Consider the following 72,089-nt stretch of genomic DNA (forward strand, 5'->3'; position numbering starts at 1 on the left):
TTTGCTCCAGCCACTTCAGGCACATGTCAATCTTGTCTTCCAGCCTAGACAGTAGGTAGCCCAAGTGCAGGTTGCAGCCTTCTCCAGGATATCCCAGCTCTGCCTGCATTTGAGGCACCCGTGACTGCCCGAGCACTCAGGGAATTTGTCCGCTTGCCTGAGGGATGTGTGACTGTGGGCACAGACCTAGGCAGGCTGGCAGAGTCAGGCTGCACCTGCAGGCTCCATCCAGCTGCCTCAACAGCATCGCTGGAGGAAGGCTCGTTTGGGGTGGTAATAGGGTGACTTTGCTCCCAATAAATAGAAATTCTACTTTCCTTGCTCCATCTCATTCCTGTTTAATTTACAGCCTGTGCAATGGAGAGAGAGGGCAGGGGATGTAAAACCGTTAATAAATGTGCCTTACTTCCTTGAGGTGTCAGGGGACACAATAGAAAAGGCTTCATCTTCAGCTCAGGGTCCATGCCAATGAGTTTGAAGCAGCATGTAATTTCTGGCAAAGACCTTTCTGGCTCACAGATGACAAGTGAGGTCGAATGTATGTTTTGCACTTGTTTTTAAAGCTATGAAGGGCAGAGGGTTAGGAGGTGGGATGAGAGTGTAGTCCCATGTCTAAGTTCTCTCTTGTCAGTGACCTCAGGCTGTCTCTTTCTGGGTGATGTGCCTTGCTGGGACCTGGGAGGTCTGAGTGACTGCTTTTGGATACCAATGCTATGCTGTCACCAACTCTCATTTAGACTGGTGATAAAATGGTCACATGACTCATTTTCCAAACATGGACACTTTTGAGAATCAGAGTATTAATTACGTGGGACAAAAGGTGAAACCAGGACTGTCCTGGGCAAACTGGAATATAATGTGTACCTTAGCCAGTGACCTCTAACATTTGTCACTTGCAATGAAGTCTTCAGATCATGGGACTTCCCTGGTAGTCTAGTGGCTAAGACTTCATGCTCCCAATGCAGGGGCCTGGGTTTGATCCTTGGTCAAGGAACTGGATCCTGAGTGCTGCAACTAAGATTGAAGATGCCGTGTTACACAACTAAGACCCAGTGTAGCTGAATAGATAAATATTTTTAAAAAACAAAGCTTCAGGCCAGCTCTCCACTTTCAAAAATTTCCTGCTAGCCACTGCAGCAAAGGAGAAAGTCTTTCCTCTGGGCTCACCTAAGCGCTTTGTTCTTCTAACAGATATTGATTGAGGATCTCCTCTGGGCACACAGTTGTAGAGAAGTCATGGTTCTTGATCTTGTGTCACTTACAGTCTAATTCAAGTGTGGTCTTGGATGGACAAACGATGGCCACGACATCGTTTCTTACCCACTGAGCCACCAGGCAAGTCCTTTTGGTACATCCTTAAGTACACTGGGACTCTGGGGGCAAGAAGTGGGGTAAGAGTGCTAAGGAAGTCCTCAGAGGAAGACGGTCAAGCTCGGGAGAAAGACATCGGCTCCAATTCTGACTGTCACGCTTGACTTGGTGCCATGCAGCAAGAGGCCTAGGCTCTCCAACAAACAGTAACAGCTACAGAGTGCCTGATGCTGAGTCCTAGCTTGCTCATTCTTTGTCCTCTGAAAGTGGAAGAAAATGTGTTAGTCACTCAGTTGTGTCTGATTCTTTGCAACCCCATGACTATAGCCCGCCAGGTTCTTTTCTGTCCATGGAATTCTCTAGGCAAGAATACTGGAGTGAATAGTCATTCCCCTTTCCGGGTGTTCTTCCTGACCCAGGATTGAACCCAGATCTCCCACATTGCATTCAGATTCTTTACCAGTCTGAGCTGCCAGGAAAGCTTGCTCATTGCTCCTCGTCTGAGTAACACTCAAATAGACAGTCTTATCTCCATTTTGCAGTTGAGGCTCAGAAAGAATTAGTGACCTGCCAATGACCCCATTGGAGGTAAAAAGCAAGTTTCTATCAATATTTGAACCTAAGTTGATACTACAGGCTCCCCCACAGGAGCTCTAGGAGACACAGGTTCAATCTCTGGGTTGGGAAGATCCCTTGAAGGAGGGCATGGCAACCCCCTCCAGTATTCTTGCCTGGAGAATCCCATGGACAGAGGAATCCGGTGGGCTACAGTCCATGGGGTTGCAAAGAGTTCCACACAACTGAAGCAACTGGGCCACACGCACTCTCCTCACAACTGTTCCACTATTCGGGCGCCAGCAGAAGCAGCCTCACCTGGAACCTTGGTCAGAACGCAAATTCTTTCTTTCTACTTCATTCTTTTTATTTTAGTTAATTAATTCATTAAAAATTTATTTTATTAAAGTTCAGTTGATTTGCCAAGTTGTATCAGTTTCCGCTCTACCGCAAAGTGAGTCCGCTGTACATCTACATTCTTTTCCATATTCTTTTCCATCAGGATTTATCTCAGGGTATTGGACATAGTTCCCTGTGCTATACAGTAGGACCATGTTGTTTATCCATTCTATATACAATAGTTTGCATCTGCTAATGCCAAACTCTCCGTCCATCCCCCACCACTCCCGTCTCCCCTTGGCAACCACAGATCTGTTCTCTGTGTCTGCGAGTCTGCTTCTGTTTCATAGATGAGTTCATTTGTCTCATATTTTGGATTCCACATATAAGTGATATCATATGGTGTTTGTCTGACTTTCTTCCCTTAGTATGATCATCTCTGGGTCCATTCATGTGCAAATGGCATTATTTCATTTTTTTAAGACTAAGTATTTCTTTGTATATATGTGTAAAAGTATATGTGTATATTTGTGTATCTTACATCTTCTTAATCCAATTGTCTGTTGATGGACACTCAGGTTGTGTCCATGTCTTGGCTTGTCAATCGTTAGCATGCTAAGTATTTGGAACATAGTAAATAGAAGGTTCAAAGAGTGAGGAAAACCACCTGTCTGGGCAGGGGAGGGCACTTTGGATGACCGGGTGCTGCACAACCGGCTGCTAGCAGGGTACGGAGCCGTCCTCCCATTGTCTTTAAACTCCGTCCTTCTTTCCCGTCTGCAGGAGATGATCATGATCATTATTACCGGTGAGACACCTGCTCAGGGTAATGAACATTCAGTTCACTGCAATCAGCAGTGAGCGGCTCCTTGTAATTGGCTCATAAGAATGACAAGGTGTTGAAAGCACAGTTAAGGCCTTTCCAATTCACGTGTGCCATTAGCAGGAGCTCATTAAAGACACGCACGAAGAGAAAGTGTAAATACAGAAGCCTGCTGTTTGTAATTACAGCTGTACATCTGACCGCCTGCTCCCAGGGCTCAGCCGGGAGGGGCTCCAGATGCCGGCACCGCCTGGCCCCTGAGTCTCTGCCTCTTTATTTATGCCATTTCTCGGAGTGCGCATCTCTGTGGAGCTGCAGGTGGGCTAGGATGCAGCTTACAGAGTGGCAGTGATACATGTACATGACCCAGCTGGGTAGTTCCAGCCCAGTCTGTGGGGTCCCAATAGCCCCCCTTTCCTGCTGCCTCCTGAGGGCACAGCCTGGAACCTCAGTGTGGGCCGAGTGACCTTGCAGGTCATGTGATGCAGAGTTCTTTGGCCTGTCTTCCCTATTGTAAAAATAAAAGTAACTGACAACCAAGATTACCAAAAACTGCCTCTACTATATATAAAACAGATAATCATCGAGGACCTACTGTATAGCATGGGTAACTACACTCAATATTTTGTAATAACCTATTTTAGGGAAAAAAATCTTAAAAAGAATACATATATCTATAACTGAATCACTTGGTTGTACATCTGAAACCAGCACAAATTATAAACCCACTATACTTCATTTAATAAAATGTGCTTAATGTATAGTCAAGAAACATCTGTTGAGTGATTCCTCTATGCCAGGCTCCATTTTGGGACATTCTGCTTTGATTTCAACATGTTTCTAACTAGAGGTGTTCCTGAAGCCAGCTGTCTACAAAGGCAACTCAGTAAACCCAGCTGCATGGTATGATCCAAGGTGCAGAGAAAGGCATCTTTTTCTATATTAAAAAAATCCTACCAAACAATAAAACATTCTAAAAACAACAGAAATGTCTCAGTGTATCCTGAGGGGAAAGAGGATTTTTAAGGAATCCCTTGAGACTGAGATGAGTTTTTCTATGAACTCTGCCCTTCTGGCAGGTGCTCTGATGGGGGCCGAGTGGTCCAAGACACTGGGTCTGCTCTGCGGTCTTTGTGGTCCAGGGCTGATATTTTTAAAAAATATTCTTTTTCATTATGGTTTATCACAGGATACAGAACATAGTTCCCTGTGCTATACAGTAGGACCTTCTTGTTTGTCCATCTCATATATAACAACTTGCATCTGCTAATCCCAAACTCTCAGTCCATCCCCCATCACGCCTACCCCTCTTTGGTACCCACAGGTCTGTTCTCCATGTGAGTCTGTTTCTGTTTTGTAGATAAGTCCATTTGTGTTATATTTTCTGTTGTTTAGTCACTAAGTCATGTCCAACTCTTGTGACCCCATGGACTGCAGCTCACCAGGCTCCTCTCTCCTCCACTATCTCCGGGAGTTTCCTCAAATTTATGTCTATTGAGTTGGTGATGCCATCCAACCATCTCATCCTTTGTCACCCCCTTCTCTTCCTGCCCTCAATCTTTCCATGCATCAGTGTCTTTTCCAACGAGTCAGCTCTTTGCATCAGGTGGTCAAAGTGTTGGAGCTTCAGTTTCAGCATCAGTCCTTCCAGTGAATATTCAGGGTTATTTCCTTTAGGATTGACTGGTTGGATCCAGTCCAAGGGACTCTCAAGAGTCTTCTCCATCACCACAGTTCAAAAACAACAATTCTTCGATGTTTAGCCTTCCTTATGGTCCAACTCTTACATCTGTACATGATTATTGGAAAACCGATAGCTTTGACTGTATGGACCTTTGTTGGCAAAGTAATATCTCTGCTTTTTAATATGCTGTCTAGGTTTGTCATAGCTTATCTACCAAAGAGCAAGTGTCTTTTAATTTCATGGCAGCAGTAACCTTTCATAGAGATTTTGGAGCCCCCCAAAATAAAGTCTGTCACTGTTTTTCTATCTATTTGCCATGAAGTTATGGGACCAGACGCCATGATCTTCATTTTTTGAATGTTGAGTTTTAAGTCACTTTTTTCACTCTCTTCTTTCACCTTCATCAAGAGGCTCTTTAGTTCTTCTTTGATTTCTGCCATAAGGGTGATGTCGTCTGCATATATGAGGTTATTGATATTTCTGCCAGCAATCTTGATTCTAGCTTGTGTTTTATCCAGCCCAGCATTTCCCATGATGTACTCTGAATATAAGTTAAATAAAGAGGGTGACTATATACAGTCTTGACGTACTTCTTTCCCAATTTTGAACCAGTCTGTTGTTCCATGTCCAGTTCTAACTGTTGCTTCTTGTCCTGTATACAGGTTTCTCAGGAGACAGGTAAGTGGTCTGGTATTCTCATCTCTTTAAGAATTTCCCACATATTTTAGATTCCACATGCAAGTGATATCATATGCTATTTGTCTTTGTCTGACTTACCTGCCTCCTGAGAAAACTGTGTGCAAGTCAAGAAGCAACAATTAGAACTGGACATGGAACAACAGACTGGTTTCAAATCGGGAAAGGAATACATCAAGGATGTGTATATGCATTGGAAGAACTGATGCTGAAGCTCCAATACTGTGTTCACCTGATGCAAAGAACTGACTCCTTAGAAAAGACCCTGATGCTGGGAAAGTTGAAGACAGGAGAAGGGGATGACAGAGGATAAAATGGTTGGATGGCATCACTGACTTGATGGACATGAGTTTGAGTAAGCTCCAGGAGTTGGTGATGGACAGGGAGGCCTGGCGTGCTGCAGTCCATGGGGTTGCCAAGAGTTGGACACAAATGAGCGACTGGACTGATTTACTTCACTTAATATAATAATCTCTAGGTCCATCCATGTTGCTGTAAATGACATCATTTCATTCTTTTTTATGACTGAGTAGTGTTCTGTTTTGTATATGTACCACCTCTTCTTTGTTGAAATTCATCTGTTGATAGACATTTAGTTTGCTTCCATGTCTTAGCCATTGTTAATAGTATTGCAATGAACACTGGAGTGAATTATCTTTTTAGATTATAGCTTGCCCGAATATACAGGGCATGACATGACCCTTTAATAGCACAGGTATACTGTCTGTCTGTTCATATATTGTATATGTTTGAGTTTTATATACAAAAAGAGTAAGATGTTTTTCACCTCCTTCAAACATCCCCAATGCAACGCAGACATGTAGATGGAAAATGATGCTGGTGAAGACAAAGACTCACAGAGGTATTAAGAGATGGCCGTAGGTGTTCCTGTGCAGGGCTCACTCTGTGCCGGGTGCCGCCCCAAGTACTTTAGACCCGGGGTCCCCACCCCAGGCCTTGGACTGGCATTGGGCTATGACCTGTTAGGAGCCGGGTTGAGGAGCAGGAAGTGAGCGTGGGTGAGCGAGTGAGACTTCATCTGCTACTCCCCACTGCTCGCGTTAGCACCTGAGCCATCCCTCTGACTTCCCTGGCCCATGATAAAACTGTCTTCCAAGAAATTGGTCCCTGATGCCGAAAAGGCTGGGGGGGACTCTCAAGAGTCTTCTCCAACACCACAGTTCAAAAGCATCTATTCTTCGGTGCTCAGCTTTCTTTATAGTCCAACTCTCACATTCCAGAGGGATGGGATGGGGAGGGAGGCGGGAGGGGGGTTCAGGATGGGGAACACATGTAAATCCTTGGCTGATTCATGTCAATGTGTGGCAAAAACCACTACAATATGGTAAAGTAATTAGCCTCCAACTAATAAAAATAAATGAAAAAAAAATCAATACAAATGAATTTATGTACAAAACAGAAATAGACTCACAGACACAGAAAACAATCTTATGGTTACCAAAGGGGAAAGGGGATGAGGGGTAAATTAAGAGCTCAGGATTAACCTATACACACTACTATATGTAAAATAGATAACCAATAAGCATAGGGAACTATACTTAGTACCTTATAATAACCTATAATGGAAAAGAATAATCCACCTATATTTCAATAAAAAAATACAAAAACTATGTAGGTGATTAAGATGTTTAGTTCACTGGTCTAGCTAAAGCTAGTCAACAATTAAGACAAGTACAGTCCATATGTACCAAAATGATAACAAAAACATTTGCCTTCCTCCATTATTTCATTGCTAGGAATTTATTCAGAGACAATCCCAGATGCACATGACATTATAACTACAGTGCTTATTAAATTTTACTTATAATGGGAAACCTGTGACAAAAACAATAGGCTTTCAAATTACATTTCTTTTGATCCAGACATAATCAGATTTGCCAACAAATATTTATCTAGATCCCAAGGATAGCTGCATAATGGTGAAAAGCTGGAAATATCTTAATTTTCACAATTAGGTTGGGTGAATAAAAATGTACTTTATCTACACATGATATATACCATATCATCATTGAATGATGATAAAGATGAATATTTAATGGTGGAGGAACAGTCTTCCTGTTGTGTGAAGTGAATAAAAGTACAGTCTGAGTCAACACCATCTTTAATGGGTGCTTATTGTGTGTCTTCAGGAAGTGCTCTAGGCCCTAGGAAGGTATTAGTGAGCAAAAAACAACAAAACCCTGACGTAATCGTGGAGATGACAGTCTAGTGTGGGGAGAGAGGTGATTTTATGGCATGTTAGGAGGTTAAAAGTGTGACAGAAAGTAGATCCGTCTAAGGAAGATAGAGGATGGTGAGGGTGTGTAGGGGTGGTGAGTGGAGGGTTTTCAGTCTGAAAAAAGCCTCGGTCTGGACAGCCTCACTGAGAAGGTAGCATTTGGGTTAAGATTGAGGGAGTGAATAAACAACAGATTCCTACTGTGTAACACAGGGAACTATATGATAAACCATAGTGGAAAAGAATACGGAAAATAATGTATTGGGTTGGTCAAAAAGTTCATTTGGGGTTTTCCTTAAGATGGTAAGAAAAAACTCAAATGAACTTTTTGGCCAACCCAATATTTGTTTGTGTAACTGAATCACTTTGCTGTATAGAAGAAATGAACACAACATAGTAAATCAACTATATTCCAATAAAATAAATTAAAAAAAGATCAAAGGCGGGTGAAGGAGTGACCATGGGATAGGAAAGTCCCCAGTTGAAGGGGACCTTGCAGGGGCCCTGGGGCCACCTGTACCTGGCTCATCCAGGGACCCGTGAGGGGCCCCATATGGCTGGAGTCAGGCAGAGGAGGGGTGAGGCCCAAACGGTGAGGGCAGTGTGATCACAGAGGGTCCCAAGAGCCATCGCCAGCGATTCTACTTTTGCTTGAAGAGAAATGGGAGGGATGTTTTCTGCGTTTATAATATTCTATAGCTGCGCTGTCCAGTACGACAACCTCTAACTCCTTGTCACTGCTGAGAACTTGAATTGTGGCTACTTTGAACTGAGTGCATTGTAATTGTAAAATACACGCTGGGCTCAAAGGCCAAATTCAACACTGCTGCTGCTGTTGCTGCTGAGTTGCTTCACTCATGACCGACTCTTTGCGACCCCACGGACTGTGACCTGCCAGGCTCCTCTGTCCATGGGGTTCTCCAGGCAAGAATACTGGAGTGGGTTGCCATGCCCTCTTCCAGGGGATTTTCCCGACCCAGAGATCAAACCTGCATTTCCTGTGGCTCCTGCATTACAGGCAGATTCTTTGCTAGTCAGCCACGGGGGGAAGCCCAAGTCTATATTCTTTAGTATAAAGATAATTGAAAATATCTTCATCATTTTTATATTTACACATTGAAATGGCGATACTTTAGATAAATGGACTTTTTTTTTACTTTGTAAAAATAATTCATTTATTTTTATCTGAAATGCAGTGGATTTTTGCCATTTGTGCTTTCTTGTCATATGGGCTATGAAGAAGAGCAGGTTTAAACATTCTGTCACCTCCTGTCCACTGTCTTCTGGTCAGCTGTTGTTTTAGCAGCTTTTCTTTGTGACAGCAGCCAGCAACAGTAGGGGGCCTTCTGGACTTTGTATCCAACCTTGGATGGATCTGTGATTGTATCTTTTGCTGCTAAAGCAGTACAGCCTCCACATGCTGGCAGTTTCTCTCCTATTGGCCATTCTCTCCAATTGGCCAGTCTCTCCTATTCTCGCCTATTAGTCTGATCAGAAAATCTTGGGCAAATTGTGAATTCTTCAAGACTGCTGCTGTTTCTTCATTCATTTCAACAGTTTCATCTTTTTTAAATGTGAAATTTGCATCAAATATTGATTTTTTGTGTCCTGTGATTCCTCCATTATAAATAACTAGTCATCTTTTGGTTGGTCCTGTCTTAGGGAATTTGAAGAGGTGAAATGTTGCAGAAACCAAGCGGCAGTCACCAATCACGCTTTCTAGTTCCTTGTTTTGAACTGTAATGAAATTGGCAGTGACCAAACGCGGAGGGCAGAGCCAATTTTTTGGGCAAGGATAGGAAGGTCTTTCCAGTACAAAGCACCAACCAGGCACTCACCCCATAAAACTTTGTGTATCCTGATTTTTCCTGGCAATTCAAGACTAGCATAGATGTCACCAAAATATAGCCCGCCACCATGCTTTAACACTCAATGTATTTCCTGCAGCACTTGCTGTTTATTAGGTACAAGGTTAATGACATAATTGGATATCACAATATCATAACACTCATTCTTGATTCCAGCCTCTTCCAGTTTCTCTACGTAGCCACGAATAAAGGTCACATTGGGGGCCTGGAAGCCATATTTCTCCATGTGATATTCAATGTACTTGTTAGCCACTTCTACTGACCTTCTGTCACGTCTATTCCAGTGACATGTCCCTTCTCACCAACCAAGTGCATAGCAATCTCGGTTAATTCCACTACCCAGGTCCAAAATCCATCAGTTTTCCAGATGCTGAGAGATGACCAGACCCCAGGCATAATAGCTCAAGGATGCTTCCTCGTGTACACTCTGCAGGGCTTCCGGGATGTTTTTGCGGACAGCCTGCTGCAGTGACCCCGGCATTGGTCTGCTGATATCTTCAGCTCCTGCACGTCTTTCTGGATCTCAGTGTGGTGAGGGGTCACCACGTCGCCTCTGTCTCCAGGACTTGGGGACCATGCAGATGGCTCTTGAGGCTAGATGCTGTGTGCTGTCCTTTGTTGCTTAGTCATGTCCGACTCTCTGCGATCCCATGGACTCTACCTCACCTGGCTCCTCTGTCCACGGGATTCTCCAGGCAAGAAGACTGGAGTGGGTTTCCATGCCCTCCTCCAGGGGATCTTCCCAACCCAGGGGTCGAACTCAGGTCTCCTGCATTACAGGCAGATTCTTTACTGACGGAGCCGCCAGGGGAGCTATATATATTGAATTAAATAAATATATCGTTAAAGTTAATTGAGCTGTTTCATTCTTCCTTTATGGATGTGGCTCGTAGAAAATGTAAGCTGACAGGTGTGATCCTTGCCTATTTCCACTGGACGATCCTGCTCCATAGAGAACAATGGGATTGTTCAGTCACTCAGTCATGTCTGACTCTTTGTGACCCCATGGATTGCAGCACACCAAGCTTTCCTGTCCTTCACTGTCTTCCTGAGTTTGCTCAAACTCATGTCCATTGAGTCAGTGATGCCATCCAACCATCTCATCCTCTGTCGCCCCCTTCTCCTGCCCTCAATCTTTCCCAGCATCAGGCTCTTATCCAATGAGTTGGCTCTTCACATCAGGTGGTCAAAGTATTGGAGCTTCGGCTTCAGCATCAGTCCTTCCAATGAGTATTCAGGGTTGATGTCCTTTAGGATTGATTGATTTCCTTGCTGTTCAGATGACTTCAATTCTATAGATGAGAGGTGGAAGCAAATGGGACGCTCGTGATTGTGTCAGGGGTAAACAGAAATGGTAGGAGATGGGATATAGATTCACATTTATTTATTTTGGGGCTGTGCTGTGTGGCTTGCGGGATCATAGTTCCCCTACCAGGGACTGAACCCATGCCTTCAGCAGTGAAAGCTCAGAGTCCTAACCACTGGACCACACGGGAATTCCTAGGACATCTTTTGAATCATAAATGATACAGTTTTGGGGGCAGACTGGATGGGAGTGTGAGAGGATAACTCTAGGGTTTTTAACTAGGAAACTGGAAGGGTGGAGCTGGGACTGATCAGGTCTCAGCATCAGGTATTGAATTTGAGGTGTCCACAGCACAGCCAAGTAGAGATGCTTGGTAGAGAGTTACAGAGGGGAGTCTGGAGCTGGGGGAGAGGGCAGGGCTGGGGAGTGAGCTTGGAGGGGCTGTTTTAAGCCCTGAGTCTAGACAAGGACCCCAGGGAAGAGAAGAGGACTGAGCCCCCAGTGCTCCAGCTCTGAGAGGCTGGAGGAAGAGGAGAAACTGCAAAGCCAGCCAAGAATGGATGGGGAATGGGGGACTGGAGGACTGACATCCTACAAGCAGAGCAAAGAAAGAGCTTTTGGGAGGAAGGAGAGGGAAAGAGAGGCAAACACCAGAGAGAAGAGGGCTCTTTTAGTGGAAGGCTGATGGGAATGTCTGAAGGCAGACCCACCAGGGAGGAATTTGGAGGAAGCAATTGCTGCAATTTTTTTCAAAGAAATTAGTGTAAAAAGGAGCAGAAAACTGGGAAGATAGCATTAAGATTAGGCTATGCTTCCAAATGTGAACAGTTGCACCCTTGGGATGATGAATATGCTTCTTAAAATTTTGTTGTGACGTAGGAAAATAATTCCTGTAACAACCAGGTTAATTTTGAGCAGAAAATGTTCTAAAATCAACAGTGGAGTTTGTACAATTTCTTAATAGCTAAACCCTCTAATCAGCTCAGCTCTTAAATACAGAACTGGAAGTTGGGAGCTCCCTATGGATGTTTTCAAATTTCCCCTAAAAAATGGAGTAACATTATCTTTTTTACTTGGGCTGAGACACAATATTGAATTTCTCCTTAAATTACTAGGAGCTGGCCTGTCTCTAGACTGGACCTGAACAAATTGATCTACCCTAAGTCAATGAAGGGCTTTTAAAAGGATTTTCTTGCCTTTCAGCCTTTTTCAAGCAAATATTTTTAATTGAAGGATAATTGCTTTACAATGTTGTGTTGGTTTCTGCCACACAGCAGCATGAATCTGCCATGGGTACACGTATGCCCCCTCCCTCTTGACCCTCCCCCCACCTTCCACCCCATCCCAACCTCTAGGTTGTCATAGAGCCCTGGTTTGAGTTCCCTGAGTCATACAAATTCCCACTGGCTATTTATTTTACATATGGTAGCATATATATTTCCATGCTACTCTCTCCATTTGTCCCACCCTCTCCCCCCACCCCCCCGTCCTGTGTCCGTAAGTTTGTTCTTTATGTCTGTATCTCCTTTGCTACACTGCAAGTAGGATCATCAGTATCATCTTTCTAGATCCCATCAGTTCAGATGCTCAGTTGTGTCCAACTCTTTGCGAGCCCGTGAATCGCAGCACGCCAGGCCTCCCTGTCCATCACCAACTCTTGGAGTTTACTCAAACTCATGCCCATCAAGTCGGTGATGCCATCCAGCCATCTCATCCTCTGTCGTCCCCTTCTCCTCCTGCCCCCAATCCCTCCCAGCATCAGGGTCTTTTCCAATGAGTCAACTCTTCTCATGAGGTGGCCAAAGTACTGGAGTTTCAGCTTCAACATCAGTCCTTCCAATGAACACCCAGGACTGATCTCCTTTAGGATGGACTGATTGGATCTCCTTGCAGTCCAAGGGACTCTCAAGAGTCTTCTCCAACACCACAGTTCAAAAGCATTAATTTTTAAGCACTCAGCTTTCTTCACAGTCCAACTCTCACATCCATACATGACCACTGGAACAACCATAGCCTTGACCAGATGGACTGGTTAGACTGGTTCCAAATAGGAAAAGGAGTACATCAAGGCTGTATATTGTCACCCTGCTTATTTAACTTATATGCAAAGTACATCATGAGAAATGCTGGGCTGGATGAAGCACAAGCTGGAATCAAGATTGCCAGGAGAAATATCAATAACTTCAGACATGCAGATGACACCACCCTTATGGCAGAAAGTGAAGAGGAACTTAAAAGCCTCTTGATGAAAGTGAAAGAGGAGAGTGAAAAACTTGGCTTAAAGCTTAACATTCAGAAAACTAAGATCATGGCATCCGGTCCCATCACTTCATGGGAAATAGATGGGGAGACAGTGGAAACAGTGTCAGACTTTATTTTGGGGGGCTCCAAAATCACTGCAGATGGTGATTGCAGCCATTAAATTAAAAGACGCTTACTTCTTGGAAGGAAAGTTATGACCAACCTAGATAGCATATTAAAAAGCAGAGACATTACCTTGTCAACAAAGGTCCGTCTGGTCAAGGCTAGATCCCATACATATGTGTTAAAATATGATATTTATTTTTCTCTTCTGACTTACTTCACTCTGTATAGTGCGCTCTAGTTTCATCCACCTCATTAGCACTGACCAAATTTATTCCTTTTCCTTTTTATGCCTAATACTCCACACACACACACACACACACACACACACATATGAAGTGAAAAGTCTCTCAGTCGTGTCCAACTCTTTGCGACCCCATGGACTGTAGTCTGACAGGCTCCTTTGTGCATGGAATTTTCCAGGCAAGAATACTGGAGTGGGTTGTCATTTCCTTCTCCAGGGGATCTTCTCGGCCCAGGGATTGAACCCAGGTCTCCTGCCCTGCAGGCAGACTCTTCACTGTCTGAGCCCCCAGGGAAGCCCATATATATATATATATACACCACAGCTTCTTTATCCATTCACCTGCTGATGGATACCTATGTTGCTTCCACGTCCTAGCTGTTGTAAACAGTGCTGCGATGAACACTGTGATATGTGTGTCTTTTTCAATTACGGTTTTCTCCGTGCCGTTTGGTCTTTTAGTGTGAAAGTCAAGGGGAAGTTCCCCATGTCAGGGTTATTCCCATGTGAGTGGCCCTTAGGCCAGTATTTGGTGCAGTCCCTGTTTTCACTTGAGAAGAGATTATTTACAGTAAAATAGTGATAGCCACTACTGTGGCTATCAACACAGGCCAGATATGATGTTAAGAGCTTTATCTACATTTATCGATATTAATATAATCAGCATACACACCTATGAGTTAGATATTCTAACTACGTCCTTTTTGACGGCTAAGGTAGCTAAAACTCAGAGACCACATGGGTGGTAGGGCCAGATTTGCCTGATCAAAGTTCAAGTTCCAGCCTGTTCTCAGGGATGAACAAAACTGGGTGAGACCTCCCTTCCCCTCCAGGCCCTGCTGCCTATGGGAGGTAGGGGGGCAGTGCAGTGGGGACTCCACGCGGGCAGCCTTTTGGAAGTTTCAGTCAAGATTTTAGAATTAAAAAATGTATTTTCTTACTGAAGGAAGAGTTTTTCTGCCTTCAGAGCTTAAAAACTAGTCAAGAAAAGTGCTCAGTACTGTCTGTAACCTTGGCCTGTGATAGAGTTTTGGCAAATCCAGTCCCTGGTATCACTAAGAGGTGGTCAAGCCCCCCATGTATCTCTATAGCAGAGAGAGTTGCATCTTAGCAATGGGAGAAAATGTCTTAAACCAAATTCCTTCAAGAAGACAAACAAAGAAACTGAAATAAAGAAAGGGAAAAAAAATCCCAGAAACAAAAAGAAAAACTCTTTTAGGTTGTGTATTCAAAAATTACTCCTGTGGTGTTTTTATTCCCCAAATAGAAGACCCTCATACTGTTGAGTTCCATTAAAAAATGTCCCTTGTGAACCACACTGTTGGTGGAAACGGAAGTTGGTGCAGCCACTGTGGAAAAACAGTGTGGAGGTTCCTCAGAAAACTAAAAATGGAACTACCATATGATTCAGCAAGTCTACTCCTGAGCACTTATCCAGACAAAACTCTAAGCTAAAAGGATACGGCACCTTTATTTTCATAGCAGCACTATTCACAGTAGCCGAGACGTGGAAATCACCTAAATGTCCATCGACAGATGACTGGGTAGAGAAGATGTGGTACATATACTCAATGGAATACTGCTCAGCCATAGAAAGAATGAAACAACAGCATTTGCAGCAACGTGGATGGACCTAGAGATCATCATACTAAGTGCAGTAAGTCAGATAGAGAAAGACAAGTGCCATACGACATCAGTTATATGCAGAATCTAAAATATGGCACAAATGAACTTAACAGCAAAATAGAAACAGGCTTACAGACATAGAGAACACTCGTGGCTGCCGAGGGGCGGGGGTCGGGAGGGGTAGACCAAGATTAGTGGGTGCAAACTATTACGTAGAGAACAGATAAACAACAAGGCCCACTGCATAGCAGAGGTAACTATATTCAACAGCCTTATGAAAAACCATATGGAAAAGAATATGAAAAACAATGTGTGTATATATATAACTGAATCACTTTGCTGTACTGTAGAAATAAACACAAGATTGTAAATCAACTGTACTTCATTTAAAAAAAGAAATAAAATGTCTCTTCATTTAAAAAAAGAAATAAAATGTCCATAGATTTGATTGTTTTGCTAGCTAGTGACAACTCTATAGAGTGTAAAAATTTTCTACAGCGAGTTCAATAAATAGAATAAACACTTCCACTGTTTCCTCTAGTCTCCCCTTTACGAAAGGGGGTAATAACATCCCTCACAGTCTGGAGCTAATGTAAGTGTTTAGCATGTTGGCCGCCCATAATAAAGTCTTGGTAAATGTTAGCTGACATTAATAATAAATTCATAGTAGATGACTGACATAATTAGCATATCAAACACTGGCCTAAGCATCACACCCTACTTCTTGATCTAAAATACCTTCTTCGTAGGCAAATTGTGCTTGGGAGATGTTTAATAGTTTTATTCTCTTAAATAGGTAAATATTTCTCCCATAATTTGATTTACTCTGTAAGATGAACCCAGTTAATTATTTGTCGCTCTGATGGAGGCATCAATTTTATATATCTAAATTTGTATGGATTTAACATTAGTGGAGAAAATCTGAGCTGACCAAAGTGTCCGTAGGTTGCAGACTGCAAACACACTCAGGAGTCTAGAGAAAGTAGAGTTTCTTTATGTTGTGCATAAATGCAGTGTTCCTCTAAATTAACTTTAAGTCCTTCTAGGTTTAAAATTGGAGAAGGAAATGGCAACCCACTCCAGTACTCTTGCCTAGAAAATTCCATGGATGGAGGAGCCTGGTGGGCTACAGTCCATGGGGTCGTAAAGAGTCAGACACGACTGAGCGACTTTTCACTTTGAGGTTTAAAATAGTGTGGCCTGATTAATTTGTTAGGTAACATATTCAAAAAATTTTTGGGTGCGTTTCAAGATTATTTTATTATTATTAGCAACATTTTTGCTGCCCTGTGGCATGCGGGATCCTGGTTCCCTGACCAGAGGTCGAATCCTAGCACCCTGCAGAGGGAGTGTGGAGTCCTAACCACAGGACCACCAGGGGAGTCCCAATGCATTCAAACCTTCAAGGGCAAAAATGTCAGCCTTTTAATCCCCACCTCTCTCCCCTCCCATCTCCTCTCCGAGGTGGCATCTGATATCCTGGGGTGAAGGGAGTCATGTTGGATCCCTGCCCTTCACCTGACACCCACTCCCCTTCTACGCCCATCACCTGCCAGAAGCCTCCTCTCTCCAGGATTCCCTGGGCCAGAAGGGGGGCTTTTCCTTCCTTTTCTGATCAGATCTCCTACCCAAGCCTGGCTTCTAACATATCAGATAGATTCTAAAGAAATGTACTCAGACATAAAAAAGAACAAAATAATGCCATTTGCAGCCACAAGGATGGACGTAGAGACTGTCATTGTGAGTGAAGTGAGTCAGAGAGACAAATGTCACATGATATCACTTGTAAGTGGAATCTAAAAAACTATTTGTAAATAGGTACAAATGAACCTATTTACCAACAGAAAGAGACTCACAGATGTAGAAAACAAACACGGTTAGCAGGGGGACAGCGGGTGTGAGATGAGTGGGGAGGTAGGCACTGACATATCCACGTTACTGTTTATGATATAAAGAACTGCGAAGGACCTACTGTATAGCACAGGGAACCTTCCTCAGTACTCTGCGATGGCCTATATGGAAACAGAATCTAAAAAAGAGTGGATATATGTGTATGTACAGCTGACTCACTTTGCTATACACGGGAAACTAACACAAGAGTGTAAATCAACTGTCGACTTAGAAAAAATGCAAGGTGAGAGTTGTGAGTTAGATTTTATTTGGGGCAAAATGAGGACCTCTGCCCGGGAGACAGTACCTCAGTTAGCGCTGAGAATCTGACCCAAAGAGGCAGCGGGGGAAGGATAGTATATTTGTGATTTTGGTGAACGGGGAATACATGCAAGTGAGTCCATACTTTTCTGGAAGGTTTTTAACAATCTTGTGACCCTTTGCTAGGAACAGTCATTATCATGAATGATTTTAGTGCTTTTCTAGATATGGGGAGATACAAGAATTGGGCTCATGAAATCAGCTCCTGCAAATAGCTAACTAATATCTAACTATCTATCTGGCGATCTGTTCTGCCAGGTTCTTTCCCGCCCACTCCGCTCCCCTTGAGCACCGAGTGCCTCACTTCTGCTCCCCACCCTGAATTCTTCTTAGAGGGTGTTGAAGATCAACAGCTGCAGCAGCATGTGATTTAATCCTGCAGAGGTAGATGGCAAGTGCCAATTTATAGCTGACACAACTATACTCCAATAAAATGTAATTGAAAAAAAGACGTGTAGCAAATCTTTTCTTCTCTTTTTTTTGCAATGCCTGACTTCTAAGCCTATTGTTTTGTTAAAGAGTTTGTGGCCTGGCCACCTTTTGCCATGGAGCAGTGAGCCCCAGCCCAGGAAATGGGGGGTTGCAAATGGAAAAGGAAGAGATGGGGTTAAAAAGCCTTGATGGAATATTCACACGATGTCATCCCTGCAACTGTGTCTTGGAAATGAGCGAGGAGCTGGTCATCCAAATGGCCACATTAACTTGGGTAATTGCCATCTGTAAGTAACATGTGAAAATGGAAGGATGTACCAGATGGTTCATAACTGCTGTGGCGATAGAATTAACAATGATTAGAAAGCTGACGGGTGGTACGCCAAACACCAGAAGTTGCAGTGAGCAAACTCAGTCATCATCGGAAAAGGAAGAAGACCAAGAGGGGATGCATTCACTGAAGTTCCCATATGGATGAAAGATTTCACCTGTGAATATTTCTGCTTCACCAAGACTATCTGCTTCCTCATACTAGCATCATTTAATATTCCAAGGACAAGGTGTCAGTCAAATTCAGAGAAAAATGAGTAGTTAGAATTAATAAGGGGAATGTTGATTTTTATTTATTAGTTTCCATTCTCCTTGTTATTCAAATAGACCCATGTACTTTAACCTCCCTATTCACCTTTGTCTATTCAGCTCTGGTAGCTCTCTCCCGCCCCCTCTCTCCCTTCCTCCCTACTTCCCTCCCTCCATCCATTCTCCTGACTAAAGCCATTCAGGCACCAGGGAAACAGCCCCTCAGAAACTTTGATTACCCATCCTCAGCATAACAGTGTGTTGGAAGGGGATGCTGGTCTGTAGCCTGTGTCATTGCATATTTTGGAGATGAACACTGTTTTGGGACACAAGGAGGATTTGAGTTGTAGAAGCACTTGGTAAAGGAAAAGAGAAGCTAATTAAGTTGTCAAATTTTCCCTTGAAGACAAATTAATTAAATTGTCAAATTCTCTCTCTCAGAACACGTGAATACTACAGTCTTACAAAACTGTGTCATTTTCCACTAGAGTCGACACCCATTTTCTTTCTTCTTTTTGCGTTCCAATTAGAAGGACTTACTAATCAGTCCAGTATTCACAAACATTGCCTGTGATGGCTGACGAACATTTTGCAATATTGTATGTATGTCTAGATATAACACTGCAAAACATGATACTCTTCTGTACTTTGGCATTTAGATAGACAGTGACTACCAGAATCACAAACAATTTTATATTTAGATGAATCATTAAATAAATTTAATTAAATTTTGAAAAAATTAAAAAAAGCTTTAAGTACTTTGGATTTTAAAATTTGGTATTTGTTACTTATAATTTTATGTTGCCCTAGCTTCAATAGATAATGTTACCTATTTTTGAAGAAAAAGAACTTCTTGGGAAATTTAGGAACTACAAGTTAAATTTTTCATTGACATGTTTGAAGAAAATAGATTCAAATTTTGTGTACATTGAATACAATTCCATTTTTTAAAAAAACTCCTTCTATCATTACTGATGATGGGAAACAAATGATGTGTAAACCTTTAATATATGATTTTAATAAAATAAAGAGAATTAGAAAAGTAGAAAGAGGCAGGATTAGGGGTGAACGGTGGGGGCTTTCCATGTTCCACCAGTCAGAGTATTTACACAGTTATTTTTTAAAATTGAAATATACTGGGACTTCCCTGGCAGTCCAGTGGTTGGGACATTGCCTTCCATTGCAGGGGGTGCTAGTCAAATCCCGGTTGGACAGCTAGGATCCCACATGTCTCACGGCCAAAAAACCAAAACATAAAACAGAAGCAATATTGCAACAAATTCAAAAAAGGTTTAAAAAATGGTTCACATAAAAAAATAACAATAAAATAAACAAAACTGAAATATACTTGATATACAATATTATGTTAATTTCAGGTGTACTACACAGTGATCTGACATTTGCACACATTATGAAGTGGTCACCATAAGTCTAGTAATCATCTGTCTCCCTGCAAAGTTATCACCATATTATGAACCGCATCCCTTACGCTGTATGTTACATCCCTGCAGCTTATTTATTTTATGACTGGAGGTTCGTACCTGTTAATCCCCTTCACCTTTTCACATCTCTCTCCCTACTGGTTTGTCCTTTGACCTCTATGTTTTTATTTTGTTTCATTTTGATTGTTTTATTTTTTAGATTCCACATAGAAGTGAGATCCTTTCTTATTTGTCTGATTTCCTTCACTTAGCATAATACCCTCTAGAGTCACCCATGTTGTAGCAAAATGGCAAGATTGCATTTTTTATGGCTAATATTCCATTGTCGACATATACCACAAATTCTTTACCAATCAGACACTTAGGTTCCTTCTATATCTTGGCTTTGTCTCAGTGGTAAAGAATCAACCTACCAATGCAGGAGATGCAGGAGACTCCAGTTCGATCCCTGGGTGGGGGAGATGCCCTGGAGGAGGAAATGGCAACCCACTCCTGTATTCTTGCCTGGGTAATCCCATGAACAGAGGAGCCTGGAGGGCTACAGCCCATAAGGTTTCAAAGAGTCAGACATAACTTAGCACACATGCATATCTTGGCTACTATTGTAAAGAAGACTGCAACAAATATTGACATGCATATATTTTTAAAATTAGTGTCTTTGTTTTCCTCATGTAAATACCCAAAAGTGAAATTGCTGGATCATATGGTAGCTCTAGTTTTAATCTTTTGAGCAGCTTCCATACTATTTTCCATAGTAGCTGGACCAATTTAGACCAATTTACACTCCCATCAATAGTACATGGTTCCATTTTCTCCATGTCCTCAACAGTTCAGTTCAGTCGCTCAGTCATGTCTGACTCTTTGTGACCTCATGAATCACAGCATGCCAGGCTTCCCTGTCCATCACCAACTCCTGGAGTCCACCCAAACCCATGTCCATCGAGTCGGTGATGCCATCCAGCCATCTCATCCTCTGTCGTCCCCTTCTCCTCCTGCCCCCAATCCCTCCCAGCATCAGGGTCTTTTCCAATGAGTCAACTCTTCGCATGACGTGGCCAAAGTACTGGAGTTTCAGCTTCAACATCAGTCCTTCCAATGAATACCCAGGACTGATCTCCTTTAGGATGGACTGGTTGGATCTCCTTGCAGTCCAATGGACTTTCAAGAGTCTTCTCCAACACCATAGTTCAAAAGCATCAATTCTTCCACGCTCAGCTTTCTTCATAGTCCAACTCTCACATCCATACATGACCACTGGGAAAACCATAGCCTTAACCAGACAGACCTTTGTTGGCAAAGTAATGTCTCTGCTTTTTAATATGCTATCTAGGTTGGTCATAACTTTCCTTCCAAGGAGTAAGCGTCTTTTAATTTCATGGCTGCAGTCACCATCTGCAGTGATTTTGGAGCCCCCCAAAATAAAGTCTGACACTGTTTTCACTGTTTCCCCATCTATATCCTATGAAGTGATGGGACCAGATGCCATGATCTTAGTTTTCTGAATGTTGAGCTTTAAGCCAACTTTTTGACTCTCCTCTTTCACTTTCATCAAGAGGCTCTTTAGTTCCTCTTCACTTTCTGCCATAAGGGTGGTGTCATCTGCGTATGTGAGGTTATTGATATTTCTCCCGGCAATCTTGATTCCAGCTTGTGCTTCTTCCAGCCCAGCGTTTCTCATGATGTACTCTGCATATAAGTTAAATAAGCAGGGTGACAATATACAGCCTTGACGTACTCCTTTTCCTATTTGGAACCAGTCTGTTGTTCCATGTCCAGTTCTAACTGTTGTTTCCTGACCTGCATACAGGTTTCTCAAGAGGCAGGTCAGGTGGTCTGGTATTCCCATCTCCTTCAGAATTTTCCACAGTTTATTGTGATCCACATGGTCAAAGGTTTTGGCATAGTCAATAAAGCAGTAGAAGGTATTTTTCTGGAACTCTCTTGCTTTTTCGATGATCCAGTGGATGTTGGCAATTTGATCTCTGGTTCCTCTGCCTTTTCTAAAACCAGCTTGAACATCTGGAAGTTCATGATTCACGTATTGCTGAAGCCTGGCTTGGAGAATTTTAAGCATCACTTTACTAGTGTGTGAGATGAGTGCAATCATAGGGTACTTTGAGCATTCTTTAGCATTGCCTTTCTTAGGGATTGGAATGAAAACGGACCTTTTCCAGTCCTGTGGCCACTGCTGAGTTTTCCAAATTTGCTGGCATATTGAGTGCAGCACTTTCACAGCATCATCTTTCAGGATTTGAAATAGCTCAACTGGAATTCCATCACCTCCAATAGCTTTGTGCATAGTGATGCTTTCTCAGGGCCCACTTGGCTTCATATTCCAGATTGTCTGGCTCTAGGTGAGTGATCACACCATCGTGATTATCTGGGTCGTGAAGATATTTTTTGTACAGTTCTTCTGTGTATTTTTGCCACCTCTTCTTAATATCTTCTGCTTCTGTTAGGTCCCTACCATTTCTGTCCTTTATGGAGCCCATCTTTGCACGAAATGTTCCCTTGGTATCTCTAATTTTCTTGAAGAGATCTCTAGTCTTTCCCATTCTGTTGTTTTCCTCTATTTCTTTGCATGATCACTGAGGAAGGCTTTTTTTTAAATCTCTCTTTGATATTCTTTGGAACTATGCATTCAGATGGGAATATCTTTCTTTTTCTCCTTTGCTTTTCACTTCTCTTCTTTTCACAGCTATTTGTAAGGCCACCTCAGACAGCCATTTTGCTTTTTTGCATTTCTTTTCCATGAGGATGGTCTTCAACAACACTTGTTATTTCTTGTCTTTTTGATAATAGTCATTCTTTTTTTTAATCTGCATTTCGTTAATGATTAGTGATGTTGAGCCACCTTTGCATATGTCTGTTGACTATCTGACTGTCTTTGGAAAAATGTCTATTTAAGTCCTCTGCCCATTTTAAAAACTGGGTTGGATTTTAAATGTTGCAATTTTAAAAAAATTGGGGTTGTTTGTTTGCTCAATATTCAGTTGCATGAATTTTTGTATATTTTGGATATCAGCCCCTTTTTGAATATATCATTTACAAATATCTTTTCCCTTTCAGTAAGCTGTCTTTTCATTTTGGTGTGCAAAAGCTTTTTAGATTGATGTAGTTTTATTTGTTTATTTTTGCTTTTATTTCCCTTGCCTGAAGAGAAAGATCCAGAAAAATATTGCTAAGGCATATGTCAAAGAATGTAATGCTATGTTTTTCCTTCTAGGAGTTTTATGGTTTCAGGTCATACATTTAAGTCTGATTCATTTTGAGTTTATTTTTGTATATGGTGAAATAGTTTGATTCAATTATTTTTCATGCAGCTGTTTAGCTTTCCCACACCATTTACTGAAGAGGCTGTCTTTTCCCTCTTGTATATTCTTGCCTCCTTTGTCATAGAATTGCTGACCATATAAGTGTGAGTTTATTTCTGGACTCTATCTTGTTCCACTGATCATTGTGTCTTTTTGTGCCAAAACCATAGTGTTTTGATCACTGTAACTTTGCATGATACTTTGAAGTCAAGGAGTGTGATATTTCCAGCTTTGTTCTTTCTCAAGATGGAGATGAGTTAGGGATGCAAGGATGGTTTAACATCTGCACATCAATCAATGTGATAGCACATTAACAAAATGAAGAATAAAAATTACATAATCTTCTCAATAGATGCAGAAAGGCTGATGAAATTCAAATCCATTCATGATAAAAACTCTCAACAATGTTGGTTAGAGGGAGCATATTTTGATGTTATAAAAGTCATATATGACACTCCCACAACTAACATCATACTCTGGTAAAAAGCTGAAAGCATTTCCTCTAAGAGCTTTCACTGTATTCATCCATCCATTCCCCAAGTTTGGTGAGCATCTTCTTAATCATTACCTTGAACTCTTTAGATTGCTTGTCTCTACTTTGTTTAATTCTTTTTCTAATAGTGTGTTTTATTTTACTTTAACTTTTGTTTATTTATTTAGCTGCACTAGGTCTTGGTTGTGGCATACAGGATCTTCCATCTTCATTGTGGCATACTGGATCTTTAGTTGTGGCAAGTGGGATCCAGCTCCCTGACCAGAGGTCAGACGACGACCCCCTGCATTAAGAACACAGGGTCTTAGCCACTGGACCACCAGGGAAGTTCTGTTTAGTTCTTTTTTCTGAGGTTATGTCCCGTTTCTTTGTTTGGAACATATTCCTCCTGTCTCTACATTTTGTCCAACTCTGTGTCTATCTTTATGTGTTAGGTAGGCCTGTTACGTTTCCCAGTCTTGGAGAAGTGGCCTTGTATGGATGTCTGATAAGGCCCAGCAGCATGCGCCTCTCTGGTCACCAGAGTATGTGCTCAAGGGGTGCCCTATATGTTGGCTGTGAGGGTCCTTCTCTTGTGGCAGGCTGACTGCAGTGGCTGTGTTGGTAGGCAGGGCTGGCTCCTGGCCTGGCTGTCTGTGAGACCACGCCTTGTGTAATGGCCGTGGGCCCCTGGAGGGCAGGGTAGGCTTCCTACATGGTTGGCTATGTAGCTCAGGATGTCCTGGTGCTGATGCTGGCCCACTGGAGGATAGAGCTGGGTCTGCAACACTAACTGGCTAGAGAAAAGCTTCCAAGATGGTGTTTGCTAGCCCTGGTGTTTCATAGTAGACTGAACACCCCTCAATGGCTGTTGCCAATATCAGTGTCCATTGGGGGAAATCTCAGTTGCCTCCTGCCTCTCTGGAGGCTCTTCAAGATCAACAAGTGTCCGACCCAGGCTACTTTCAAACTGCTGCCTTTCCACTGGGACTCAGAATGGGTGAGATTTTGCATGCACCCTCTGTGAGCAGATTCTGTGTTTCCTGTAGTCCTCCAGTTCTCTTGAACATAAGCCCTGCTGGTTTTGAAAGCTAGATGTTCTTGGGGCTCCTCTTTCTAGTGTAGGGCTGGGGAAACCTCACTCAGAATTCTCACTCCTTGGGGAGGACCTCTGAGATTGTAATGTTCCTCCTTATGTGGGTTGCTGACTCAAGGGTGTGAATCCAGATAGGCTACGTCTCTATTCCCCCCACACATCTAGTTATGTCTTTAATTGTGGAAAACCTTTTCTGCTGGTCATCAGGTTGTTCTCATAGATAGTTGATTTGTAAGTAGTATAATTTTGGCATACACTGATTGGTTGTGGTCTGTTAGTTGCAGGACATTTTCAGTGGTTTGAATGTCCTCAGCAGAACTGCCCAATAGAAACAGAATGGGAGGCACATATGTAACTAAAAATTTTATAGAAGTTACATTAAAAAAATAAAGAGAAACATTCAATTCTAATGAAATATTCTATTTAACTTATCAAGTAATGACTAAGCTTATTATTAATGAACTAATTAATCTTTCCTCTTTAGTCTTAGAAATCTGGTGTGTGTTTCACACCGAGAGCATCTCTTCACAGGGACTGACCACACTGTGAATGCTCAGTGGACACATGGCCATGGTGATCGCGGTGGACAGGGCAGGTCTGGAGCCTCATTTGGAATTCTGTCTGAGAAGCCTGAGAGACTGATGACCCTCTGCAGCCAGGGTCCTGTGAACGCTGTTCTCCCCAGCTTTCCTCCTGGGCTGCACGGTCAGTTAGCTCTCGTTCACTGCTGTCACAAAGTCAAACCCACAGGGCGAGTGGCCACCCCGAATTTATTTCTCAGAGGATTTGCCGCTCCTACAAGCTAGCAGACCAGAGGAGCTGGAGCCCCAGTCACGGAGGAGATAAAAAAGTATCCAAAGTTCCTTGGCCCACAGATTTTTGCCAACAGACAATTCTCCATATCCCAGTAATGGTTCCACGGAAGCCAAAAATTGGAAACACTTTGTTTTCACAATTGGGCTTCCTTGATGGCTCAGATGGTAAAGAATCTGCCTGCAATGCAGGAGACTTGGGTTCAATCCCTGGGTTGGGAAGATCCCCTGGAGAAGGGAATGGCTGCTCACTCCAGTGTTCTTGCCTGGAGAATCCCATGGACAGAGGAGCCTGGTGGGCGACAGTTCATAGGGTCGCAAAGGGTTGGACTGAGAGACTAACACTTTCAGTTTCATTTTATTTTCACAATGACGTTGATTATCTCAAAAAGATGACACCTGAATGAGAGTCTTTACCGTCCTCTTGAGATGGAAAAAACAGTACTTCTGAAATGACGTTCCAGTAGGAACCCTGTGGTTCTGAAGAAAGTGAACCTTTTCACAGTCAAAGAAGGTGCCAGGAATTGGAATTTTGAACTTGACTGCTGAGGAATAAAGATCAGCGTTTCAACTTGGAATGTGCTAAAGCCACCAATGTCTCTCAGCATTTGCTGTGGCCACTTTCATTTTACACATTTAAATCTTCCTTCCCTAATTTTACCTGTGTTCTGCTGAATGATCATATTCCTTGTAGCCTGATTTAGAAATAAATGGAATGGTTAACAACTGGCCTTTGAGTCAGTAGAATTTTTTTTTTTCTTCTTGTAGTGGGATGATCATGGCAGGATATTTCCTCCTGGCCGGGAAATAGATAAACATGTTTCCCCATGTGTAAGGAGAGAAATAATCATAGTTCTTATTTCCTAAATTTTCATGAGGATTCAAAAAATAATACACATTATGCATTTAGCACAGTGACTGCCCATGTCAAGTTAAATAAATGTTGACTGCTATTAACATCTCTTGAGCATTTGTATCTAACTGGTTGACCAACTGTAGGTTGATGTAAATCTACTTCTTGGTATATGGAACTGGTTGATTTCTAAGTAAAAATCTTGACATCCCAACAATTTGATTCTGTCTCATTTGAATGAAGGTGATCAGCCCAAGGTTGACCAGGTTTTGTCACCTATTTACTTTTTTCTCCCTATTTTCTTTGTTCTCCTTTTCTTCTCTTCACTATTATCTTCTCAGTTTCTCTCTCCTCCCCCCCCCTTTTTAAAAACATTTTAAAACTTTTAATTTGTGCTAAAAAATACGTGCATTCCTGTATTTAAACATTGTAACAAAAAGGAAATGGCGCTCTAAGCCGCACTTCACAGCCCACAGGACATCGTGGACCAGCTTGCTTTTTACTCTAGAGTTCACAGTCGTCCTACCCAACTCCCTCCTTCACGAACAATTTTTTTTCCTTCCAGTCAGACAGGCAGATGAGAGAGGCAGGTCGTGGCCTACACATTGTTAGTAGCTCTCCTTTCTTTTATGTGCAAAAGGATGGCACAGTCATTTAAACTTGAGCCAACCTCTTTGTCTCCTGCAAAGCTAAACAGCTAAAAGAGGTAAAATAAGAAGGCATCGCTTGTGGAACATACCGTGCATACTGGCAGCGCATGCCTCATTACGACTTGCCTGCTTACTCATCTTGTTCAGTAGTTTCTTTTGAAGGCAGGGGATTTTTCTCTTGCATTTCTGCTTTCTTCAATTTCAATTTGTCAGACTTCTCAACCTCAGCCATATTGGGTTTGTCAGACATGGTTTCAGAGGGAGCAGAGCGAGCTGCGAAGGAGAGAAATACGGTCTGCGATGGCTGATGAGAGCTCTCTTTCCCTCTCTTTCTTAGTTATTTTCAGCGGTGACTTAGGGATACTGGTACCCTCAGTGGGCACTGCCTGCCTGCCAGGGCAAGTGCTGAGATGACTCTTAAACGCTGCCTTTGCATGTTGGTTCTTTTTTTTTTTTTTGGCTTGTTTCTTTTCTTGTAGATGATGGCCATGCAGTAATCCTGAGATGAGAGCTGAAACCTTCAGTTGACTCAGTGTGGGTTTTCCAGAAATAGTCCCTGATGATGTGCTAGATGATGATAACTGAAGGCAGGAATGCTCTGTTTATAAATTTGTCACAGGGCTCACCTGAGCCATCACCCTGGCCTGGCCCCAGCCTCACTGTGAAGCTGTATAGTCCTTCTCTGCAGGGACCCCTGTGGCAGATGTGATGCTGGGACAGGACCATAGAAAGGCTGCTCTGGGAAGAAACTCAGGGGGCAGGGCCATCCAGAAGTGCTGTCTCAGTGAGGCCGCAGGTAATTAGGAGGCTGGCAGGGGCATAGGCAGCAGCACTGGGGATGCTGAGGTCCAGTGGGGACTGAAAGAGCAAAGCCAAGGATACAGGTGAGACTCAAAGGCCAAATGTCAGGCTGCAGCCAGGTGTGCGAGAGCCCTAGGGGTCAGAGGTCAAGGGGAGCCAGTGGTCCAAAGTCAGGGGTGTAACTAGAGATCAACACTTCATCAGCTGTTTCCTTAGACAGGTGGCCTCCATCATGTTTCCTGCTGGGCAAGATGCTGATCATGCATGCGACAGATCAGGGTATGGGGGTGGGTGGAGTTATCGGATTGAGTGGTGTGGGATCGAGTGAAGGCAGAGTTGGACATTTTGGTAGAAGAGTTGGTGTCAGATGTTGTTAAAGGCTGAATGTTTGTGTCTCCCCCAAAATTCGTATGTTGAAGCCCTAAGCCCTCATTGTGATTACATTTGAAGATACGGTCTTTATGGAGGTGGTAAGTGTCCTTGTAAGAAGAGAAAGACCTCTCCCTCCCTTTCTCCTCCTTGTCAACATATAGCCCAGAGGCAGCCATCTACAAGTTAAGAACAGGGCTCTCACCAGATCCCATCATGCTGGTGTTCTGATCTCAGACTTCAGGGCTCCAGAGCCACGAGAAATACATTTTTTTGCTGTTTATAAGTCATCCAGTCTATGATATTTTGTTATGAAAGCCATAGCCCCAGGCTAAGATAGTTGTAAGCTTTGGTTTTGGGGGTGTGTGGAGAAGGGAAAGAGTGTGCCCTTGGAGACACAGGCAGTGAAGGCGAGCTGTCATAGAGTTCCAGTCAAGACTGGCATCTCCAGGAAGGGGATGTAGAAAAGCAAGATGGGGTCCCAGCGCCAAAGATATTTGGGAAACCACCAAAGGCAAAACAAATACTTTCCCCAAAGCAACTGAGTTTCCTTGGGAAACAAGATCCAAACAGCAAGATAACTTGGGCCAATCACTGAGGCTGGTCGCATCTCTTTAAACTTGAACTGGAGAGCCTGAGTGGGAAGGGAAAGAAGGGGAGGATAAAGTATACCCAGATACAGAGAAAGTAGAGTACAGAGGTTGAGCATGAGCAAGGACTGACAGCTAAAATTTTTGTCTATTGAAGAGTGAAGTGTGCAGAAAGGATCTAAGAGAGAGAAGCCCAGAGCTGTGCATGGCTGGACCCTTCCCTTCATCCAGGTGGTGTTAAAGTATCTGTTGATCATTGTTTGATAAAATGTAATATCTCACTGTGTATATGTGTATCTATATATAATACCTATATATGTATACATGCACACGTAATGTACAGATGTATATATCATGTAATATATATACAGATTTATTTATTGATATGTGTATGTATATTTCCCCATCAGGAGGCCCATGGTCTGTGCTCAGGCAATAGTGTAGTCAGTGGATTAATCCCCATTTGGAGGCAGAACCTGGCTAATAGAATCCATTGGGATCTACGAGTCTGGAATCTGTTCCTTCTTAAAGGAGAGAGGACAGACTTTGTATTCTCAGAACCCGCATGTTCCTTGGCTGCTCTCCTGAAAGTCTGGGCTGGAGACGGTGTTGGGAGGGCCTGAATTTCCATGCAGAGGGCATCTGTGTGCACATGTATGGGACCCAGTGTTCACAGGCCACCCCAAGTCCATCTTTTCTCCCAGAGGTTGAGTGGGATTCCTTGGTCTGGAATGTCTCTGCCTAGTCACAGGGTCCCACCTTCTCTGGGATTCTGCATTCTGTGTGTGCAGGCCACCCTTCTGCTTCTGTTCCTGGTCCCATCTCTGATAATGCTGAAGCTGAGTAGGACCCAGTGGGGTTCCTGTGTATGGAAGCTTTTCAAGCAGTTGCTAATCAAGGAAGGGAGGGGATGCAGAGAATAGGGAGGAGCAGTCAAGATAAAATAGTGCAGCCTTGGGGCAGGGTCCTAGTTCCATCTCAAGTGGTACATATAACAGTATCTTTGAGCTTTTTTATAGAACTAAAACCCCTGACAAAAGGAAGTTGTTAGCATTCTTCATTCCAGAGAAGATCACAGTTTAATAAATTTGAGAACCATAGAAACTCATCAGGAGACCACTTGAGGCCAGATTAAAGAGATACAGGCCCTGCAAACACCCTGATCCTTATTAGCAACCCTGCCCTTGAACCATCCTATAAAACTATAGGATTCGTGAACTACAGGTTCATCCTAGAAAACTCCTCACCAAATCTTCCTGGGTTGGGACACAGTTTTTTTAGGGCAGGAGCCTGCCGTGTCCCTCTTTGCCTGGCAAAGTAATAAAACTATTGTTTTCTACTTCACCCAAATTCTCTGAGTTTTGATTAGGCACCAGTGCAGAGAAGCTGTTTTTGGCTTCAGTACTGCAGAGCTGGTTTATTGTGAGCCTACCATGCACTGGCCACTGTTCTCAGCATGCGATGTGTATTGGAGTGTTTAATCCTTATTGCCACTCGAGAGGCAGCATCTTTCCACTCAGGAGAACCCGGGGGCAGGGAGGTGCAGGGCCAGCTGGAGGCTGTGCAGGTAGCCTATCCTGTGCTCATGGGACAGGCAGGATGAAGAAGCAGCATGGACCACCACCCCTGTTACTCAGCCCTTCCTGCCCCTTCTCATCACTTCTTTGCTCTCTGCCTCAGTTTACAGGGACCAGGGATCTGCCTTTAGACCAAGTGGCTGCCGGGGTGATGATGAAGGGAGCAAAGCAGAGATCAGCAAATGGTCCCTTGGCTCTGAAGGGAAGAAGAGAGGTGAGGCCACGCTGATTCCTTAATTTCTCTTGGAGTCATAAATAGGAACCACAAGGAGACATCATCTTCTGGCTCAAGTGGAAAAACCTTAATTGACCTGTGTATGTGTGCGTGTGTGCGCATGCGTTAATGCTTCCCACTAACAAACACAGGGCTGGGAGAGCCAGACTCTGATAAAGACTGGAGGAGCTCACAGGCCCCAGATCAGCAAGGAACTTCTGTCCATCTTGGGAAATAGGATTTGAGTTTGAATCCAGCTTGACCCTGTACCTGTTGTGGGAATGTCGACAGTGACTCAAGCACTCTGGGATTTCGTTTTCTTATCTGGAAAATGACAATGGATACAATCTAGAGATGCTTGGAAGACCAGATGATCTGTGGATGTAGAGCTTGGTGCCCCATCCTAGTGGGTGGCAGGCGTTCACAGTTGGCATCTCTCGAATCTGCCTGCCCAACATCCATTCCCTTGTCTATCAGTTCAGTTCAGTCACTCAGTCGTGTCCGACTCTTTGCGACCCCATGAACTGCAGCACGCCAGGCCTCCCTGTCCATCACCAGCTCCTGGAGTTTGCCCAAACTCATGTCCATTGAGTCGGTGAATCCATCCAACCATCTCATCCTCTGTCATCTGCTTCTCCTCCTGCCCTCAATTCTTCTTAGCATCAAGGTCTTTTCCAATGAGTCAACTCTTCGCATGACGTGGCCAAAGTACTGGAGTTTCAACTTCAGCATCAGTCCTTCCAATGAACACCCAGGACTGATCTCCTTTAGGGTGGACTGGTTGGATCTCCTTGCAGTCCATGGGACTCTCAAGAGTCTTCTCCAACACCACAGTTCAAAAGCATCAATCTTCTGTGCTCAGCTTTCTTTATAGTCCAACTCTCACATCCATACATGACCACTGGAAAAACCATAGCCTACACTAGATGGACCTTTATTGGCAAAGTAATGTCTCTGCTTTTTAATATGCTGCCTAGGTTGGTCATAACTTTCCTTTCAAGGAGTGAACATCTTTTAATTTCATGGCTGCAATCACCATCTGCAGTAATTTTGAAGATCCCCAAAATAAAGTCAGCTACAGTTTCCACTGTTTCCCCATCTATTTGCCATGAAGTGACGGGGCTGGATGCCATGATCTTAGTTTTCTGAATGTTGAGTTTTAAGCCAACTTTTTCACTCTCCTCTTTCACTTTCATCAAGAGGCTCTTTAGTTCTTCTTCACTTTCTATCATAAGGGTGGTGTCATACGCATATATGAGGTTATTGATATTTCTCCTGGCAATCTTGATTCCAGCTTGTGCTTCTTCCAGCCCAGTGTTTCTCATGATGTACTCTGCACATAAGTTAAATAAGCAGGGTGACAATATACAACCTTGATGTATTCCCTTTCCTATTTGGAACCAGTGTGTTGTTCCATGTCCAGTTCTAATTGTTGCTTTCTGACCTGTATACAGGTTTCTCAAGAGGCAAGTCAGGTGGCCTGGTATTCCATCTCTTTCAGAATTTTCCACAGTTTATTGTGATCCACACAGTCAAAGGCTTTGGCATAGTCAATAAAGCAGAAATAGATGTTTTTCTGGAACTCTTTTGCTTTTTCGATGATCCAGTGGGTGTTGGCAATTTGATCTCTGGCTCCTCTGCCTTTTCTAAAACCAGCTTGAACATCTGGAAGTTCATGGTTCACGTATTGCTGAAGCCTGGCTTGGAGAATTTTGAGCATGTGAGATGAGTGCAATTGTGCGGTAGTTTGAGCATTCTTTGGTATTGCCTTTCTTTGGAATTGGAATGAAAATTGACCTTTTCCAGTCCTGTGGCCACTGCTGAGTTTTTCAAATTTGCTGGCATATTGAGTGCAGCACTTTCATAGCATCATCTTTTAGGATTTGAAATAGCTCAATTGGAATTCCATCACCTCCACTAGCTTTGTTCATAGTGATGCTTCCTAAGGCCCACTTGACTTTGCATTCCAGGATGTCTGGATCTAGGTGAGTGATCACACCATCGTGATTATCTGGGTTGTGAAGATGTTTTTTCTACAGTTTTTCTGTGTATTCTTGCCACCTCTTCTTAATATCTTCTGCTTCTGTCATGTCCATACCATTTCTGTCCTTTATTGAGCCCATCTTTGCATGAAACATTCCTTTGGTATCTCTAATTTTCTTGAAGAGATCTCTAGTTTTTCCCACTCTATTGTTTTCCTCTATTTCTTTGCACTGATCACTGAGGAAGGCTTTCTTATCTCTCCTTGCTATTCTTTGGAACTCTGCATTCAAATGGGTATATCTTTCCTTTTCTCCTTTGCTTTTTACTTCCTTTCTTTTCACAGCTATTTGTAAGGCCTCCTCAGACAGCCACTTTGCTTTTTTGCATTTCTTTTTCTTGGGGGTGGTCTTGATCCCTGTCTCCTGTACAATGTCATGAACCTCCGTCCATAGTTCATCAGGCACTCTGTCTATCAGATCTATTCCCTTAAATCTATTTTTCACTTCTACTGTATAGTCATAAGGGATTTGATTTAGGTCATACCTGAATGGTATAGTGGTTTTCCCCACTTTCTTCAATTTCAGTCTGAATTTGGCAATCAAGAGTTCATGATCTGAGCCACAGTCAGCTCCCCGTCTTGTTTTTGCTGACTGTATAGAGCTTCTCCATCTTTGGCTGCAAAGAATATAATCAATCTGATTTTGGTGTTGACCATCTGGTGACATCCATGTGTAGAGTCTTCTCTTGTGCTGTTGGAGGAGAGTGTTTGCTATGACCAGTGTGTTCTCTTGGCAGAACTCTATTAGCCTTTGCCCTGCTTCATTCTGTACTCCAAGGCCAAATTTGCCTGTTACTCCAGGTGTTTCTTGACTTCCTACTTTTGCGTTCCAGTCCCGTATAATGAAAAGGACATCTTTTTTGGGTGTTAGTTATAAAAGGTCTTGTAGGTCTTTGTAGAACCACTCAGCTTCAGTTTCTTCGGTGTTACTGGTTGGGGCATAGGCTTGGATTATCATGATATTGAATGGTTTGCCTTCAAAATGAACAGAGATCATTCTGTCATTTTTGAGATTGCATCCAAGTACTGCATTTCAGACTTTTTTGTTGACCATGATGGCTACTCCATTTCTTCTAAGGGATTCCTTCCCACAGTAGTAGATATAATGGTCATCTGAGTTAAATTCACCCATTCCAGTTCATTTTAGTTTGCTGATTCTTAGAATGTTGACGTTCACTCTTGCCATCTCCTGTTTGACCACTTCCAATTTGCCTTGATTCATGGACCTAACATTCTAGGTTCTTATGCAATATTGCTCTTTACAGCATTGGACCTTGCTTCTATCACCAGTCCCATCCCAACACCAAACAACTGGGTATTGTTTTTGCTTTGGCTCCATCCCTTCATTCTTTCTGGAGTTATTTCTCCACTCATCTCCAGTAGTATATTCGGCTCCTACCGACCTGAGGAGTTCCTCTTTCAGTATCCTATCTTTTTGCCTTTTCCTACTGTTCATGGGGTTCTCAAGGCAAGAATACTGAAGTGGTTTGCCATTCCCTTCTCCAGTGGACCACATTCTGTTGGACCTCTCCACAATGGCCTGTCCGTCTTGGGTGGCCCCACACAGCATGGCTTAGTTTCATTGAATTAAACAAGGCTGTGGTCCGTGTGATCAGATTGGTTAGTTTTCTGTGATCGTGGTTTCAGTGTGCCTGCCCTCTGATCCCCTATCTCAGTGCCTACCATCTTACTTGGGTTTCTCTGACCTTGGACGTGGGGTATCTCCTCTCGGCTGCTCCTGCTCTGCACAGCCTCTGCTTCTTGTCCATACTCCATCCAAGTCCCCCTTTCAAATTCCTGTTCCCCTGCCCTCTCACTCAGAGGTGGGTGAGTGACCCTGGTCTCGACCATCAGAGTCACAGAATTTGGTCCAGGACTGGGCATGAAATACAATGCAGGACAAATAGAACTAAATTCTGAAAGTTTTGTGGGAATGACTTGCACAGAGAAGACTTGGTCATGAGCTGCTGGTGGCTGTCTTGGACCCACATAAACAGAGCTTGCCTGAGAATAAAGCTGACATGTGAGAGAAGAGTATACATCCAGAAAGAGACACAATCTGATCGCATCCTCAGGCCCAGGATCCAGCTGTGCTGCAGTAAGATATGCCCTTGCATTTCCCAGGAACATGAGCCAACAAACTCCCATTTACTAGCTCAACCACTCACAAAAATTGTGGTGGTCCAGTCAGTGTTCAGAACTATTGAAGGGGAAAGGCGTGCTCAGAGAGCCCTTTTCCCCACACCCTGCCCTCAGCATCTCTTCCATATGGCTATTCCTGAGTTATATCCTTTCATAGTAAACCAGTAATCTGGTAAAAACATGTTTCTCTGAGTTCTGTGAGCTGCTCTAGAAAATTAACTGAACTCAAGGAGAGGATCATTGGAACCTCTAACCTAAAACCTTTGGTGGGAAGCGCAGGTGCCAGCCTGTGATTGGCATCTGAGGCAGAGGGAACCGTCTTGTAGGTATGTGCATACGTGTATGCTCAAGTGTGTCCAACCAACCTCTTTGAAACCCCATGGACTGTAGCCCTCTGCCCATGGGATTTTCCCAGTAAGAATACTGGAGTGGGTTACCGTTTCCTCCTCCAGAGGGTCTTCCCAACCCAGGAACCAAACCCACGTCTTCTGAGTCTCCTGCAGTGGCAGGTGGACTTTTTTTTTTTTTTTTTTACCACCGTGCCACTTGGGCAGCCTCAGTCTTGTGGGACTGAGCACTTATCCTGTGGCATCTGATGCCGTCTCCAGGTATACCATGTCAGAACTGAGTTGAATTGTAGGACACCCTGCTGGTGCTGGAGTATTTCCTGTTGGGGTGAAAAAATCCATACGCACATATTGGAATTGGGTGCAGAACCCTTAGTAGCCAAGCTCGGTATGTTAAATGAAGCGTCTCAGTCCAGTCAGAGTAATGTGCTCAGTTGCTCCATCATGTGTGACTCTGTGACACCATGGACTATATAGCCCACCAGTCTCCTCTGTTCGTGGAATTTCCCTGGCAAGAATACTGAAGTGGGTTGCTATTTCCTCCTCCAGGGGAGATTCCCCACTCAGGGATCAAACCCAGGGATCAAATCCTGAATCTCCTGAATTGGCAGACAGATTCTTTCCCACTGAGCGACCTGGGCAGCCTTGTCTTAGAGTAACGCTGCTGCTGCTGCTAAGTAGCTTCAAGTCGTGTCCGACTCTGCGTGACCCCATAGACTGCAGCCCCCCAGGCTCCCCCGTCCCTGGGACTCTCCAGGCAAGAACACTGGAGTGGGTTGCCATTTCCTTCTCCAATGCGTGAAAGTGAAAAGTGAAAGTGAAGTCGCCCAGTCGTGTCCGACTCTTAGCGACCCCATGGACTGCAGCTTACCAGGCTCCTCCGTCCATGGGATTTTCCAGGCAAGAGTACTAGAGTGGGGTGCCATTGCCTTCTCTGGTCTTAGCGTAATAGGGAAGAACAAATTTGACTCCGTATTAGCTCCGTTTCTTTTACTTTAACCTTTGTGTTCTTTTGCTTTTGCTGTGAATTAAGAACGTGGCCTATAGCCTGAAATTTACAAGATACCCCATTCTCAAGGCTCTGATTTTTAAAGGTACAACATTTTCCCATTCATATAGAGATAAAAAGTTGCAGAATGGAGAATCATACTTGTCTTCTTGTAGGTTTACAGGAACATCGTGACCTGACCTCCCTGGATAGATGCCGGAACAAAGGGTTCCTGCACCAAGAAGTTTGCAAGAACCCACCACACTCCTTCATCTTGCCTTGAAAAGTGCTTTGCTGAAGCTCTTTGGGGAGTTTGGGATTTTTTTTTGTGTGTGTAAGCCTGCATTTTCCTTGTGCCCCTGCAATAAGGCTTTCTCTGCTCCAAACTCCATCGTTTCTGTTTGTTTGGCCTCACTGTGCTTCGGGCACATGAACTTGTGTCAAGTAACAATTTGTCCATCATCGACACCTGGTCCATCATTGATGGAAGCCCTGGTCAACAGTTACTTTTTCTGGTCTCATTTTCCCATTTGTAAAAGAGGTGGTTGTTCCAGGAAAATTTTCCAGGGCGTTTCAGGTGAAACATTCTTGCCTCATTCAGGGGAATTTATGGCCCCAGTTACAGGCAGTGGAAATTTGTCTGGCAGCACCTCTCAGGACCCCTTCCCTGGGGTTGAGTGCCCCCCTCCCTCTATTTGTTAGCGTCTGCCCCAGTCTCCTGCTTCTGGTTGCGTGCTGCTGTGTGCGTAGCTAGGGGGCCATGTGTTGAATGGGCAAGGCACAACAGTTCCATTGCCCATCCCTGATTAGCATGGCTATGCCCCTTAATCCAGATGCCAGGCAAAGACTATGTTTGATGGCTGGCATGCCGGTGGGTTGATTGGAGCTGTGTCAGGGATGACCCCAGGAAAGTAGAATCCTCTGGCTCACTGCCTGCTCAGTGGGGATGAAGAAGAGGAGGTGGAGGCCACCCAGATCCGGCAGACTAAGTGATCGGCACGTCCATTACGGTGCCAGGCTTTCAGCTGGAAAGACCTGCACATTGTTCTTGCTACTGTTTATTTGTTTGGCCCATGGAGACCGTGCAAACCTAATGGCGCTGACACTTGAGTTGAGGGTACTCACGGGGATCGTGACAGCCGTGGGAGGGAGTGAAGAGAAAACAGTTCTGAGGACAGACGGTTGAGACTGAGAAGGCTGTTTTTTACCCTCACTAATGACCCTAAAATTGACTCAATGATCCAGAAATTCCAAAAGTAAAGCCATTAGTCACAGTGTTGTCAGACTGAAGAAAGAAAGAAAGAAGACGACGTGCGGATCATTTTGGAGCTGATTCCACACACATGCCCATTCTGTACGCCTGAGTGCCCGGGCCAGGCTGCCTGGTATAATTATTGTTTGCTCTGCATGGGATTAAGGCAGGCACATGACCAGCACATCTGAGTGTCAGCCAAGAGCCAGTGCCCAGCTGAGAAGTATGGCTCTCATTTTCTCTGTGGGGAAGGACCGGGCTGGTGACTGTGTTGTTGAGCCATCATCCCATCAGTTTGGAGGGCTGTGGAGTACAGTCACCAATGGTGAGGCAGAAAAAGCCCCAGAGGGTCACACTGAGGACATCTCTAGGTTGAGAGGGAGAAGGAGAAGAAAATGATAAAACAGGAATGTTGGGCTCCAGTCACACACCTTCCTGGGGACGGGGACCTACTGTCCTGCACTTGCTGTGATTCCTCTGAGACTGTAAATTCACAGAGGCAAGGCTCTTGTTTTCCCTTTGCAATACCAGTAACAATAACAATAACAGCAGTTCTTTTAAAATTTTTATTTTATTTAAGTATAGTTGATTTACAAAGTTGTGTTAACTTCTGCTGTCCAGCAAAGTGATTCAGTCACATATATATATTTCATATTCTTTTCTGTTATGGTTTATCATAAGATATTGAACATAGTTCACTATGCTATACAGAGGGATCCATTCTATATACAATAGTTGGCATCTGTTAACCCCAAACTTCCAGTCCATCCCTCCCCCATAGCCGCAAGCCTGTTCTCTATGTCTGTGAGTCTGTTTGGTAGATAAATTCATTTGAGTCATATTTTAGATTCCACATATCAGTGATTTGAATGAATCACTATTTTGTGATAGCTCCTGGGATGTGCTCGGCCCTGAATGTGAGTTAGTTCTGCAGAGCAGAAACCCATAAACATTCCCCTCAGGTCAGTGGGAGCATGGATGTGTAAACAGATAATGAGAACGCCAGGGGTACCTGCTGGACCACAGGGGCCCAGAAGGTCGAACAGGAGTCTACGTTAGTGGCATTCATAAGACTGAGCAGAATCCTTAGTCATTGACTGAAAAACTCTTCCTACGTGATGAAATTCAATTTGTAGGCTAACTGCCTATCTACTCACAAAGCCAGTTTTTGGAAAAAGAAGGTGAGAATGTTTCAGTGGGTGAGTGGGAGGTATTGTTTATTAGGTACCTACAGTAAGGGGCCTCTTATGGTACAGATTTTTAACAGTGAACAAGAGACTCAGTGAGGTTAAGTGACTCGCCCAAGGTCACACAGCCAGGAAGTGTGCCAGTCAGAATTTCAGTCTAGGTTGGACTGACTTGGGAGCTGACTTTTGGAAATATTTTTAAGCTTGTTTTTAGTTGGCGAATGGTAGCTTGCAGTGTCGTGTTAGTTTCCGCTGCACAAGAGTGTGAATCAACCGTGTGTGATCACACATCTCCTCCCTCTTGCGTCTCCTTCGCACCCCTCCGCCCCATCCTAGCCCTAGGTCGTCACAGAGCACTGCTGACTCAAGATGCACTGTGAAACTGGCCCCGTTTAAGTGTACACCGCCTCAGACCAGAGCTCCTAGCCCCACGCAGCCACTGAGCGGTTGAACTGTGGCTACCAAGACTGAACTAAAATTTTACTTTCATGGAATTTTAAGTAATTTAAATTAAAGGTAAAAAACCCGGTACTTTATTCAGTTACCAAACTTTTATGTACGTTTACAATAACTTGGGTATGTGAATCTGCTCTTCTCTATGCAAATTTGATAAATGCTAAATAAGGATCAAGTATTTCTTTTTAAAAAATATTTAGTGTCTATTTATTTATTTATTTTGAATTTATCTTAAAATTGAAGTATAGTTAATTTGTAATATGTGAGGATCAAGTATTTCTTTTTTTAAACCAACATCCATTTATTTTAATGAAAAAAAACCTCTGTATTCTATATTCTCCAGAAAGATTTATTATAGAAACAAATACACTATATGAACTCTGTCTGCCTAATTTTACTACGATAAAGACAACATGTGACTTCTAGTTCCTACAGAAGGCGAAATGAAAAGCATAGGTACAAACAGACTGAATGAGAAAGCATGACCATGTGCGCATGTGCACAAATGTGGTTAAAATCTTCAGCAAGTAACTGCATTTAAATTTTCTAAGAGGCCTGACCTTAGGTTGTGGCGAGCTCTAAGAAAAAGCCACGGGTTGTCACTAGTTTCAGCTACTAAAAAAATTTGCTATGAGGATCAAGTATTTCTCATGCAAATTTAATGTCCCCATGGAGATGTCCCTTAAGTGTAAAATACATCCCAAATTTTGGAAACATGCTGGTTACTTGTTGAGATGATGGATATGTAAAGGATTAAATAAAAACTGCTTTAAAGATACATGTCAACACTTGAAGTGGCCATTAGAAATCTTGAAATGTGACTTGAATTCTATTTCTCTTGGACAGTGTTGTTCTAAGCCAGAGTTTTAAATACATAAAATAACTATGTTAACTCCTCACAGCTCCTGTATGCAGAACAAGATAGCAGCAAAAGACATTCCAAAAATGTTTCTATTTTTCTCTCTTAGCTTTCTCTCTTAGCTATTTTTCTCTCTTTAGTCATCAGAATCATGGCGGCCTAAAGAATCCAAGGAGATCCAACCAGTCCATCCTAAAGGAGATCAGTCCTGGGTGTTCACTGGAAGGACTGATGTTGAAGCTGAAACTCCAGTACTTTGGCCACCTCATGCGAAGAGTTGACTCATTAAAAAAAAAAACCTGATGCTGGGAGGGATTGCGGGCAGGAGGAGAAGGGGACGACAGAGGATGAGATGGCTGGATGGCATCACCGACTCGATGGGCATGAGTTTGAGTAAACTCCGGGAATTGGTGATGGACAGGGAGGCCTGGTATGCTGCAATTCATGGGGTCACAAAGAGTCGGACACGACTGAGAGACTGAATTGAACTGAAAGAATCCACCTGAAATACAGAAGACAAGGAGACATGGGTTTGATACTTGGGGTGGGAAGATCCCCTGGAGTAGGAAAGGGCAACCCACTACAGTATTCTTGCCTGGGAAATTCCACGGACAGAGGAACTTGGTGGTCTACAGCCCATGAGGTTGCAGAGTTGGACGTGACTGAGCACACACACGGTTGCAATGACTGTATACAGAAGAAGAACACCAGTTCCCATGGTGTCTTCCAGAGAGGCCAGCACAAGGCCAGAGGTCTATGGGACAAAACGTAGAACAGCTTCGGGGGATGCCCAGATAGGGAGGGGGGCAAGAAGTAAAAGAAACTGATGATGACTCTCGTTGTGGTCTAAGAGAGAGTTTTTAGCAGAAGCTTTCAAAGCCCAGGTGATTCACGCCCACATACACAGAAGAGCCCAATCAAAAGCTGTGAGGCCCCATATCACCTGAGAGCATAGCCGATTCCAGAAACAATTTAGGCTTCGCTATTCCAGCTGATTTGAGGGTTTTACTTTTGTCTGAGTCTATTATTACAAAGGTTTTCTGTCTGACTTTCCCATTACTACTCTATTTGTGAAGCTCAGATTCAATATTTAAAGCCTGAATTTTCCTTTCATACCAAGCTTTAGTGACAGAGTAATTCAGATGGATTTGAGGGGAGAGAGGGAAATGAGATGAGGTAAACTTCAAAGTTAATGAAGAAAACACCAGTGATATTGGGTGAGCATTGAGTTATTTTGAAAATTTTGGAAAAAAAAGAATTGCGGTTAGTATTCTGCTTTTCTCTTGAGGCTGTTTTTAGTACTTTTCTGAGGTGCTTGCCTCTGTAGCATTATTAAAGCTATTGCTCAGGATTTTAATGTCTGCACATTAATGGTTTTTTTCCCCCCAAGGCTGTGGAGTGGGGGAGGGAGGGAGACACACACATGGACAAAGAGACAGAGAAAGAGAGAGGTAAATTAATCTTGGAGTAAGGATGGCTTTAGACTCTTAGCATTGGTTGATTTAATATTTGTGATTTCAAATATTGATTTGCAGAGCACTCCAAAAGGACCTCTAGTACACAGTGTTTGGTCACTTTCAGAAGCAAACTGTGAATAGAGAGCGGTGTGAAGCTGACCTTGGGGGAGCTTGTGAGAGAGACCAGCCAAGCCCTTGTCGGCACAGCCCCCTTTCATCTTGGTGTTTTTGGAGGACATAATAACCTTCATTGAAGGTTTAGAGAGCCACATAGCGTAACTAATTATTAGAGAAATGCAAGTCAAAACTACAGTGAGGTACACGGGGCCATCATTAAAAAGTTTACAGTTAACAAATTCAGAAGAGGATGTGGAGAAAAGTGAAATCTCCTACACTGTTGGTGGGAATGTAAATTGGTGCAACCACTATGGAGACCAGAACAGAGGTTCCTCAAAAAACTAAAAATAGAACTACCATGTGACCTAGAAATCTCATTCCTGGCCTTGTATCCTGAAAAAATTCCAATTTGAAAAGATGCATGCACCCCTATATTCATGGCAGCACTATTTACAATAGCCAAGACATGGAAACAGCCTGGATATCCACTGACAGATGAACGCATAAAGAAGATGTGGTGCATATATACAGTGACTATTTTCAGCCAGAAAAATTATGAAATAATGCCATTTGCAGCAACATCAGTGGACCTAGAGATTATTATCCTAAATGAAATAAATCAGACAAATACCATATGATATCACTTATATGTGAAATCTGAACTATGACACAAATGAATTTATCTATGCAACAGAAACAGACTCAGAGATAGACAACAGACTTGTGATTCCAAAGAGAGAAGGGGATCAGGGAGGAATGGACTGGGAGTTCGGGGTTAGCAGATGCAAACTATTATATAGACAATGGATAAACAGCAAGATCATACTATATAGCACAGGGAGCTATATTCAGTATCCTGTGATAAACCAGAATGGAAAAGGATATGAAGAAGAATGTACTGTATCTATCTATCTATCTGAATCACTTTGCTACCAGCAGAAATTAGCACAACTGTATAAATCAATTATACTTCAATAAAATAAAAAAGGCCACTTAAGGGTTTTAGCTGCACTTTGTACATTTAATGGAGATATCTTGTCCTGTGGGTGTTCAGAAATTTGGGGATCACTAAATATCTGAAGAGATCTTTGTGAACGTCAATATCAGATGGAACTGGAAGCTTTGGAGAAACTCTGGTCAGACAGTGTTGCTGAGACAATTCCTTATCTTTCTATCTATTTATTTATTTTAATTGAAGTATAGTTGACTTGAAATATTTATTAGTTTCAGAGAGGTAGCATAATGATTCCATATTTTTATAGATTATGCTCCAATTAAAGTTATTGCAAAAGGATGGCTGTATTTCTCTGTGCTGTACAATATATCTTTGTTGCTTATCTATTTTATGCATAGTAGTTTCTTTTAATCCCATACCCCTATTTCCTCCTTTCCTTGCCATTTGTAATAACATGGGCAGATCTCTAGTATATTATGCTTAGTGAAATAATCAGACAGAAAAAGACAAATATTCCATGTTGTCGCTGATATGTGAAATCTAGAAAACAAAACACCCAAATGTATATAACAAAATGCCAGTTTATTGCTTCTCTAGAAGATTTCAGAGCATCTGTTGGCTAAATGGGTGGAAGGCAATGCCACAGGGTGAAAACCGACCCGAGTAACTTGTCAGGGATTGACCATGTGTTGCAATTGAATGTGGACAGTCAAGGTCTCTGTCAAGACTTCTGCTACTCTGGTTCTGCCTCCGTCCTCCCCATGTCCAGCGGGGTGTGCTCTGGGCATTGCCTTTCCTGGGTTGGTCTGAACTAATGGTGCGCAAAGCTCTCTTCTGTCTACTGGCCGTTTATTTACATTTGTAATAGTGATGTAGTGCTACTTCCTACTCTGTAAGTCTGCATAGTTCAGTCATTCAGACCTTCACCACACTGCTTATTCATTTGCTTAGTCATTCACATCTTTCAAAATTTTATTTTATATTGGAGTATAGTTGATTTACAGTGTGTTGATTTAAGGTGTATAGCAGCCATTCCCTTCTCCAGGGGATCCTCCTGACTTAGAGATGGGACCTGGGTCTCCTGCATTGCAGGCAGATTTTTTACTGCCTGAGCCGCCAGGGAAGCTCAAACACATAGTGGGTTTACAATGTGTTAATTTCAGGTGTATAGCAAAGTGACTCATATATATATATATATATACATATGTATATATATACACTCCTTTTTCTTTTTTTTTTTTTTTTGGTATTTTTAGTTTATTCTTTTTTTTTTTTAATTTTTTTATTAGTTGGAGGCTAATCACTTCACAACATTTCAGTGGGTTTTGTCATACAACACTCCTTTTTCATATTCTTTTCCCATGTAGGTTATTACAGAGTATTGAACATAGTTCCCTGTTTTATAAGTAGGTCCCTTTTGATGATCTACTTTAAACATAGCAGTGTGTACATGTAAGTCCCAAACCCCCAACGAATCATTCATCTCTTTATTCACCAAACTTTTTATTGATTTCCTACTGTGTGCAAGATCATTCTGAGCACACAAGGGCATCTAAGACATTTCTTGCCACGTCTAGCTTTGCAGTTCATTTATTCACTTAGTTTAAGTAATTTAAAAAATTCAGTGATTTTCAGTGAACTCACACTGTGGTGCTCGGCTCTGCGCAAGGCTTCAGGGTCTCCACTGGGTGTAGATTGGGATTGCCCACTTCCTCATCCATAGTAGCTTTATTTTTTTGACTTATTTTTTAATTGAAGTTAGTTGACTTATTTTTTAATTGAAGTTAGTTGATTTACTTCAGATTCTTTTTCAGATTCTCTTCCCTTATAGGCTATTACAGAATATTAAGTATAGTTCCTGTCCTATGTAGTAGATCTTTGTTGGTTATCTATTTTTTATATAGCAGTGTGTAGATGTTAATCCCATCCTCCTAATTTACCCTCCCTCCCTTCCCCTTTGGAAGCCATTAATGTGTTTTCTATGTCTGTAAATCTATTTCTATCTTGTAAATAAGTTCATTTGTATCTCCCCCGCCCAGATTCCATACATAAATGATATCATATGATGTATGTCTTTCTCTGTCTGACTAACTTCACTTAGTATGATCATCTCTAGGTCCGTCCATGTTGCTGAAAATGGCATTATTTCATTCTTTATTTACGACTGAGTAGTATCCCAACTGTATATACGTACCATATCTTCTTTATCCATTCATCTGAGTTGACTCCTCTTTAATATCATTATTTTTACATTTACATTCTTCTAAAAAGTCTGATTAGAAAGATGCATTATAGTTCAAGCACATAAAAAAAATAGAAGTGAAAAAAATGGAAAGGAATGAAGTCAGAGAAATAATTCTTACCTATACTATATCCACAGGGCTCAGATAGCTTTCTAGAGATGGACTAAAACTGTTGCTCTGTGTTTTCCTGAGTGCTGACTCGAGATAAACAAAATCATTGACCCTCACTCCAAGGACCACACCATCAAAACTACTGTCCCATGAATACAGGGAGGAGTGTCTTTTGCAGGATCATTTGTCTTGCATCCCTTGTTTTGCTGAGGGTCCACCATCTAAGCTCAGTACAGTAAAAGGCAAGTTGTGCATGCATGCTTGCGCATGCCAAGTTGCTTTAGTCATGTCTGATTCTTTGTGACTTTACAGATTGCAGCCTTCCAGGCTCCTCTGTCCATGGGATTCTCCAGGTGAGAATACTGGAGTGGGTTGCCATGCCAATTGACATGGTAACAAATCAAGGACCCCCCTGGTAAGAAGCAGTCTGTGTTTGAAATTACTCTGACGGTAACATACAAGCCCATGGGAAATAGGAGAGATGTAAACCCAGGTGCCCTTAGGGTGTGGCGGGTAGTAACTCTGTCTGTGCCCCCTGTGTGTTACAACAGGGAGTGACGGGTAAGGACATTCTGGTCATGCTCCAGTCTCATACACTTTTCAGTTCAGTTCAGCCGCTCAGTCATGTCTGATTCTTTGTGACCCCATGGACTGTACTCCAGGCCTCTCTGTCCATCAGCAACTCCCGGAGTTTACCCAAACTCATGTCCATTGAGTCGATGATGCCATCCAACCATCTCATCCTCTGTAGTCCCCTTCTCCTCCCACTTTCAATCTTTTCCAGCATCAGGGTCTTTTCAAATGAGTCAGCTCTTTACATCAGGTGGCCAAAGTACTGGAGTTTCAGCTTCAGCATCAGTCCTTCCAATGAACACCCAGGACTGATCTCCTTTAGGATGGACTGGTTGGATCTCCTTGCAGTCCAAGGGACTCTCAAGAGCCCTCTCCAACACCACAGTTCAAAAGTACCAATTCTTTGGCACTCAGCTTTCTTCACAGTCCAACTCTCATAACCATACATGACTACTGGAAAAACCATAGCTTTGACTAGACAGACCTTTGTTGGTAAAGTAATGTCTCTGCTTTTTAATGGGCTATCTAGGTTGGTCATAGCTTTCCTTCCAAGAAGTAAGCGTCTTTTAATTTCATGGCTGCAGTCACTATCTGCAGTGATTTTGGAGCCCAGAAAAATAAAGTCAGCCACTGTTTCCACTGTTTCCCCATCTATTTGCCATGAGTGATGGGACTGGATGCCATGATCTTAGTTTTCTGAATGTTGAGCTTTAAGTCAACTTTTTTACTTTCCTCTTTCACTTTCATCAAGAGGCTCTTTAGTTCTTCTTCACTTTCTTCCATAAGGATGGTGTCATCTGGATATCTGAGGTTATTGATATTTCTCCCAGCAATCATACTCTTTACAAAATGCTATAAAGTACAAACTAAATATCCTTGAGGATCAACTTCAGCCTTGGGTTGCTTTTTTATGAGCTCTGACCTAGAAAAGTAAATGCACTGAAATTAGTCAGGTAAATGCCCCTAATAACTATTTTCTATATCTGAGCTATTGATAAATATTGGGCAGAAGCAATTCTTGGTCTTTGACAAGTACTGAGAAATCAGTGGGCATCTGCAGCCTTCTGAAGGATAAGTCCTTGAAATAAATGTCACAGGTGTTCCTGGAACAGGGTTATGCCTTGGAGTTATACACTAAGTATAATCTCTGCTTTTGTGGAGCTTCAAGACACAAATGCAATAAATGTATACAATGAGGGGTGATATATGCATATATATGTACTAGGTATGCAGAGAGGAGGGGGAGACTGGCACTGAACTGTGTGTCTGGAGGTCAGGGGGTCAGGAAATCAGAGAGTCAGAAGATCTGAGCATCAGGGATCATGGGTCAGGAAAGACTTCATCCAGGAGGAAGGTGGGAGGTAGTTAGGTCATGGTGAAATAAACACCACCACTTCATAATTTGTTTCCAGTTGCTGCCCTGGGTGCCAAGAAGGTGCAGTGTAATGAGGGACGGTCATTTGGTGGCAGTCCAGGGCTCTTCCATGTCAACCTTGTCTTTAGGGGCGCTAGGCAGTTTGACAGTCCTGGGTGAACCTTTGGGAGAGCTGTCAGTAGAGATTCGTGGGGTCCAGCAAACTGAATCATCTCCCCGCGCATGTCTGGAAGATTCCCCAATTCATGGGTCAGGGACCACTTTCTGTAATTGAAACTAAAAATACAGATTCTCATGCTTCTTGCCTCCCTCAGTTCTGGGCAGGACATGGGACTTAGGGTATGGTCAGTGAGGAGGTGGCCCAGGCTCTGACGGCAAGCAGGGACCAGGAAGGCCCCTCTGGCGGAGTGGAGAGGGCGGGTCTGTGGCAATTGGGGGGGCCCAGCTTAGATCCCTTGTGCACCAGGGCTTTGCTTCCTGTGGCGCAGTCTCGGAGTGGTTCTCTGGCCTCTCCTCACTGTTGGTCAATCTCCCATATACCTGTTTCCCCCCAAAGGGATGCAAAATTCATTCAAGAAGTTGATAAAAGTGTTGCAATTTGAAGAAGTGTTTTAGAACATCCCAATAAAGCATGTGAGTAATTATAAACTAATTGGGAGATGTATGTAATGTATCATTTTTGGACAACTTTAAATTTATTTGTTAGAGAAAATAGAGAAAATTCTGCTAAAACAACAGTGAGTATAAAAATATGATAACAATGAGTTATGAGAGTGACAGTTTTTTTTTTTCCTGAAACAAAGAAGTCATTTGAATCCAAACTCAATAACTTTTAATAATCAAGCTGTCTGCCTAAATTGACCCTAAGACTGAGGGTCAGTTTCTGTCACTTATAACCAGGAACCATGGTTGGTGGTCTCCTTTGTGTGTAGAGGTTATGGCTGAATGGAAAGAAACTCAGTTTTCTCACTGTTAAATGAATACTGCTTCAGAACATGACTGAGAAGGTTAAATGAGATCATATCTGGAAAGCTTGGGATATGATTGTTCTATAGTAAAGAATGCATATTAACTATTATAAGTATTAAGTTCTGGGGTTCACTTTTACACTTAATCAACAAATATTCAAACAAGCCATTTAACATTTTTGGCCTCACATCTCTGCAAAATAGGAATAATACATGCCCTGTCTAATTCACGATGAATGTGGTTGCCAAATAAATTATGACATGGGAAAAGGCTTTATAGAAGTATGCAATTCCATATGAATATAATACATTTCTATTACTTTTATTTAGCTCATCACCTGCTTTTTACTACCTACCCTGATCCTTGGAGACCCTCAGCACATATTCATTTTATGTGATGGCTTAGTTGTGCTGAGAGGGAGAGACAGTCCAGAAAAATAATAGAAAAATTATAAATCTTATGAACTTTAAAGTTTCACAAATGCTTTACTGTTCCTGTGAGGCCAAAAGGAAATCTAACATCCTATCTTGAAATCCAGAGCTGCCTTGTTTTATGTGTCAAAAGCCTTTAGAACATTTAAATCCTTCCCCTACTCCAAAAGTGCCATGAGCTCTGGAAATAGTTGTTAGGCTATTCCTGTTGGGTTAGTTTCAAGATGTGCCCATGTGAGAAACTTACCTTCAGGTTCAGAGGGCACGTTGGAAGGCAGCTGGGCATCAGCGGGAGGTGGTTGAGCTGGCGATTGGCCAGGCCATGCGGCGGCATTCCAGTGAGCGAGGATTGCTTGACCTGCTTATGGAGGTGTGAAAGGGGCCTGTCCTGGGAACAGAACTTAGTGACTGAGACTCACCAGTGGCTAAATGGTAAGGAGGTGTGGGGGACAGGCAGAGAGGGTGGTGGTGGAAGCAGAGCGCAGATGGTGCAAAGGGTGCACTCACTTTTGAGGGTGATGGGGACTCAGGGGAGTGCTGTGGTCACTTCTTCATTCTAGAAAGAGTGACCTGCGGCATGGAGGATGTGCTAGAGGGGAGGACATGGGAGGCAGGAGGGTGGGTGCCTGGTGCTCTCCTCCAGATTGCGAGGGTAGAGACTGGCAGCTGGCGGTGGCAGGGGAGTCAAGGGGGGGTTAAAGGTGTATGTGAGGCACAGGAGATAGCAGGCTTGTTGGCTGACTAGGTGAGGGGATCATATAGGGAGGAGGCCAGCGCGGCTTTGATTTGGACATTGGTGGTACCACCAACTAAAGTGGGGCATATAGGAGGGGCAGGTTTGCAGGCAAGTGAAAAGGATGATGAAGACCAAAAGGGAGTCTATTATACTGAAGTTGTCCTGAGCATAATAACGTGGTAAATTCTCAAAACACACCATAGCTGTAGTAGCCCAGGAAACTCATGGAAATTGACCCTATTTTTCACCTGATTTTCCTCACCTGCTTAGCTTCACGAATCAGATTCTCAGGGTGCAATAGTCGCTTGTTATATAGAATTTCTCAGCACAAATGTTGGATCTCTTTTAGTTCAGCATTTCCTGAAGAGTGTTCTGAGGAACCCCAGGTCAGTGAGGTGAGAGGCTGAAAAGTAGTTCCATATTTAGATGAGTTTGGGATATGCTGATATCCACAAAGTTAAACACATTCCTTTACTTCAGGATTTCTCAGGGCATTGAATATATTCACACATATCTGAGTTCAAGGAGGGAGATTTACTTCACTGGTGGCTCAGACGGTAAAGCGTCTGCCTACAATGTGGGAGACCCGGGTTCAATTCCTGGATCGGGAAGATCTCCTGGAGAAGGGAATGGCAACCCACTCCAGTATCTTGCCTGGAAAATCCCATGGATGGAGGAGTCATAGGCTACAGTCCATGGGGTCACAAAGAGTTGGACACGACTGAGTAACTTCACTCACTTCCCAAACATAACTGATGATGGAATCTTTTTATCAGGGAGAACACTCATAATACTAGCTTGCCGCACATGCTGGAAATATTCTGGGGATAGCTGATTAAGACTAACCCCTTCTTTAAGAATATCATCAAAAAAAGTTTCAAAGTATTCTGGAAAATACAGAGTTGAGACAATGAATAAGTGTGTACCCATATCCCAGCTTTGATAAATTATAACATTATGCCCTATTCATTCAGCTGTCTTGAGAAGTAATTTGACAGATGCACCACCCCCCCCACCTTGATCCTATCTCTTCCTGTCTCACCCTAGATGTAAACCACGTGCTATGCTGAACTTACATGCCATGCACATCTTATATACTTGCTAGATATCTATGTATTGCAGACAACATATACGTTTGTTGTAAAACATTAATGTTGAACTGTTGTATATCTGGTAGAACAGAACCGTATCCTTCTGCATCTTGCTCTTCCTCTTCAACTATGTTGTTGGGCTTTCCATTGTACTTGCTGTTGTTTAGCTGTTAGTCACTCATTCGTGTCCAGCTCTTTGCAACCCCATGGACTGCAGCACGCCAGGCTTCCGTGTCCTTTGCCATCTCCAGGAGCTTGCGCAAACTCATGTCTATAGAGTCGGTGATGCCATCCAACCATCACATCCCATGTTGTCCCCTTCTCCTCCTACCCTCAATCTTTCCCAGCATCAGGGTCTTTTCTAATGAGCTGACCCTTTGCATCAGGTCACCACAGTGTTGGCGCTTCAGCATCAGTTCTTCCAATGAATATTCAGGGTTGATTTCCATTAGGATGGACTGGTTTGATCTCCTTGCTGTCCAAGGGACTCTCAAGAGTCTTCTCCAATACCACAATTCAAAAGCATCAATTCTTCAGTGCTCAGCCTTCTTTATGGTCCAACTCTCACATCCATCCATGACTACTGGAAAAACCATAGCCTTGACTAGAGGGATCTTTGTTGGCAAACTGATGTCTCTGTTTTGTAATATGCTGTCTAGGTTGGTCATAGTGTTCCTTCCAAGGAGCAAGCATCTTTTAATTTCATGGCTGCAGTCACCTTTCACAGTGATTTTGGACCCCAAGAAAATAGTCTGTCACTGTTTCCATTGAGTCCCTATCTATTTGCTATGAAATGATGGGACCAGTTCCATGATCTTTGTTTTTTGAATGTTGAATTTTAAGCCAGCTTTTTCACTCTCCTCTTTCACTTTCATTAAGAGGCTTTTTAGTTCCTCTTCCCTTTCTGCCATAAGGGTGGTGTCATCTGCATATCTGAGGTTATTGATATTTCTCCTGGCAGTCTTGATTCCAGCTTGTGCTTCATCCAACCTGGCATTTCACATGAAGTACTCTGCATATAAATTAAATAAGCAGAGTGACAATATACAGCCTTGACGTACTCCTTTTCCAGTTTGGAACCTCTCAGTTGTTCCATGTCCAGTTCTATTGATTCTTGAACTGTGCACAGGTTTCTCGGGAGGAAGGTGAGATGGTCTGGTAATCTCATCTCTTTAAAAATTTTCCACAGTTCGTTGTGATCCACACAGTCAAAGGCTTTAGCATAGACAATGAAGCAGAAGTAGATGTTTTTCTGTAATTCTCTTGCTTTTTTGTACGACCCAATGCATGTTGGCAGTTTGATCTCTGATTCCTCTGCCTTTTCTAAATTCAGCCTGAACATCTGGAAGTTCTTGGTTCATATACTGTCAAAGCCTAGCTTGGAGAATTTTGAGCATTTCTTTGCTAGAATGTGAAATGAGTGCAACTGGGTGGTAGTTTATAATCCACAAACCTGTAGCGAAACTACTACTGTGTTTTGAGTTTTTTTTGTTGTTATAAACAAAATTTGTGCTAACATTTTTGTCCACATATCTCCCTGCACACAGAAGTGAGAACTTCTCTAGTGAGTATTCCTAGAAAGGAAGTTGCTGGAATCAGATTTTCAGGAGGCAACAGCTACTTGCTACATGGAGCTCCTATCTCTCCACTTTCACACCAACACTTGTTATTATCGTTTTCCCCATTCCCCACATTCCTTTTTGTGAAATGGCAGCTCTTGTTTAATTTGCATTTTCTCGATATTTTGCGAGACTAAATATCTTTTCATGTGTTTACCAGCCCTTGGTTTCTTCTTCTGTGACTTGCCAGTGTTCCTCTTTTTTTGCCTGTTTTTTCTTTACTGCGTCCCTTTTTTTAAAATGATTTTTTCCCATCAGTCTGTATCTTGGCTTTTTATCTTGTTTATGATGGTGTTTGTGGTACAGAAAAAATTTAAAAGTTTTATGCACTCAGGTATATATGGTTCATGCAGTTTGTGGCTTCCATAATAAAGTTTTCCCTACTCAGGTGTTAAAGGATAGCTTGTATGTTTTTTAAAAAGCTTGTCATTTTGCTTTTCACATTTATGTCTTTAATTCTGGGTTGATTTTTAAGTATTTTGAGACAGGAATCAGATTTCACTGTTAGATTAGATTATCAAATGTTTCAGCACCACATACTGAGTGATCTGTCCTTTGCTTCTTGATTTGTAAAGCCCACTGTGTCCTAGGTCAGGACTCCACCTGCTTGCCTTTCACATCCACTGTGTTGCGGTTGAAGAAACCAAGTTTCTCTGGGAAGCCAGCAGGTTGCTCAATCCCAGAAAAAGTGGTGGCAGGATGGAGCAGCCCAGTTATACGGTCTGAAGTTCATGGATTTCCCAGCCACACCAGTGAGAAGGGCAAATTCACTCTGCTGGTATTTTCTTCTTATTTTTCTCTTTTTTCTTCCCTCCCCTCCTCTCAACTTGTCTTCCCTCCTGCCTTCTTTCTTTCTCTTCTTTTTCTCCTGTATCTCAGTTAGGCTTATGTTTCAGCATTGAGATATATTTTTATGCATGACATAAGCATCAGAACACAGCTATTCTTCAAGCGAATGTTTTATCAAAAACACGGCTGGGGAGATCACATTTCCTTTTCATGAGTTGGGGCTGGCAAGCCTGAAGTGATGGGACCAGTGATGGGAGCTCTTTTCCATTTAGAAGAGATAGATGGTTGGGGCTATTAAAATCTACAGCACTTTGCCTTGGCTTCGAGTGATTCATGGCTACTAATCCCCGTGGATATATTTTTATTTTCTTGGATGTATTGGATGTGCAGGTGGTGTATATTGGAAAAGCCTGTTGTTTATTGACACAAGCCCAGTAAAGACTCTGATTAATCTCAAAAATAAATAGAGAAAAGTGAAAGGTCACACTCTGGATCAAGAGCTCCGATTATAGCACTGATCCCTGAGTTATTTATTTCCAGTTGAGAGTAACCCTCCCGGCGGAGTCATCAGGAGATGGATGGAGATTAACAGGTGAAGTGTGCACAGGGCCCCTCTTGCTCTCTCTTCTCACCCTTTCCTGTCCCTGCTGCTCAAATGTGCCTGCTCTAACTCAGCATTTTGGGGAGAAATTCAGCATTTTCTTTGATGACTCTCTTGTTTGATAGACTGTTTTCAGTTCCTTGGAGATATTTTGTCCCTTCCCCCATACCCTTGAGGAACCCAGAGGTACACATTTTAGGCTCTTCCGACGTGCCTGGTGAGGCTCCTGTGATAGATTCAAGGCTGTTTCCTGGGGTTGTTCAGAGTGGTGCCCAGAGGCCTCCTGGTCTCTGGTATAAGCGGGAGAATAGTACTGGCCGTGGGTTGGTGTTGTCTTACGTGGGCTGAGAGTGTGCCTGGGAGAATGGAGTGACGGAGGGGACATGAGACAGGAAACTGAATTTTGAGATGGAACGCTGGGGGACCTCTGTCACCCAAGTTGGGCGCTCATTCCCCTTCCTCTCCTGCTGGCATTCAGGCTCCTGGGGGCCTGACGCTCCCTTCTCTTCCTCCTCTAGCGGAGCTTAGGACATGTGTTGGTTTAAAATTGTTTTTTTAAATAAACAAGTATAAGTGATTTACAATGTTGTATTCATTTCAAGTGTACAGCAGAGTGATTCTGTTATACACATATATTCTTTTTCAGATTCGTTTTCATCACAGGTTATTAAAAGATACTGATTATAGTTCCCTGTCCTTGTTGTTTATTTTATATATAGTAATGTGTATGTGTTAAACCCAAACTTTAACACAATGCCTTTGTCTGGAGGATGGAAGGAAATTTCTTGCAAATTTTCCTGGCTCTCATCTGTCTTCCTGACAATTCATCTGCCACACTGTTGCCAAAGGAAACTTTCAAAAAAAAAAAGAAAACAAAAACAAAAAAACAAACGACACAGATAAATTGCATCGCTTCTTTGGTTCAAACCTTTCCTGAAAAGGTGCTTGTCTCCCAAGCTGGCTATGACTGAGAAGTTATACACATCACTCCCATTCACATCCTTTGACCTGGACTTAGACCAGAGGGATGCTGGGAAGCGCGGTGCTTCCCGGGGCAGGCGTGTGCCAGCAACAGTGCTGCAGCTGGGGAAAGGTGTGATGCTTTTGGTGGCCTCCTGCCTGTCTCTGCCACAGGCAGAGTGGACTCCGTGACACTCGGGTGAAGTCGCTTGTGTAGGGAGCCCCCCTCCCTCTTCCATCCTTCTCGCCATCACTCCCTCCACGATGCCTTCCTTGGCACGTCTCAGTGGTGCAAGACTCCTTCCCCTTTGCACTCCGACTGCACCCTCAGCTGAGCGCAGATCCACTGCGCTCTAATTCTGTTTCCCGTCTTTTGCCCCCAGTGCACCATGAGTCCCCCTTTCTTCTCCATCCTTAGCTCTCCTGTGTATCGCCAAGGGCGAGGCACAAAATAGGGGATCAGTTAAGGAATTATGGGTAGGTTGATCCTGCAATATTTGGGGCTCCTCAGGGATACTCAAGACAAAATGTATGAAACACTTGCAAAAATGGCAGAGGAGGGACTTCCTGGTGGTCCAGTGGCTAAGACTCTGTGCTCCCAGTGCAGAGGTTCTGAGTTCAATCCCTGGTCAAGGAGCTAGATTCTGAATCCTGCATGCCATGACTAAGACCTGGTGCAACCAAATAAATGATTTTTAAAAATGGCAAAGGAAGGCTTAAAAAAGGCAGTCTTTATGATGACTTCATGCCGTTCCCTGGTGCAGGGAACTTGCACTTTTGGAACTTGGCTGTTCACCTGCATCACCCTGGAAAGCATGAGAACAACAGTTTATGGGGCCCAGAACCTAGAAATTCTGATGAGGAGGTGCAAGTGTGGGCCTGGGATGCCTGTTGGCAACAGAGATTCCTGTGGGATGGTGCTGCAGCCGGTCCTGGGAGAGGGAGACGTGAGGCTGCAGGAGCCCAAGAGAAGATGAATTATACATCCCTCCATCCAGAGATCAGGGTGGGGGTTAAATCACCGCCTGTCTGCCTCCTTCCCTCCCCATCTCCCTCCTCCTCCCTCCCTCTCTCCATCCTTCCTACTCTCTCCCCCTCTTCTCCCTCCCCACTCCCCCAGAGACAATTTTCATTATACTCAGTAGCTCAGGGCGGGAGAAATTCTAATCAGAAATGTATCCACTTGTCCCACAGCTTCTTAACTCCATCGAGTCCCCATGGATACAATCCGAGGTGATTACATTTGATGAATTGCTAATGCCTTTGTGATCCCCACTCCAGCAGCCTGCGTGGGATCTGAGGCAGCACCTAAGCCCGAGCGCTCTGTCCCCGAGGCTCTGGCAGTGAGAAGGCTGGGGCGGCTCGGAGCTGTGTGGAGAGCTGAGTCTCCCTGGGGTCTTCTGAAGACTCACGAGAGCTCTGCAGTTGCGGCTCTTTTTCCTGCACTTCTAAGCCACTGTGTGTGATCTCACCCAAAGCCATCCTTGGAGCCTCCGGGGGAAATGGTTAATTTGAATGACAAAACACATTTAGGACCTTATGGTAAAAATCCAGACCGCCAGAATGTAAAATCATTTTCCTGAACCCTAAGCAACCAGAAGGGGCCCTATACTCTAAGGCTGCAGTGGCCAGACAGGTGATGTGCCTGAGCGGATTGAGGACATGAGGGAGGGGTGGGGATGGGGACAAACTGTACAGTGTGACTGAGTCAGGCCTGGCTGCCTGCTTGTTCAAAAACTAGTGTGGGAGAAAGAGAGAAGTTGGTGGGAAGGAAAGGTGCCTTTAATCAGAATGCCAGAGGGAAACAGAATATGTCTTGCATATCAGTAAAGAAGGAAGTCACAGGCGTCAGCAATTGCAGCCACCACTGATGGTGAGCTGGTGAGCCCTGAGGAAACTCAGAGTGTTGGGAAAACACAGAAAACTGGCCTCAGAAAGGTGAGGTGCATAGCAAAGGAATGATCTCAGTGAGTGTAGACTCTTGTATCTTCCCATGTATAGAAAAGCACTAAATTCCTTAGCTTGGGATATCTGCTGCAGAGTCGCTTCAGTCGTGTCCGACTCTGCGCGACCCCATAGGTGGCAGCCCACCAGGCTCCCCCGTCCCTGGGATTCTCCAGGCAAGAACACTGGAGTGGGTTGCCATTTCCTTCTCCAATGTGTGAAAGTGAAAAGTGAAAGTGAAGTCGCTCAGTCGTGTCAGTCTCTTAGTGACCCCGCGGACTGTAGCCTACCAGGCTCCTCTGTCCATGGGATTTTCCTGGCAAGGGTAATGGAGTGGGGTGCCATCACCTTCTCCGCTTGGGATCTCTAGTTTTCTTTAATTAACAACAATCTTTGATGTTTGGACCACTTGCCCTTGGTTGTAAAACTTCTATATAACCCAGCTCCGCCCCTCACCTCCTTGGAGCAGTTCTCACAGGGTTACTTGAGATGCTGCTTCCCAGGCCTGAAGCCCTAAAAATTCCCACTGAATAAAACATAACTCTTAAATTTTGGTGCTAGTGGTAAAGAACCCACTTACCAACACAGGAGACGCAAGAGACACAGATTTGATCCCTGTATCGGGAAGATCCCCTGGAAGAGGGCATAGCAACCCACTCTAGTATTCTTGCCTGGAGAATCCCATGGACAGAGGAGCCTGGCGGGCTACAGTCCATGGGGTTGCAAGGAGTCGGACAGGACTGAAGTGACTTAGCACGCTCATAGGTACCTAACTTGTAGGTTGTGAATATTTTTTAAGTCGACACTGGCAATCTGGACTTAACATCCCCCAAAAACCACCTCCAAAGAGTCTGCTCAGCCATGAAAGTTTTTAAAGGGAAACAGGGAAGTCATCTCAGTGATTCACTGAGATGAAAGGTCAGAGGGGTTGCATCCCTCACTGTGTGCAAGCTTGTTGATTTCTTGTGATATTTCTTTAGATGTTATCTTGTTCACACAGTTTATTTGGGAGATTACTGAAGGGGAAGCCAGGGAAGAGATCTAGTCATCTGTTAATTACTATTCTTCATTTCTCCTTCTTTGATCTATGGAAGGAACCCATACATTAGGCATGGTATTATGCGATTAAAAGATTTAAAAGGTGTGCTTAGGCCAGAGATGAGCGTATCTCATGGCTTGGGCCAGAGGTGGACTGTGGCCCACCAGGTTCCTCTGTCCGTGGGATTTCCCAGGCAAGAATACTGAAGTGGGTGTCCATTTCTTTCTCTAGGGGATCTTCCCGACCCAGGGATCGAATCTGTGTCTCCTGTAGCAGCAGGAGGATCCTTCACCACCAAGACACTGGTATTTATTGGGCTGTGACCTTGATCTGAGCCATGACTTTGCATCCTCAGAACCCCAGAACGAATGGTTCTATTTCTTCTTCCACATTGCAGTTGGGGTCCATAACTCTTTTTAAATTAATTTTTATTGGAGTATAGTTATCACAATGTTGTGTTCGTTTCTGCTGTATGGCAAAGTGAGTGAGCTGCATATGAACACATGTCCCCTCTGCTTTGGACTTCCGTCCCATTTAGGACACCGAGGCTCATCAGGTAGAGTTCCCCGTGCTATACGGTTATGTTCTCATGAGTTATCTATTTTCTACATAGCATCAATAATGTACATATGTCAAGCCCAATCTCCCGATTCCTCCCACGCCCACTCTCCCCTTTGGTATCCATACGTTTGTTCTCTGTGTCTGTGTCTCTATTTCTGCTCTGCAAATGCAATCGTCTATACCATTTTTCTAGATTCCACATATATGTGTTTATACATGATATTTGTTTTTAAAATATTGAATAGTGACAGCCGGCACTAACTTAGTGCCAGAAACTGCTTTCAGCGCTGTATTTATATTTGCCTATTTAGCCTTAGGTAATGGGTTTTATTATTATTAGTGTCTCCATCTTACACTCTAAGATTCCGAGGCACAGGGACTGTAAAAAGCTTGCTGCATTTCACCCTGCTGGTAAGGGGAAGGTTTAGGGTTGAAACCCAGACAGGCTGGTTCCCAAATTCTCGTTCTTAAGCCCCACACGCTCTCCATAACTTGCCTGATATCATGTGGGTCCTGAATGATGGGGGTAATTTTCAGAACATGAACTGGGAGCTCTGGATACATCTCAAACCGCACTTGCCCATTCAAAGGGGAGGGCTCGGCTACAGCCTGAGAAAATGTCTTTTTTAAAAAAAATTTCTATCCACATATTTATTTATATAAACGTTTACTTCCAGGAATTTACATAAATTGTATGGGGAAATTTACTGCAGAGATTTTTGCCATCAATTCTTGTCAGAGCACTTAAAAAAATTTTTGGTCCTGACACGCAACATGCAGGATCTTAGTTCCCTGATCAGGGATTGAACCTGTGCCGCCTGCGGTGGAAGCTTGGCGTCTTAATCACTGGGCCGCTAGGGAAGTCCTTACTTTTAAAAAAGGTATTGGAGTCTAGTTGATTAGCCATGTTGTGTTAGCTTTGGGTGTCCAGTAAAGTGATTCAGCTCTATATGTACATGGATCTATGCGAAGGATTGGGCGCAGGAGGAGAAGGGGATGACAGAGGATGAGATGGCTGGATGGCATCACCGACTCGATGGACATGAGTTTGAGTAAGCTCCAGGAGCTGGTGGTGGACAGGGAGGCCTGGCGTGCTGCGATTCATGGGGTCGCAAAGAGTCGGACACGACTGAGTGACTGAACTATAACTAACTATTCCTTTTCAAATTCTTTTCCCATTTAGGTTATTACAGAGTATTGAGCAGAGTATTGATACTGTAGGTACTTGTTGGTTATCTATTTTAAATGTAGCAATGTGTACATGTCAATCCCAAACTCCATACCCATCCCTCCACACCACCCTTGCTCTTGATCACCATAAATTCATTTTCCGTGTCTGTGAGTGTGTTTCTGTTTTATAAATAAGTCCATTTGTATTGTTTTTTTTTTTAGATCCCACATATAAGCAATAACATATGCTATTTGACTTTTTCTGTCTGACTTGTTGCACTTAGTATAATAATCTCTAGGTCCCTCCATGATGCTGCAGACAGCATTATTTTGCTGTTTTTAATGGCTCCATAATACTCCATTGTATATATGTACCACAAGAAGATCTCTTTTTAAAATAAGAGGCTTAGTTGTAAATGTTTGTCCAATGAAAACCAGACAGCTAGTGCAGCTAATGCCCAGAAAGAAATAAGACCAGCTCATGCAAGTCAGATGTAAAGTGAGGGCTGTGCAACCCCTGGAAGAGCCAGGAGGTTGGGGTGGGCGTAAATGAGGCAGGTGGCGGGAGTCTACAGGGATTTGGAGAGACGCCAGAGTCGGGCAATGGAAGGCCACAGTTCATTTGAAAACATGCATTTGCCTGGTAAGTTGATTACAGATTATTTTAAAATATAGTATATTAATAAAGCTTAATATAGTATATTAATAAAATATAGTGTGTTAATAGAAATTAATATAGTATATTAATAAAATATAGTGTATTAATAAAATACCGTACCTGAGGGACAGTAAGGCCAGCAGATCAGGAGGTGGCTGCCATTGAAAAGATGGTTGTTACTCATGGATCTTAGGCGGAGGGGGCCTGCTGCATCGCCTGGCCACACGCAGGCCAGAGGGAAGCCCCGGGCTTGGCCCGGAGGCGAGGCAGTCGGGGGAGAACCTGGGCCGGAGCCTTCACTGCGGTTTCCAGGGGAGGAAATGGGCGAGCAGGCTCAGCAGGCTATGGTTTGGCTAGTTTGAACAGTGTTGATGGGCCCTGAGGCAGAGGGCTGTCCCTAGTGGTCTGGCACCAGGCCCTGGGGTATTCAGGCTAGCGAGACAGTGGCCTGCATGTGCTAGTCCTGTGAGAAGCCCACAGAGGAGGTGGTGGGCTCTGGCTTGGTTCATCTGTATTTGAAAGGCACACTCAGGCATTTTCTTTAGGAGCTGGCCATCCTTAGGAGGCGCAGTCCCCCCAGAGATGGCACAGCTCCACATGTCAAAGCATCAGAATACAGAAGATAACAGATGTGGTTAATATCTGGGCCTGGTATGACTTCTTTTTTTTTTCAAACAGTTTTTAAAATTGAAATATAGTTGATTTACAATGTTGTGTTAATTTCTGCTGTACAGATAAGTGATTCAGTTGTAAATATATGCATATAAATCTTTTCATATTCTATTTCTTTATGATTTATCACAGGATGTTGAATATAGTTCCCTGTATTATATGGTAGGACCTTTCTTTCCCCATCTATTCTCTATATGATAGTTTGCACCTGTTAACCCCACGCCCCAGCCCATCCCTCCCCTGACTCCATCCCACTTGGCCCCCACAAGTATGTTCTCTCTGTCTGTAAATCTGGTTTCTGTCTCATAGATAAGTTCACTTGTGCCATATTTTAGATTTCATGTATAAGTAATATCATATAGTATTTGTCTTTTTCTTTCTGACTTACTTCGCTTAGTATGATAATCTCCAGGCCCATCCGTGTTGCGGCAAATGGCATTATTTCATCCTTTTCTATGGCTGAGTAGTATTTTCACTTTGTTTATGTATATATATATATATATATATATATACACATACATACCATATTCTTCTGTATCCATTCATCTGCGGTCTGACTTCTCTCCAAATACAGCATCATTGGAGTTTTGTGATCTCAACCTATTTAAAATGAACTTTTCCAGGGCTTTGTTTTGCAAAGGCTATTTCATACGCATACTATGAGGACCAGTTCCCTCAACCACGCTCTCCCCTCAGCCATGTAATTATTATTCTTTGACTCAGCAAGAACCGGGACACGCGGTAAGGGAAGGCTTGCCTCTGCTGCGCCGATGGTCAGACGCTGTGCCGTGCACCGGCCCTCCTGGTGTCTGCAGAGCCTGTGACTGGGGTCTGTCTTCTGGGGTGAAGACAGGTTGTTAAGCTGTTGTGCAGGATGAGGACTGCACAATAGCTCCACACCTGAGGACGCGCCATTCACTCGGTAGGTTTGTGTATTTATTACGAATTTCCAGCAGATGGCAGTAAAGTGCTTGACCTAACAAAGTCTGTGCCTGCACACGCGCCAAGTTGCTTCAGGCTCATCTGACTCTGCGACCCCATGGGCTGTAGCCCGCCAGTTTCCTCTGTCCGTGGGATTCTCCAGGCAAGAATACTGGAGTGGGTTGCCATGCCCTCCTCCAGGGGATCTTCCTGACCCAGGGACTGAACCCACATCTCTTATGTCTCCTGCACCGGCAGGTGAGTTCTTTACTATTACAGCTACCTGGAATGCTAGGATGATTTCTCTGACAAACAGAAATAAAGTGCCTCTGAGTCCCACACAGGTGCTGAAAGGGTGCACTGCTCATCAGACCCGCCTCAGAGGCCCCCTGCTATAATTTCTCTCTGCAGGGGCTGCAGCGTGCCTCCTCACCAGTCAACAGACAGGCTTCTCAGCTTAGCTCCCAGTGAAGTTCCTTGTAGTTCAAAAGCAGCCTAACTTTAAAAAATGTTAAAAGAATTCTTTTACATAAAATTTCTTTTCCATTATGATTTATTATAAGATATTGAATATAGTTCCCTGTGCTATACAGTAGGTCCTTGTTGGTGTATTTTATATACAGTAGTGTGTATATGTTGGAGAAGGAAATGGCAACCCACTCCAGGATTCTTGCCTGGAGAATCCCAGGGACAGAGGAGCTTGGTGGGCTGCCGTCTATGGGGTCGCACAGAGTCGGACATGACTGAAGTGACTTAGCAGCAGCAGCAGCAGCAGTGTGTATATGTTAATCCCATTTATCCCTCTCTCCTTTCCCTTTGGGAACCATAAGATTGTTCTCTATGTCTGTGAGTCTGTTTTGTAAATAAGTTCATTCGTGTCATACTTTAGATCCCACATTTAAGCAGTATCACGTGCTCCCTGGTGGTCTAGTGGTTAGGAATCGGTGCTCCCTCCCACGTATAAGTGATATTATACGATGTTTGTCTTTCTCTGTCTGACTTACTTCACTTAGAATGATCATCGCTAGGTCCATCATGTTGCTGCAAATGGCATTATCTCCTCTTTTTGTGGTTGACTTGTATTCCATTGTGTGTATGTCCCACATCTTCTTTATCTATTATCCATCGATCGATGTTTAAGTTGTTTCCAAGCCTTGGCTACTGTGAATAGCGTTGCTCTGAGCATTGGGGTGCATGTACTTTTCTGAATTAAAGTTTTCTTCAGGTGTCTGTCCTGGAGTGGGCTTCCTGGGTCATACTGAAGGTCTAAGTTTTAAGTCTGCTACCAGAGGTCTCGGGAGAGAGCAGGAGGTTTGGGAAGCTCGGAGAGGATACCACATAAGTCAAGGGGGTAGTACTTGCTGTCAGGGGTCCTGACAAGCTGGGAGAGTGAGAGGGCTCGGAGACCCTAGGGTGCAAGGTGGAGGGGGTCCGTGGTCAAAGAGAAAGGCACGGCTTGGGAGGACATACGCAAAAATCTTGTGGGATAATTATTCAATAATGCATCCTGTCCTAGGGAGTGACCAGGATACTAAAGATTAGGTTCAATTACTTGGACACAGCATGCAAGGTGAGGCAAGTAAGGTGCAGTCTTGGCTTGTGTCCTTTTCCCTTGGAAAGTCACTGGGATGGAGTAGGCGGGACAGATACAGGCCGAGGGCCTCCCCAGCTCCTGTGCCCTCTGTTCTAGTAAAAGACCAGACCAGCAGTTATTTTAGCATCTGGCTGGGTTCCTTCTGGACAAGAACTGTCCTTGGGAAAAGGCTGTGAAAAACCGCGAAGAACGTGCGATCCTAAGGACATGGGTGGCAGGGGGATCCCAGTTACCAGCTGGGAGTCTGAGCTTCTCTGAGTGAGACAGTGAGAAGGACTTACTTTCTGTCCTTTGAAAGTGGAGGAAAGAAGTGGAGGGAGGCAGAAGGAGGAGGTGAGGGAAGCAGAAAGGTGGTGAAAACCTGAGCTCCCAGAGAGTGGGGAGCGGTCAGGGGAGGTGCCCCAGGGATGGACTCCTTGGGAGGGAACAGGGATGTTTGACTGCCCACTTGGACTTGGCCTGTGATGTGCTGTGGAGGCTGCCACTCAAGCGCCACTCTCCCGTCTGCAGTGAACTATGCTGCACTCATCTATGTTCTGCATGAAAGTGTGTGTGTGTGTGTGTGTGTGTGTGTGTGTGTGTGTGGTTTAAGAGAGCATAGAAGGAACAATGGCTATGTCCATGTAAGCCCCTCAGGATTCTATAAAATCGTGGTGAAGGTTTGCAACTTCACAAACTGTGCACTTTGGTGTTTTGTTTAGTTTTCCTAGATGCCAAGAATTTTCATGTAGCAACATGGATGGACCTAGATACATTCTACTAAGTGAAGAAAATCAGAAAGAGAAAGACAAGTACCATATGATATCACTTACATGTGGAATCTAAAATACAACACAAATGAACTTATCTATGAAACAGAAAGACTCTCAGACATAGAGAACAGACTTATGGTTGCCAAAGAGGAGGAGTGGGGAGGGAAGGATCGGGAGTTTGGGGTTAGCAGCTGCAAATTATACACATAGGATGAAGAAGCAAAAAGCTCCTACTGTATAGTACAGGGAACTGAACTATACTCAATATCCTGGGATAAACCACAATGGCAAAGAATATAAAAAAGAACGTATACATATGTATAATTGGGTCACTTTGCAGTATACCTGAAACTAATACAACATTGTAAATCAACTATAGTTCAATAAAAAAGATTTTTCCTCCATTTGTTTATCAGAAGAATTTTTCTGTCTCGCATCTTCACCTATGGCTATGATGGGAAAAAGCATTCAACAGATATATTCTGTTCTTCAATAGATATATTTTTTAAAGAAATGAATTTGGAATGGCTTTATGTTTGTTTGTCCATTCATTTATTAATTCAGCCTCTATTAATTAGCAGTCTAAAGTATGCTGGGATGTGTCCTGGGCACTGGGGAGCCATGGAGAAGCTGGCCGCTTTAGCAGATTTCAGGATGCAAGAGGGATTGATCAGGGGCATAGGCATATAGCAGTGCAGGTTGCATTTTTTAGTAGCTACTTAAAAAATGGTTTTTATTGAAGTATAGTTATTTTACAACATGGCGTTAACTTCTGCTGGACAACAAAAGGACTCAATTATACATGGATATACATTCTTTTTCATGTTCTTTTCTATTATGGTTTATCACAGTATATCGAATGGACTTTCCTGTGCTGTACGGTAGGACCTTATTGTTTATCCATTCTCTATATGATAGTTTACATCTGCTAACCCTAAACTCACACTCTCTCCCACTCCTTTCCCCTTTGATGATCATCCGTCTGATCTCCATGTCCCTGATTCTATTTCTGCTTCATAGATAGGTTCATTTGTGTCATGTTTGAGATTCCACATTTAAGTGATATCATATGGTATTTGTTGTTCTCTTTAGTAGCTACTTTTAATTTGCTTGACAAACTGCTGTGGATAGATCCCTCGGGTAGAAATTACTCCGTGCTGGAGAAGACACAGGCCTCGGTCCAGGTCCTGGTCTGATACGAGAGTTTTTGTTGGGATCAGGGAAGGTAGGCAAAAGATCAGTGTGCCCCTGACCTGAAGTTGTTTTTGGTGAGGAATGTCAGGGACGTCTGGCCTCATCCTCTCTGCTTTTCCATCACTGACCTTGTGTGCATTCTTAGTCTCATGCTGGCTCTGTAAAAGGAGGACAAAATTGTTCTGGAAACCAAAGAGAAAATGGCTTTGGAGAGCTCTCTATCGGTCTCCTGGTGAGTTGTAAGTAAACACATTCTTGGGAGCTGAGCCATGAAACCCTGTTGTTTCAGGCCAGGCGGGCTACACAGCTGCCAAGCGCATGCTGCCCCGGGACCCCCCGCCGCCTGTGGGCCTGCTGGAATGCCTCGTGCTGGGCGCTAAGGGCAGAGCTGGGGAGCCGCACGTCCATCCAGGCCGCGGCTGGGGCTCCGAGCGTGAGCAGTAAGAAGCCGAAAGGGGGCTGATGCTCACCGTCAGACCCTCCCCACTCTTCTCCCCCTGGAGACACGCGTGTGTTTTCCCATTTTAAAACTTAAGTAAAAATCACCCATTTTATATAAGTTTGAATCTTGAAAGCAGGATAGAATTGAGTAATTATAATCAGGATGTTAGATAATTCTGCAGTTCTCAAAGTTTCCTCATGTCTCAAGCTCCTGACAAACACTGACCTATGAAATGTCCCTATAGTTTTGTCTTTGCAAAAATGTCATGTATATGGAATCGTACAAGGAGCTGACTGGAGGCCCGGTGGTTAGGACTCGGTGCTTTCACCAGTTTAATCCCTGTTCTGGGAGCTAAGATCCTGCAAGCTGCACGGGACAGCCAAAATAAATAAATAAATAAACAGACCCATATTGTACGCAACCTTTGAAGCCTGCCTTCTTTGCATTAGCAGGATGCACTTGCCACTCATCCATGTTGTATTATTAGCTAGTTCCTTTTTTATTGCTGTGCATTATTTCACGTGGTTATAGCCAGTTGCTTCTCCATTCACCAGTTGAGAGATGTTTGGGTTGTTTTCCATTTTTGGCAGTTATTGAAAAGTTTCGATAAACCTTTGTGTACAGGATTTTGTGTGAACATAGGTTTTCATTTCACTTGGGTAAACGCTGAACAGTGGAATTTCTGGCTTGTAGATAAGCATATGTTTAACTTCATAAAAGACAGAAATTGTCAGAATGGATAGTAAAAACAATTACCATAGATAAAAAGACACACCGTACAATAATAAAAAGGTCAGTTCACCAAAGAGACATAAGAATCCTAAATGAATAAGTACCTAACAATAGAACTTCAAAATACGTGTCTTTTTATCTGTGGTTATTTTCTTTGCCCTGAAGTATGTCTTGATGTTATTACAACCACTCCAGCCTTTTTTTTTTTTCAGGAGTATTTGCAAGAAATACTTTCCCCCATATCTTTAATTTACCTATATCATTATATTTCAAGTCAGTTTCTTATAGAGAATGTGTAGTTTGGTCATGATGTTTTTATTATCTGGTTCTGATAATTTCTGTCTTTTATTTGACATGTTTAGACTAGAGGTTGGCGAACTATGACCTGTGGGGCAAACCTGGCTTTTCTATGGGTTTTGTATTGTTATGGTTTTTTTCATGTTACAATGGCTGAGTAAAGTGGTTGCACCAAAAAAGATATGGTCCAAAAAACTAAAAATATTTATTGTCTGCTCCTTTTACAAAAAATTTTGTTAACCCTTGGTTAAAACCATATGCTAGTACAGGCAGCCTTGGAGAGAATACCAGATGGATCAGTGTGAGTGGCCACAGTCCCTTGGTGTACGTTCACAGAGAGACCTGCTCTGAGAATGGAGATGCAGCAGAGAGAGGGAGATTCTGAGACTCCAGCCCCCATTTCAGGGAGTCAGGCCCCAGAAGAGTGAATCTGTGCTCTGGTACTGGTGTTACCATCCCCGTGAGTATCTCCTGCTTGGCTGAAACTTGGTTAAAGGTACTGATAGACTCACTGGGACATGAAGATGATGGCCAGGAAGAAGGGCACTCAGAACTTAATTTTTATTCCACACTAATACTATAAAATGCACTCCAGTTTCCTTGGGTTTCCCTCATGGCTCAGAGGATAAAGAATCTGCCTGCAATGCAGGAGACCTGGTTTGGGTCCTCTCTCAATAGCCCATGTTGCCAAAGTAAAAACCTGAGTGGAAACAAATTATTTCAGAATCTCAGTTACTCCAGTCAAGAAGCTTAGAAGACAAGGTCCTGCCTTTATTGGTGAAAAGTGGAGTGAATGGGTAGCGATGAAAAGGTAAAAATTTACCTCTGATTCCCTTAAGTTCCCTACAAAAATAAACACAACAGATATCTTACAGTCTACTCCAAAAGCAAGAAAAACATACATCTTGGGTCCAGAAGTAAGATTTGTAAGCCTGAGGACAACAGAGGACCTTCCAGTGAAGTACAAGGCAGGTGCCCAAGTGAGCTGGTAGCTAATGGTTGCCTGAGGGCAGTGGCTGTGTGTAGTCTTATACAGTCTGGGTGGTGGTCACTGTATCTAAGAGGATTAACAGTAGATACACATGGAGTCTGGATTTGAGAATTTCCTGAACAGGCAAGAATGTTTAAACCATGTGAAAAAACTAAATCTGGCTTATTTCATGAATGTAAGTAAAATTCAACCTAGGTTATTTTTTTGTAAATGGCTCTGACAACCATAAAAGAAACATAGTCATTTTCCTAAAAATGACATGAGAAGCTTCCACTGTAATAAGCAATCATTGTAAAAATTAATAATGTCCTCATTTTTACTCTGTTAGTCATTCTGTAACTTCCTGTCCCCAAGCTTCACATCAGTCTTTGAATTTGGAAGCTCCCTGTTTGTGAACTGTTTTTATATCCACAGTAACTCTTACTAAATATTAAAAAAAGTATACATTTAATGTAATTATTGATAAGTTTAGACCTAGGGATACTACTTTGTTATTTGTTTTCTACTTGTTTCCTCTTTTTTTTCTTCCTCTGCATGTTCTTTTCTGCTTTCTTTTGGGTAATTTGAACATTTAAAAATATTCTAGTTTATCTATTAGGTTTTTGACTATTGTCCTCTCTATGTATACATACATAGAAATATATAAAAAAGTGCTTGCTCCAGGGATTAAAATATATTGTACAATTTATACTTACCTTTTAAGAGTTTATTTAGCTTCACTATTTTGCCACTTCAAATGGAATGTATTAATATTACCACGATATAATGCCTTTTCCCCTCCCTCATTTGTGTTATAATTTTGTTGTGTATTATATTTATTCATGCTGAAAACTCAACTGTTATTAAATTTTTTTCTTTCAACCTTGCAGTATATTTTAAAGAATTCAAAAGGAAAGAATAATCTAGTATATTTACCCAGATATTTTCCTTTTTTCTTTCTTTTTCTTCATCCCTGGTTCTCTAAACTTGACTTCTGGTAGCATTTCCCTTCTGCTTGAATAACGTCCATCAGCAATTAAACAGTTTTAAATTTAGATGTAACTGATACGTGACATTATGTTAGTTTCAGGTGAGCAGCTTCATGATTTATATATATGTGTTATGAAATGACCAGCATGATGTGTCTATATATGTTATTACAAGTTTTTCTTCCTTGTGATGAGAATTTATAAGATCTATACTCTCAGTAACTTTTAAAATATATAACAGTATTATTACTAACTTTATCCATCATGCCTATGACTTATTTATTTTATAGCTGGAAGCTTGTACCTTTTGACCATCTTCATCCATTTTCCCCACAACCCGCATCTCTGGCAACCGTGAATCTGTTCTCTGTGTCTCTGAGCTCAATTTGTGTGGGTGTGTATGGGGGGCTTCCCTAGTGATCCAGTGGTAGAGAATCCGCCTGCAGTGCAGAAGCTGTGTGAGAATTGGGTTCAGTCTCTGGGTTGGAAAGATCCCCTGGAGAAGGGAATGGTAACCCAGCCCAGTGTTCTTGCCTGGAGACTCCCATGGGCAGAGGAGACTGGCGGGCTGCAGTCCATAGAGTTGCAAAGAGCTGGACACGACTGAAGTGACTTAGCATGTGTGTGTTTTAGACTCCATATATAAGTGAGATCATGTGGTATGTCTCTGTCTGACTTATTTCACTTAATATAATGTCCTCAAGGTTCATTCACATTGTCGTAAATGGCAGGATTTCTCTCTTTATTACTGCTGAATCATAACAGTTCTTTTTTAAAAATATTTTTACCATGCATGTCTATTAAATTAAGAAATATCTGCAGTAGAATCATATAGATAAAAGAAAGAGAAGACTTTTCTCACAATTCTCAAACACACTTAATACAATAATATTACACAATAATAAACATACTTTGTACAATCATGATAGTATTTCAATGTATTGTCTTGATTTTATAGACATCTCAACATGTTTTACTAGTTTGGAGTTAGTATTCCTAGGGACTTCCTGCATCTATTTAAAAAATTAATTTATGTATTTTAATTGGAGGCTGATTACTTTACAATATTGTGGTGGTTTTTTGCCAAATGTTGACATGTATTAGCCATGGATGCACATGTGTCCCCCCATTCTGAACCCCCCTCCCACCTCCCTCCTGACCCCATTCCTTGGGGTTGTCCCAGAGCACCGGCTTTGAGTGCCCTGCTTCATGGATCTAACTTGCACTGGTCATCTATTTTACCTATGGTAATATACATGTTTCAGTGCTATTCTCTCAGATCATCCCACCCTCGTTTTCTCCCACAGAGTCCAAAGGTCTGTTCTTCATAACTGCATCTCTTGCATGTAGGGTCTTCGTTACTGTCTTTCTAAATTCCATATATATGCATTAATATACTGTATTGGTGTTTCTCTTTCTGACTTACTTCTCTCTCTGTATAATAAGCTCCAGTTTCATCCATCTTATTAGAACTGACTCAAACGTGTTCTTTTTTTATAGCTGAGTAATATTCCACTGTGTATATGTACCACAACTTCCTGATCCATTTGTCTGCCAATGGACATCTAGGTTGTTTCCATGTCCTAGCTATCGTAAACAGTGCTTCAGTGAACAATGGGGTACATGTATCTCTTTCAGTTCTGGTTTCCTTGGTGTTTACGCCCAGCAGTGTGATGTCTGGGTCATATGGTAGTTTTATTTCCAGGTTTTTAATCTGGAGTCTCCACATTATTCTCCATAGTGGCTATACTAGTTTGCATTCCCACCAACAGTGTAAGAAGATTCCCTTTTCTCTGCACCCTCCGCAGCATTTATTGTTTGTAGAATTTTTGACTGCAGCCATTCTGACTGGCATGAAACGGTACCTCATTGTGGTTTTGATTTGCATTTCTCTGATATGAGTGATGTTGAGCATCTTTTCATGTTTGTTAGCCATCGGTATATCTTCTTTGGAGAAATGTCTGTTTAGTTCTTTGGTCCACTTTTTGATTGGGTTGCATAACAATTCTTTTAAAGAAATTCTGTTGGGAATTGATTCTCTCAACTCCCCCTAATCTGAAGATGTCTTTATTTCAGCCTCATACTTAAAGGATATTTTTATGTATACAGAGTTTTGGTTTGGCAGTTCCTTTATATTTGCATGTTAGAAGTGGCTCTCCATACCTTTGGCCTTCAAGGATTCTGATGAGAAATTTGTAGTTATTTGACTATTATTCCCCCATAATTAGCATATCATTTTTCTCTATCTGCTTTCACTTTTTTTCCCTTTAGTTTTCAAAAGTTTGATAGTTGATGATAATGTATTTGGGCATGGATTCTTTTAGTTTCACTAAGCTTCTTGAATCTGAGAATTTGTGTCTTTTGCCAAAGTGGTAAAGTTTTCAACCATTATTTCTTCACACATTTAACTTACTTCTCTGAGCATTTTCCTAATAGCTGTTCTGAAATCTGTGTCATACAGTTATAATATCTGTGTCGTCTTGGCGCTGATGTCTGCTTGTCTTTTCCATGTAAATTGAGATTTTTACTGGTTCTTTCTGTGCTGAGCAATTTTGGGTTCTGGCCTTAACGCTTTGAATATTATGTTATGAAACTCTGGGCCTTATTTAAGTCCTATGGAGAATGTTGCTAGGAGACAAACCTGGCTGGGTTAAGGCTGCAAGTGCTCCCAGGCCTCTCTGGGTTTCAACTTCAGGTTCATCTTCAGAGCCTTTGTAGTGCATTTCACATCTGTCCTACATGTGTGCTATGTACCTGGCAATCTGGGATGGGAGTGCTGGTCTACCTTTTACTGCAGTTCTCCAAGTCTTTGGTTTGCTGTTTAAGAACACATCCAGGCACGTGCAGCTTGATGGTGGGTTTATCTTGAGCTTTTCTTGATATTTCCCTCTCATGTGCATCATCTCTCTGGTATATTCTGGTTGCCTGGGCCTCTTCTTTGTGATCTTCTGGTCAGAAAGTTGTGGTTTTTATTACTTGCTCTGCTGTGTACTTCCTCTGACTGCCATTGCTCTTGGGGCCGAGTAGTAGGAATACAGAGAATAAAAAGGCTAGGACAATTTGCTCCCACTTTCTGGGGTTCGTCACTCACCTGATCAGAGAAGAGGTTCTCTTATTGGAGAGTTTCGGATTCCTGTGCAACCCTAGGGCTATGTCTGTGGCTGCCTCTGATGTCACAAGACTTTCCTGAGCCTGGGATGTATGAGATCGGAGAATGAAAAAAGAGAAAAAACCTGGGAGATTCACCCCAATCTCTCTGAGCATTAGAACATCTCTCTTACTCTTTCACCCGGAAGTAGAGGGTTTTGCCTGGCCCTCTCTCTGTCCAGGCCCCAGTGTCTACCTCTGGGTGTTTTGAGTGTAGTGGGGGAAACTGGAGGAAAAATGGGAAACTCACTGCCAATGTGACCCTACTTTGAATTCTGATCTTCTGTAATTCCCCTGCTACTATTTGTTTATTTGCTTTTTTACAGTCCTCACAAAACTTCTCTGCGAGTTCTGTAAGGTCTTACAGTCTCATTCAACTGGAGAGACATGGCAGACTGGGTTTACTCCATCTTGCTCTGAAATGGGGGCTGTTGGCTTTTAATACCCAACATTTAAGATATATATGATTTGAAAGGATGAAGTAAGCCTTTCCATAATAACATGGAGAGGTCATGATACGTTGAAAAAAGAAACAACACGGGTCACAGGGCGCTTTAGGTGCTATGTTCTCACTTCTCCATAGTTGTATATATTTATACTTAGAAAATTTAGTGTTTTAACATGCTTGCAGTTGCCAGTAAGACAATATCTAATCAAAAGTGCCTTGAACATTAAGGAAAATTTACTGTTGTGTAATGGAAAGTCTGAGCATTGTTGATTCCAAGGTGGGTTAATTTACTGGCTAGAGAATGTCAGGGCTCTTAGTTTCCTATTCAGCATTTCTTTGGACTTTCTCTGAAGTTTACAAGATGACCACAGTACTCCAGTCTTCCTTTCCTTGGGTGGCAATGTCCAAAGTCAGGAAGAACCACCTCTTCTTGTGTTTGTCTTGTATCAAGGAGGGAATTTTTTCCTTAACTAGCCTAGCAAACTTCACTTATGCTAATTGACAAAGATTAAACCATACTTGAGCTTAGCTAGCCTCTAGCACCTATAATGAAATTTCCTGTTTGAACTGTACTAGTCCAAATTTATCTCCTGAGCCTGGGACCCTTCCCAGGCTGAAGCCTGTTGGGCTGCCAATGCTGAATCAAGGTCAAATTTATCTTCAGAAGATGGAAAAGGGGAAAGGAAAGAAGGCAAAAATAAATAGAAAGATATCTCATGTTGGATTAGAAGACTTAATACTGTTAGAATGTTCATATTACTCAGGTGATGTACAGAGTCAACGCCATCCCTAC

At 42.9% G+C, this 72,089-nt stretch overlaps 1 protein-coding gene and 1 pseudogene across 1 annotated transcript; both read right to left on the reverse strand.

Moving 5' to 3' along the window:
• Nucleotides 1-9,082: 9,082 nt before the first annotated feature.
• Nucleotides 9,083-9,996, reverse strand: LOC122688528 (annotated as a pseudogene).
• Nucleotides 9,997-27,046: 17,050 nt separating this feature from the next.
• LOC122688690 (thymosin beta-4-like) lies at nucleotides 27,047-27,166 on the reverse strand. Its single transcript, XM_043894874.1, has one exon. The coding sequence runs from the start codon at nucleotides 27,164-27,166 to the stop codon at nucleotides 27,047-27,049; it is 120 nt and encodes a 39-aa protein (XP_043750809.1).
• Nucleotides 27,167-72,089: the final 44,923 nt, after the last annotated feature.

This window comes from Cervus elaphus, chromosome 33, assembly GCF_910594005.1.
Source record: "Cervus elaphus chromosome 33, mCerEla1.1, whole genome shotgun sequence".
NCBI classification, from domain to species: Eukaryota; Metazoa; Chordata; class Mammalia; order Artiodactyla; family Cervidae; genus Cervus; species Cervus elaphus.

Bases quoted from the DNA above. Each gene is read 5' to 3' on its own strand.
- LOC122688690 (XM_043894874.1), bottom strand. From the start codon at position 27,166: ATGTCTGACAAACCCAATATGGCTGAGGTTGAGAAGTCTGACAAATTG.